Source organism: Cygnus olor, chromosome 3 (genome assembly GCF_009769625.2).
Source record: "Cygnus olor isolate bCygOlo1 chromosome 3, bCygOlo1.pri.v2, whole genome shotgun sequence".
Classification (NCBI taxonomy): Eukaryota; Metazoa; Chordata; class Aves; order Anseriformes; family Anatidae; genus Cygnus; species Cygnus olor.
In genome coordinates, this window is record NC_049171.1 from 62,096,119 (window position 1) to 62,167,605 (window position 71,487).

At 43.1% G+C, this 71,487-nt stretch overlaps 1 protein-coding gene and 1 long non-coding RNA gene across 6 annotated transcripts; one reads left to right on the plus strand and one right to left on the minus strand.

The window, feature by feature from the left end:
- Positions 1-7,859: 7,859 nt before the first annotated feature.
- On the plus strand, positions 7,860-23,510 carry TNFAIP3 (TNF alpha induced protein 3). Of its 4 annotated transcripts, none has more exons than XM_040552540.1 (9): positions 7,860-7,959; positions 11,356-11,668; positions 15,378-15,568; positions 15,788-15,935; positions 16,143-16,313; positions 17,024-17,204; positions 18,563-19,488; positions 20,803-21,035; positions 21,786-23,510. In XM_040552540.1, exons 1-9 carry the CDS (start codon positions 7,891-7,893, stop codon positions 22,065-22,067), a joined length of 2,514 nt encoding a protein of 837 aa, XP_040408474.1. In that variant the 5' UTR covers positions 7,860-7,890; the 3' UTR covers positions 22,068-23,510. The 4 variants fall into 4 exon arrangements, with proteins under 4 accessions (XP_040408474.1, XP_040408477.1, XP_040408476.1 ...); XM_040552543.1 differs by lacking the exon at positions 7,860-7,959 and adding an exon at positions 8,143-8,250; XM_040552542.1 differs by lacking the exon at positions 7,860-7,959 and adding an exon at positions 8,325-8,593.
- A 710-nt stretch (positions 23,511-24,220) lies between these two features.
- Positions 24,221-40,604, minus strand: LOC121067706. Of its 2 annotated transcripts, XR_005818394.1 has the most exons (6): positions 39,190-40,604; positions 34,296-34,365; positions 30,552-30,865; positions 30,336-30,413; positions 27,269-27,320; positions 24,221-26,091 (listed from the first exon to the last, which is right to left on the minus strand). It is a non-coding gene; the product is annotated as an uncharacterized LOC121067706 (long non-coding RNA). The 2 variants fall into 2 exon arrangements; XR_005818393.1 differs by having other exon boundaries at positions 30,336-30,865; positions 39,190-40,602.
- Between the last annotated feature and the right edge of the window lie 30,883 nt (positions 40,605-71,487).

Consider the following 71,487-nt stretch of genomic DNA (forward strand, 5'->3'; position numbering starts at 1 on the left):
TCAAGGAGAACAAATTTGTATGTAATCCACGAAGACCACCCACTCTGTAGATACCATTCCAGATCCTCTATCCCAGTTTGCATTCTGCTGCCTCTATCATCTCAAGATTTAACCTTCTGTTCCACTTCTCTATCATCTGTGCACGTGTACACAGGTGTACATGCTTACTGGAGCACACAGTCCATGTGTTACTTTCATGATAGAAGAACTATTATTCGCAGGCAGAGAAATCTAGTTCTGCACTCTGTGTTGATAATGATTCAGTCAGAATCGCTGTATGCAGGAAACTGCATGCTGACATCTCAGTTTTCCATTTCTTGTCATTCCATTCCTTGCTGCCCCACAGATCTGTACGTTGCCAAGAGCCTTGTTTTTGTTGACATATATCATGCCTAATAGTTTATTTTCCTTCCACCAGGACCTTAGAAACCCTTTGACACTTGAATTGCAGACGCTGTTCTGTGTTTCTCAGCAGACGATGTGACACAAGGCAATCTCTTTGATACTCATTCTCTCTCTTTCTAGTTGCAAACTGAAACCATCCCTGAAATGCAGCCATTTCTCCAAGAGAATATCACAGCTGCTCCTCAGTGCGCACCTAAATTTAGGTCAGAAAATGACAGGATACTGGGAACCCACCGAAATTGCAAGGGGTAACCTATGAAGGCAGATATAATTGGCCTAATCAAAACATGTCAAGCCAGTGCAGCTACTGATCTTCACTGCAGCAACAAATTCCATGGAATATTTAATGACTGTGAGCTCCTTGCATTTCTGCCTTGTGTTTTCATGAAATTTTATGACATGCTAGTGGGAATTAGCCATATGGTTAGTGTTTCCCTCATCTATTTTCAAAACAAATGCATTCAAGCAACGTATATAACCATAAAAGGGAAAAATGGCAGAGCCATAGAATGAGAAGACCAAGGATATCTGGATCAGCTGGGCACTGGTCTTTTTAGTTTGTCTGGCTGCTGCTCTACAAGCCTAGCCAGCCAGGATAAAGTTTTACATGTTGTACTTAAATTTCTGGTGTTGGACTTTCAGTCTTCACCTTGTCCACTGTGGGAAAAAAAACAGCATTCTGTAAATCTGGTCTACCAAATAGAGAAAATTCTCTAAAGAGTGTGAATTAGAAAGCACACAATGCACTTTTGGACAATAAAAATTACAAGAACACACCCAAAATCAGAAATCTATGACCCCTAAGAAGTTCCCTGTCCCACACATGGAATATGTGACTCCACCATGAAAAGGAACTCCCACTCCATGCGAAGCAGGTCAACACACACAGAGGTGCATTTGCTTGGTGCAGGTGATCCGAGTCAGACAAACCTCAATTTTCCTGTTCTAGGACCGTGAGGATGGAAACACAGTTACTTAGGGTGCTCCATATAGACTAGGGATGAAAAGACTGCTCTAGCACCTCCTATATGTGATACGCTACTTCTTTCTCCGCTATTCCTAAATCTACCTAGGACTACTTTTATTTCTTTCCACCTGAATTTATAACAGTAATTTATAGTAAGCAGTTTGTGGGCTGTGTTCTGCAGCTGCAGAAATTACAGATGTGGGGGCACAGGACATGAAAACACATTCCCTGTTATGTACACAGCAGAAATCTTACAAAGCTCTCTGTGTGGAGATAGGAATAAATTATTACATTAGTGTTACCAATAAGTGCTGTCATTGCAAAAATGGGGAGTTCCTTCTCCATGAAATCAGTATGAATCAGAAGAAATTCCATGGAAAACAATACCATTTTTGAGATAAAACACATGATCAGCGCCACCCCCACAAACACAGAGTAAATCCATGTTTACAAAACAGATTACCATTTTCCTGGTGGGAGCTAGTTGTTTCCTAAAACCAACAATTTACAGACTCTTTAGTTTAGCAAATGCTGGTAAATTCCCAGCATAAACCTCCTTCTCTGGAGGAATTTTTCTTGGGGAAATTCTCGCACTGTTAGTACAGGGCAAATTGATTTTCTCTCCACTTGGAAAACTAGATTGAATTTCTGGCCACTCATATAACACTCACGTTATTCCCCGTGCACAGAATTTGCGTTATGCAAAGGAAATGCCTTTCCTCTGCTTTTGAAAGTCCAGGAATGAATTCACTTCCTCATTGTCATTGAAAACGGCTGTGAGCTTTGAACGTGTCCAAGATTGTTAACCTCTTCAAATATGAGATATTGAAACCTATTCAATACTTAACACTCTTGCGGTAAAACCCCACTTAGACTGTTTTGCTGGTGTTATGACAAATGAGATTAAATCTGACACCTACACTAATTATTCTAAAACAAGACTTACAGTAAGATTTACCAGACCCCTCATACAATTCTAGTCTCTGATGAAAATAAGAGGGTGTTCATGAAAGAGATGCTGTACATCTAGCAGAAGTAATGAGGCTGACAAAGAAGCAACTGATGAAGTTCAATGGCCTGTGTTATTGAGGAGGTCAGACTAGATAATTACAAATATGAGATGCCCATCAGAAACAATCACGGTATCTGTATTTCTCGCATTTTTCTTCCCTTTCCTTCACATTCTGATGAAGTGGGGGCAATTACAAAAATTATACATGGAAAAGAGTAACAAGCTTCATGCTGTATGATTCATGACTAAAGATTACGTTCACATGATCACTTTTTATTCACTTAGCAGTCCCTCCACAATTCCATTGCTAAGAGCTGTTGAGGAGTAGAGATATTTCCATCCCAGTAGAAAATGGTGTCAACAGTTCTCCCATATTAGTAAGGAATGATACAGAGTCATTCATTCACGTATTCACCAAGCACACGGAAATTAACCACAATTTAAAATACCTTCAAAGAGTGTAAAGTTGGCTTAGTAAGTGGAAACATGCATTAGAAAATTCATTATTGGAAATATCTAGAAAAACGGAGAAAAGGTTGCTCTGAATTCTTACCATTTGGTTTATACAAACTGCATATATTCTGGGAGAATATGAAAAGTTCAAGTGAGACTAGATTTCACTGGGAAAGGAAAGACAGTATGGCATATTAAAGACCTGTAATTTTGGCAAGTCTGCTGAACTGCAGGCTGATTTGTGACTGACTGCAATTATATGTTGAAACTGCTCAGGGAATAAAGGACAGAGGAGTAAGGGCTTTAATTTGGTGAACAGGCATTAGTTAGCTCTATTCCCCAACCCTTCCCATTCACCCCCAGAGGGTATAGCTCCGTGTTAAATGCTTACTTCGCATTTAAAGTTAGAATACCTGCTTATATAATCTCATCAGAAGGGAATCTACAAGAAAAGTAAACAGCAGTTGCTCCCATCAGACTACACGAGGCATTGTCTTTAGCCAACTATTTACTTGTTAACCAACTGCTGACTTAGGGATGCTGAGCTGTTCACTAGAACAAATAACTCAAAAATCCAGACTCTGCTTTAGGGCTCCCTGCTGTGGTGTGCGCTACACGTTTAGGCAACACAGATGTCCCAGCCAAAACATTAAGGTGAAGACTAAAATGGGTGGGCTCATACTACCAAGACAGCCGCATGCATTAATGCATGCCGACTACTACTGCTTTAGAAAGAGAAGACCATCTCTGTGCATAGCCCATCCCTTCAGAGCATTATCTATGCTGTCCTTTATGCTTACAACCCTCAACCTAAATCAAAGACCCTTACAATATTAATGGTTCACAGTTAAGTCTGCTACGCTTGGACAGTAACTTTCTTGAAGCAGAGACCACGGTTTGTAAATATGCATAGGATCTATGTCTTGGTGTTAAGATACTGCAAATATAACAAACAAAATTAATAAAACAAAAGACTCTGTCCTGAACAGCTTGTGGTCAAAATTAAGCAAGAAAGATACAGAAAAGTGTGAGAAAAAAAAAAAAAAAAAAAACATTCTTACACTTGCTGTACAACTGAGAAGGCAAGGCACTAGAATACCAAGCCACAGCCCAAAATCCCACAGGAAAATTGTGGCAAAGTGCAGGCTGGAAAGTTATCAGGAACAAACCACCCCATTTCTATACTATTTGCTAGGCATCTTCTCAACCACTGTGAGAAACAGCGCACTGAGCTAGCCAGACAAGCCTTTGATTTGGCCTCCTACAGCTGTCCTAATTTTCTTCAATTTAGCCACAAGCCCTGCCTCAGCCTGTTTCAAAATCCACTGAAAGCACTTTGCTCTCTCAGACAAAAATATTTTTGGTCTTTTGCTCATTTCTTGTTGGGGGCTTATGTGAATTCTCTGTATTACACACTGCAGAGGGTCAGTAATGCTGGGCTTTGCTGCTATCTCAAACATACACATACACACCCACATGTCTCAGAGGCCCTGAGGCTGGACCCAGTATCGACAGATATCAGAGGAATGTATGATAGATACAAATCAAGTTGGAAAGATTTTACCTTTACCATAGCAAACTTTTCACACTTTTCACAGAATCTCCTATATAACACTGCTGGAAATGCACTCTGAGATTCCGGCTTGCCCACTACCTCCATGCCATGAAGCAGGACCAGCCATACTTTATCTACTTATAGCTAATATAACCTGTTCTTAAAGACATCTAACATTTCCCTCCACAGGTACTTTACTGGAATGTGTCACCAGCCTTAATGGTACAATATTATTCTTGATCTTTAACCTACATCTCAACAAAAGTAGCCAGGACAAGATCTGAACTTTCAGTTTATTTGGATCCCTCTGCAATACCAGTCCTTTTACTTCTGACATTTCTATCAGCAGCATTAACAAGAAGAACACACAAAAAAGAAAAAAGGAAAAAAAAAAAAAAAAAGGAAAAGCAGATGAAAAGAAGAGGGAAGCTTGGTATAAGTAGGAAGCTCTACTTCCAGCACAGCCCCTTGCCACAACACGTTAGAAGTCTCCTTGGGAATCTGGAGTTTCTCTTATTTTGTTTAGATGAGTGTATGGAAAATTCATAAAACCACTTCAGCTCTTTCTGTCTAAATGGCAGAGAAGAGTTTTGGTAATTTTTTTTTTATTTTATTTTTTTAACCATCACTACTTAGTTCAGTAGTTAGCACCAGTTTTCTGTCTGATACAGGTTAAAGGGATTTTCCTCCCTGTTTCTCCTCTATACTGACAAGCCCTTCGCATCACTTCTCCGCCAGGAAAAGAAGTAATGAAAGGGCTCCTGGAAGACAGAAGTGCTGAACTCAAGCGTGACCTCAAGCACTGCTATTGCAATAGAAGGGATTTCCCTTTTATGATCCTTTTCCTCCCTTCTAGATGAATCACGCCTCTTACAGAACTATCTGATACCAAAAGACCTGGCTAGTGATCGAGTTATTAAAGCCTGAATGTTGCTATCATAAATATTGTCACAGTCATGATCCTGTGATAGAATACTACAGAAGTACTGTCTTCACAATGAGTCTTTCCTAATGCAACCTCTAAAACATTCGGTAATGATGTTCTGAACACACCGAGGTCTTGGTATAATCTACTGAGCATAAGCTCCTCCTTCCTGAACAGTAAAGAGAAGTGAAATAATTAAAATAATTTAGAGAAACAGAGCTGAATGGGGCCTTGGGAAATTAACTTTTCCTTCCCAAGCACCATAAACAATCATTATTGATTGATGTGCACACTGTTCACTTAAATACCCTCCAAAGATGGCTATTCTGCAGCTTCACTAGACAGTCTACTCCAGGGTTATACTAATTTTGCCACTTCTAAGTTGGGTGTTCCCCCACCCCCACCCCCCCTTATGCCTAGCCAGAATATAGGCTGCTGGAACTCAAACTCCCTATTTCTTATCCTGTCTTGAATGGCAAAGACAACTTACCCATTCCCTATGATAGATACGTGTATGTATACATACACAAAAATATGCATCATATATATGTGTGTGCATATATGCACACACTTCAAAGAAAAAAACTTTCCCTGTCCTTATATATATATGTGTGTGTGTTTATATTATTATATCATGTTTATATTAGACAGAAACAGTGGGATAAACTATGGTGTATAATTATAAGAAACAGGAGTATATCTTAGAAGAGGAATGTATATTCATGTATTTGATAATTATTGGTGTTGTTGATGTTTTCAAGCGTATTGCTGTATTGCCTAGGAGATCCGGTTAACAAGACTGAACTTCATTTTGTGCTGTGCAAACTCAGATCAAATGAATTCCTGCCATCCTGCTCAGACCTGTATGATAAACATCAGCCTTAGCCACGTGCAATCAGCGTTTAGTTTATTAAGGAGTAAATAGTAATTATGAATATTCAGATGTGCTTAGAGCAACAAAAATAAGCTGTTGCCATTTCAGTTTTTCCTCAGACTCGCTATTTCCCTCACAGGCTCTCAGCTAATACCTGCAGAATACATGTTAGTCTCTTTACTCACACTTACTTTCCTTTTGTTTTCTCACAGGATCGACAAACAAACAAAAAACAACACAAACAAAAGGAGCTAGAACCACTCCTCTATCAATTTGCTGTAGTTTTACATAAAAAGCAGGGATAAGTCAGCTCCTTTTTCCCTGCTTCCTACCTTAACTCCTCATTCCCACTCCATGGTGCAATTCACCATCACTTCAAATGCTCTCTGTGTAGCTAGCTGAGAGTCAGAGAGAAAAATGGTTTGGGTAAAAACATACACACATGCACTTATATATACGTATAGCTGTTTTCTAATCAGATCACTTAAATAACCCAGTACCTTGGCACACCCAAGGGGATAGGGAAAAAAGTCCAGGAGCAGAGAATGGCAAGTTCTGTTTTAAACTGACTTCACTGCTGAAGGAAACACACTCGGGGTAAACCACACCCCAGCCGCTGCCCTAGTTATGCAAGTAATCACTCAGGCCCTCTCCCCTCAGGCATCCAGCCTCCCTGGATCTCAGTCAACCCTCAGACCATCAATCCTTAAGTGCAGAGCCTTACCTACCTAACTACTACTTTCCAAGGCAACTGAGAGGCTAGGCCAAAAAAAAAAAAAAAAAAAATCTTTTGTAATAAATCTCTCTAGAGAGAGGGGTAAAAAAATAAAAATGGAAAGTATTATTATTTTTCCAGCTATGTCATTGACTTCTTTTCTAACAAAGACAGAGAAAGAAGGACAGCAGGCTACACAGGGGCTTTCAACATTGGGAAAGAATATGCTGTCACATAAGTACAGCATGTGACACAAGAGCATGAGCTGAGCCAGCTGGTGCTAAAGGAGGTGAGACAAGGGAACTTTTCCAAAATCCACCTTTCTATGACAGGAGTCAAGACTTAAGGCCTGATTTCAAGGTGTGGGGCAACCCCAGCTTCTCAAGTCAGTGGGAAGGGTGGACGCTCAGCAACTGGTAGGAGTTCAGCATCGGTAGGGGTAGAGCTTTGTAAGACCACAACAAACTTTGTTGTATTTTATTTCTGCCTGCCTTCAGGTTTCAAGCCTCGTGGGCAAGGCACTGCCAATTTCCACCACAGATCACATCCATAAGCTGCACCTACAGGCCCTAAGTATTGTATTTTATTTAGTTGTTCCATTGCACAGACTTCAGGATACTGTTTGAAGGTGTGAATTAATGGATTGCAATCATTAAATTCAACAATTGCTACAAGCTGCTAGGTGTGGACAAGAGCTTACCAACCTGCCCTGACACTACTACCTCCTGAACTCCACAGCTTGAGTCCTGACCCACACCTGCACTGGCCTTACCTTGTGCAGGGCTGGATTAAAGCCCGTTAACACCTCCTAAAATACCAGTATGGGGATCTAAGTGATTATGTATCAAGAGCGTAACCCCTAATTAACAAAAATAAAGTCAGCAGTGGTTACTGACATACAAAGCCAAAATGGCAGAGTACAGGTAGCCTCAGAGAAAGCATAAGGGCTTGAGTTTGTGGGAGGGCTTAGAGGAACAGCACCAAATGGGACAGCGTGGCAGGGGTACCATCAAGCAAGAAGGCAGGGGGACACGGAGGCTTCCCCATGCTCGGGTGAGCCCACGGGGCCTGTGCCCGCCCGGCCGAGAGGGGGAGACACAACCGGGGGGCAGGCTGCGGGCCGGGCACGGCCCCGGCTCCCCTCGCACGGGCAGGAGCCGCCTCGCTGCCGCAGCCCCCGGGCAGGCCGGGCCGGGCCGGGCCGGGGGCATCGGGCCGAGGACGGGCTCCGGAGGCACGGGGCGCTGCGGCGGCCCCTGGCGGCGGCTGCTGGGAGCCGGCGGCTGGCGGCGCTGCGGTTGTCACATGTCGGAAAGTCCCAAGCGCTGACGGTGGAAATCCCCGGTGGGTTTTTTTTTTTTCTTGGTGTGTGTTGTGTTGTGCTTTTTTTTTTTTTTTTTTTTCTTTCGCCCGGTCGCTGAAACAGAAAGGGGAAAAAAAAACAAGAGGCTGGGCTCAGCCCTTCATTCCGCGGCGGAGGCAGCGGCGGCGGCAGCAGCAGCTCCGGCGGGGAGGGGGCGGCGGAGGCGGCGGAGCGGCCAGGGCACCCCGGGCCCGCTGCCGGCACGGCCCCGCGGGCTCCGCGGGCGTGGATGGCTGCGGGGCTCGGCTGTGTCCCCCCGCCGCGGCCCGGCTGCTGAGCAGGACGCACGGGCAGGACCTCCCGGAGGAGCCCGGCGGCACGGAGGTGAGCGCTGCCCCGCCGGGCGGGGAGGCGGCCGCGGCTGCCCGACGAGCAGCGGCCGGAGGGAGGCTGCGCCTCGGCTCTCCGGGGCTGCTGTCGGCAGCCCTTTGCCGGGCGAGGAAATTGTGCCCTCTGTTGATGGCTCGGGGCCGGCAGGAGCGGCGGAGCGGGGCGCGGAGCCCTGCCGGAGCGGCTCTCGGCCGCGGCTGGGGCCAGGAGGGGCTGGGGGGGCGCCGAGCCCCGGGCCAGCCGGCACGGCACGGCCGTTTCGGGCAGAGGGCAGGGGACAGAAATAGCCTGACCCCAGGCGTCCCTGGGGGGATAAACAGGGAAGTTATACGCGGCGTGAGACAGCTGCCTAGCCAGTCCGCAGCGTTTTGTTTTCCTGCGAGCTCAGGAGCTACGTGTGGAAAGGTTAGAGCAGCGCCCAGCACAAACCAGCGCAGCTGGAGCTGAGTTTGCTGCTCTCTGAATCACCGGCTCATGGGGCTGCTGAGTTGCTTTTGTTTCATCACCGCTTTCTAAAACCAGCGTTGTTCGGCTTCTGCCTTGATTGATGTTTGGTGACTGCAAATGTCGTAGTATTTTCCGTGCATGGAGGGGAAAGCGTACCTGCAGAACAGAGCATCGAGTAGTACGGTTCCAGTGAATGCTTCTGTAAGCTCAGTACTTTTTGTTGCTTAAAGCTGGAAATAACCATTTCAAGGGGCCATGTCAGTAGTGCTTAATCATGTGATAAGTCTTTATTTGGGTTAAAAAAAAAATCAACCTATTGACTCAATGACTCTACTTACGTAACGAAGGGATTCGATATTCTGCTCGTCGCCAAGCAAAGTAGAGCTGTGATTATGAAGCAGATTAATAGGTGGTTGTTTATATATTTCTTAAATCATCCGTACATTTAAACGTAGGATTATGTGAGTGGTATGTATAAAACTGTGGGGGATGAGAAAACATGTTGTTTCTATTTTAAGGTTGTATATTCTTAGGGAAAACATTTATAATATACCATCTTTATTAGAGAAAGGAAAGCGTTCCCACGTGTTGCAAGAGCTGACAGCTCTGAGCACTGTTCCTAGTGCTCTGCCACAAGCAGAGGAAATAACACGGTGTGAATGACATTGCCCTGGTTGGGCAGAGAGGACTGCGCTGTCTCGTGTATCACCTGCCTCTATTTCGGGTTTGACAGGATGTCCACCGGCTGTCTCGGCCAGCTGGCTCTTGGCCAGGCTGCAGGAGGCAGCTCTTGGCAGCGGGAGCTGGAGGTCCCTCACCCTGAGAGCCGTTCCCAGCCTCCGGAAGGGTGACTGGAGCTGGATGTTCTCGCTCGTTCCCTGTATGGAAGGACGTGCTGAAGCCCTTCTGTGCAAGTTGGGTCTTCTGTCCCCACAGGCTTGTGGTCAGGCCCTCAGATTGCAGTCCTCCTTTCTTTCTCTGGCCCTCCAGACTCCTGCCACTGTTAGGAAATATCCCAATAGTCGCACAGTTTGGTTTTCCGTTGCTCCTTGTGGTGGGCATGGTCTTGATATATACCTATGACTTGGTATTTGTCGCTGAATTCATATTACAGTGGTATTCTCTTCTAAGGTGACCAGCTGAATTCTAAACGTTATGTCTGCAAACCTTTATTTTTCTTATTAGAAACTTTGCTTTGTTTGTAGACACAGAAGTAATCTACCTGGACAGCATGGAGAGTCTCTCCCCGTAAAAATAGCTGTTCATAGCATTAGCTGCTGTAGTGCACGGGAGTCTGGAGAGATGTGTGAATGTGGTCCGTCTGTTTGGCTGTAGCTAGCCGCAACGTTAGGGTGCTCTGAATAAGTGTTTCAGGCTGTAGATAGTTTGAGGTTATGGGGTTTTTTTGTTCTTCCTGCTGTAACCTATGAGGCCGGAGATACTGAAGAAAGGGATGCAGGGCAGTAAACATTACTTGTCCCACTGTGGAAAAATATTGGGGTTTTTGAGCCAAGTGGAAATGCTTTTTCAGCTCTGTTGACTTAGGGGTGAGTAATACTGGCACTGCTCTTTGCACCCCCACATGCTGCACAAGCACCTCTGTGCAGCAGCTCCACTGCTCACAAAATATAAGGAGCCTCAAGAAGAGTAACATAAGTCTGTCCTTGAGTACTTGCTCTGCTACTAATACCTTATTTACCATCTTCAGCCTCTGTAAGTATGGGATGGATACTAGCACATGTGTAATTAATTATTCAGGTTCTTTGTACTATCCCAAGCATCGCTTCTCAGAATGCACGGGCTGCAGAAAGCTGAAATGGTCATTACCTGCTTTTTTTGGCATGTCATCAAAACAAGAGCTTGGAACGTGCTGAAAGTTCAGCAGGTTCATATGGCATTACTGTGCAGTTATCAATTAGTCAAGTTTCCAAGATAATTTTCCCTTCCCTTGATCTTGCCTTTTTTTATCCTTGCTTTCATTTAAATGCCTTTGTTTGAACAATGATGTAATTTCCTTCATTATGAATAAATTCTCCTCAATATTTCAGTAAGTGATCACAGTAAATGAGTGAAATAAGCTGTTCAGTGGCTATATCTGAGTAATGCGGACAGAATGATGGATGTGAACTTTGAAAATGATCAGCTATGTAAGCCTTGGTGGACTGTGTCCGTTCTGTGTACTTTTTGGGCAAAAAAACAACCAGAATCCCGCACTTGGAAGTTCATTCTCAGTCTCTGCAGAAGTGATAGCACTGCAGTCCAAGGACACTAACATGTCAATAAGAGAATCCTTTTCTTTTTTGTTTCAGATTTTGTCTGGGAACATGGCTGGCCAACATGTCCTTCCTCAGGCTTTATATCAGAGCAATATGCTGAAAGCTGTGAAGATTAGAGAGAGAACACCTGAAGATCTGGTCAAACCCCCCAATGGAATAATTCACCACTTCAGGACTATGCACAGATACACCATAGAAATGTTCAGAATGTGCCAGTTTTGCCCTCAGTTTCGGGAAACACTTCAGAAGGCGCTGACTGACCAGGCCACCCAGACTTCACTGGAGCGCCAGAGGAAGCTGAACTGGTGCATGGAAGTCAGGAGACTTGTGCCTTTGAAGACTAATGGTAAGTTGTGAGCAGGTCTTTGCGCTCGTGTTGAAATGCCAGTTGTGACTGGCAGGCAAGGTTTGGTGATGACCCAGCTGTAATATCGGTGCCTGTGGGAGCACGCTGCCCCTGGCAAGCTGACCTCACTGGTGGTGGGCTTGGCTGCCTGGTGGGCTCTGCGAGCTCTTGCCTTCCCTCGGGGCTCAGCAGTCATTCCTCTCTTGGCACAGGGCAGCCGCCTTTGTGTGGCAAGAGGGCATCGCACACTTTCTTATTTGAAGGATCAGTGCTGGTCGGAGAACTTCATGTTAGCATTACTTTATGTATATTGCGTCAGGCGCTATAAATGAAATAGCGATAGTGCAGCGTTTTCTTAGCAGGGTGCAAGAGCCCGTGTTGTCAAGCAGGAAAACTTTGCACATGACTGTGAGAATTGCTGGGCATTTCACGTTCAGTGCAGGAAAGATTTGGTAACGGCTATGACTTACGGTCATGCAACTCCAAGCTTAGACTCAGGATTCCCTACAGCATAGCATGCCCCAAATGGGAAAGTAGACTGGGACACTGAGGACACCAAGATTATGGGAAATATATATGCTTTGCTCAAGGAGCAGATGACACTGGTTATAGAAAAACTGGGTGTGGTGGACCTTCAGCCTAGTTCAAGTCTGTACATTATGCTATTAGGAAGCTTATTTTCCTCTCTGTTTATATGTATATTGTCCTTGTCTTCTTAGACCACAGTCTTTTCTTTCCTGTTTGCACACAATTGTATTTTACAAAACCCATGAAAACAACCACCATGCAGATGCAGCTGCTGTGACCTTAAAGAGCCTGATCCAAATGTACATCTCTGTTACTGTAATTGAGGCCCTGACCTTATGGTGGGCTTCTGTGGGCAGCCTCTGCTCTTGCATGAAATTCCCATGGTTGTAATTAGTCTGTCGGTGAAGACTGGGTAAGCTTGAACTTCCAGAGGATGAGAGTTTCAGGTAGGGCAGGCAGTACTTTGCAGGTACCAGGAGGGTAACATCACTCCAAGTGTGTCTTCAAAACTTCACTGCAAGAGATGCACTCTAACAGACCTACTATGAAAATGGACAGTGTATGTAATTTATGCCCACGGTGTAGGCTTTGGAATCCCGCATCTGATGTTAATAGGAGTTCTGCAGGGATCAAAGCTGCCTGGAGAGGCCCTTACTGCTGCTAACGCAACGTTCAGTGAACAGGGTCTGGTGCCTTGTGTTGTGACCCTAGACCAGTGTTATAACTGGGAACAATTTATGAACCTGGGTCCTATCCGTGAGTAGGTGTACCAGTACACAGGATGCTGAAATATTAGGGATGGCAAAGCAAAAGGGGTTAACTTGTGATCCCCCACTGCCCGTGCAGCCAGTGCATTGCACTTGGCTTCCGTCTGGTGCTGTAAGGTCATCAAGTGCTTGCGCAGGAGGAGTGGCTTTGGGAACCCGTGGTTTATGCAAAGTAGCTGCAGCTCTGCAGGAGGCAGACTGGGCTGAAGGAGAGGATGGTTGACGGAAGCCTGGAGAAGCCGTGTACTAGACCAGAAAATTATGTTATTCAAATGAGTGGAAAAACTATGGTGATTTTTTTTTTCTCCCACATGGCATGAAGAAAATTTTAAAAGCATTTGACTGCTTAACCCACAGATGTGGGAGGAATACTAGTTCCTTCAAAGATGGGCTTTCTTCAGAAAAATGTACATTTTTTTAATGAAGGCTTTAGTTGTTCATACTGTTCAAAGCAAAGTGATCTTTACAGGATCATTTAATGTATATTTTACCTAATATGTACACGAGTTTATGGTGTAATTTCTCTCCTTACAAAAAGAATCACTGCGCGTTTACTTGCAGGCATGTGAATGGTGGATAGAAAGCAGGCGGTAGGAGGTATAAAAATTGAAACTTAAAAAAAAAATAATTTAAAATTCCATCATCTATTGGCTGTAGCGATTTCACTTGTATAATGAATAGGCATTCATTCCAGCTCGCCCAACCACACCCCCCGGGAAAGTCCGAGGGAGGCTTCGCTGTGCAGCCGTGCGCGCAGCAGAACAAAAAGTACAACTGTTGCTCAACTGCTAGTCAAACAGCGCTGGGGAATTCCAAGTGCTGCGTAAGGAATTTTGGGCGCTGCTTCTCAATAAAGAACTGAAAGTCAGCTCTGAAAGAAGAAGAAAAAAAAATCTTATCTTTGCTCTAGATTTTGCAAAGGGAAAATTTTAACGGGATTAATATGTCATCTCTCTTGTTCAGAAGGAAACCCAGTCAGGTTTTCAATATTATATGCTCTTCCCTGATTTTTTTGAGCTCGAGTACACAGTCTGCAGACGTTAAGTAAGCTTTGCAAGACACCATTCAGAAACCAGAAGTCTGTGGTAGGAACCTGATATGCAGTGAGACCATAACAATTTATAAAATGTTAAGTATGTTTCAAATGGTACTTATTCAGGATCTGGTGTCTGTTGTAGGTTTTTCTGAGCAGTTTCACAGAAAAAATAGCAAAGTGTTCACAAATGACTTACTTGAGCTCATAATGCATGTAGCCTAATGCATGGTTTTAAGTTTGGGGTCTTTTTTTTTTTTTCTTTTTCCTCTCTCCCCTGCCCAAGAAAAATCTAGCAGATTTATCATGGTTGATGTCCTCTCTTCGAAGGAAATTAATATGATTTCTTAATTTTCAGTGAATCTGTTTACCATTGTATTAAACACCAGGTCTAGTTTTGAATCTGAGGACATGACAGTAATGGTTCTTGCTATTTCTCTTTCAAAAAGGCTTTTGAAGAGGGTTGATAGAGGTAGAATTTGAAACAGAGCCATACAAATACTTTGTCACACCTTTCAATTAAGTTTATTAACTACTCAGTTTCTCAGTTCCTTCCCTGTGAAATTGCAGAACTCTGCTTTTCTTCCTACATGTAAAGAGGACTCCTTCAATGGAAGTCGTTGTCTAAATGAAAGGCAAATAATTATGGTTTTCAGTTAGCTAATTTTAATTTTGTGCTTTAGAAAAGCGAATCTCTACATGAAATTTTCAACAGCACAGCATACATACAGCTATCAGTTCTGAGAGGAAGGCAAGAGGTGTTCCTACGATTGCTTTACATAAATGAAATAGGTACAGAAAGGGAAGAATAGGTCATTATAATTCATTATAATTCCTCCATGCACAGACAAATGCCAAGCCTTCCTATGCAGTGCTCGTCAGGGGAGGTGTTACTATAGGATGTTCTTTGTGTTTTCCATTTTCTCAGCCCTCTGCCATCAGGTGTACGTTTGTTTAAACACTGGTGAGGGAGATTTACACATTCTTTTGAACTTTTAAGATGACTTGGTTGTGTTTAAAAGCCGTCGCAACTGTTTGACATCTGCAGGCAACCCCAAAATTTAGTTCATGAGATCAGTCCAAGTTAGTAAGATAAATAAGGAGCAGTTAAGTAAGATAGATAAGGGGCAGGTTTCCCACCGCTGCTGAGTACAGTTCACCAGCCAGCGCAGGGACAAGAAGTAGAGAGGGGACAACTTGCTTTCTTCCCCTGAGCAGAGCACTCACAGCTGCCATCTTCCTGTGAAAAGCCCTCTGGCAGAGGCTTAATGAAAAGTGCATGTGGAATATGTGTACGTGCTGCGTAGTTAATTCCACATCCTACTTGTTGGTGGGGTTTTATTTAAGTAGCTATTTAAAACCTGTACTCTTTTTTCTTTAGGTGATGGAAATTGCCTCATGCACGCTGCATCACAGTACATGTGGGGTATTGAAGATATTGACCTCGTCTTGAGAAAAACATTGTTTAGCGCCCTCAGGGAGATTGATACGCGGAACTTCAAGCTGCGCTGGCAGCGGGAGGCTATTAAATCCCAGGAGTTTGTAGAGACGGGACTCCGCTATGACACCCGGGTAAGGCGGCCTGAGGGAATTGTGCGGTTTCCTGAATGCTTCTCAGTGTTGCCTTGCTGATTTTCTTTGATTCTTTGGCTTCACGGATCCCACTGTTTGTGGAGAGAGGAAATATTCTTTCTTTGGAGGAAATGGGAAAACATGAGTATTTTGAGTGCTGCAGTTGGTTCCTGACCTCCGTGTCTTTAAACCGTTGCTGACGGATGTTTCTTTCCTCAGAACTGGGAGGAGGAGTGGGAATACCTCATTGAAATGACCTCTCCAGAAACATCTGGGGCTCGAAACAGGCTTCCTTATAACGCACTGGAAGAAATCCACATCTTCATCCTTGCTAACATCCTCAGAAGACCAATCATTGTCCTCGCAGGTGAGTTGCCCAGCAAGTCATCTCGTGTGAAGGATTACCTTAGTCTGTGCTGAATTAGCGATCTGAAATACATCTACCTGAAAACAGCAGTTAGCAAAATCAGAACTAGGAGTTTCAGCAATTATTTTAAACACCCAGAATGTTTTTCTGTTACCTATAGCACATACATATTTGTGCTTAACAGATTTTTTTTTCTTCCTTGTGCAGATAAAGTGGTGAGAAGTTTAGAATCAGGCTCCAGTTTTGCGCCTCTGAATGTTGGTGGTGTTTACCTGCCACTCCTTTGGCCAGCTGAAGAATGCTACAGATATCCGATTGTGCTTGGCTATGACAATATGCATTTTACACCTCTAGTGACCCTGAAGGACAGTGGGCCAGGTATTTTTCAAGTACTTCGTCTAGTATTTGCGTAGCCTCTTCAATACTTCTATGCTGATGCAGCATTTAAAATATAATTTGGCTAATATTTGCATTTTAAAAGTTAATGTAAGAGATTTCTTTGGAATATGTTCTTAAAATGTAAGCAGAAACAGCTGTGTCTGTAAATCTGAATAGAAACTAAAAATTGTCTTTAAAATGCCAGTTGAAAGTGGAGTACAGCTCACCTGCTTCCAGGCTGGGATCAAAGGGTGTCCTCTGCTTCGCTGTGTGCTGGCCTCCTTTCCATGTACCACCATAAAAGAAGCTTCAAAGGACTTGGTCTCACAGCTGTGTGCAGCTGCCTAGCAGGGGTAGTGAGATACATGCTTTGCCATTTTTAATGTATCTTATCCAAATGGATAACAGTTCTCTAGATTCAGGTTCGGGCATCATCTTATGAAAAGGTGTAATAAACTCTGTATGATACTGCCCCCAGGGAGAAGGCAATTGCTATGGGGATGTTAAAAATCCCAGTAGGATGGGACTAGATGTGTGGGACAGATGTGTCTGCATCCTCTCTTAATCACACTGTTCGGAAACCAGTTGGTCTTGGCAGTCTCTTGTCTCTCCAAATTTCAGCAGCAGTGTTGACATCTCCATTGTGTTGTATCTTGTGGTTATTCCTGTCAGGTAAAGTATCTCTGCTAACCCACTGTGTTTCCACACAGAAATCCGGGCTGTCCCTCTGGTCACCAGCGAACGAGGCAGATTCGAGGATTTGAGCGTGCACTTTCTGACAGATGTGGAGGAGAGGGATAAAGAGCAGCTGCTAAAGGACTACTTGATAGTCATAGAAATTCCAGTGCAAGGCTGGGATCATGGTACAACTCATCTAATTAACGCTGCAAAGTGAGTGTCATTCCTGTTTCCTTAGTTATGTTGTTTAAGGTGGTGGTAGAGCCACACCAGCCTGTGTGTGTGCCCCTTCCCTGTTTCTTTCCTTCCATGACAGTGCACGTTTGCCCTCTGCAGTATAAAATATTGGTGTTACCGTTCACATGGTTTTAAGTGGTATGGGCTTGAGTCGGTCTCAAAGTCTTCAGATTTAGCAGCATGAGCCTAATATTTTAGAAGAGTAAAGCCAGCAGACTAGTTTCAGTGGCTTTCACGTTACTCAGGGAGTGTCTGAGAAGTAGTTAAAACCAGGAACTAGTTAGGCAGAACTCCTGCGCTTCATTGAAGGGTAAATTGCATAAAGTGCAGTGGTGTAATTTTGTCTGCACTAGGCAGACAAGTACTTGGCAGTATGCTCAACATACAGATGCCTTGAAAGGGTGCGTTCTTGCAGCGTCGCAGCAGACAGGAAGCTGTGGCCAGTGGAGGAGCTGGCACCTGCCCTTGTCCCCCTGGCAGTTAGCAGTCAGCAATGTGTGGAGCAGCTGATTGCACTCACCAGCTTCTCTAATTTGGGGACTGCTGGCAGCAATGCCTGCCCATCCCTCTGTAACTCCCCGTATCCCCTGTCACTTCTCCCATTACAGCCCACGGTGACATCTCTATGCTGTCGAGTGCCACTGCCACAATGGGTTCTCAAGTATTACCGGCAGTGCTAGCTCCTCGTCCTCTGAGCTATTGCACGATAAGCTGTGATGTGGGGTTTTCCCGCGGTCGGGGTCACGTAGGGATTCTGTGATGGGTTCTAGCATTGCTTCAACTGAATTGAAGCCACCTAGTTTGTTTAAAGAATCTGACTGGTAGATGCAGACCCCATAGAGCAAAAAAAGGGAGCAGATTTCACAATGACTCAGTATTTCATGATACAATTCCGCAGGAGGAAAGGCTTGTTCTGAGCATGGGCTGTGAAGAGGGTGGTCAAACACTCTAAGCTCAGCTGAGCATTGGTCTTCAGAGGAATTTAGAATTTGGGGGATTTTGCTTTTTATTTCTGAGAGATTATCTGTAGCCTTCCTGCATACATCTTTCATAGACAGTAAACCCTTACCTTGAAAATCCTTCCAAGAATACTTCTGTGTTTAGCACTGTGTAAGACCATTTCTTCAGATGTGAAAGTCTCCATTTGACATCACTGAACACCTGCTTTTAAAATTATTTCCATTTACAGCAACAGTTAACATCCTGGATCTTCTAGCTGAGTAATATGGATGTGTATTAAATCTACATTTCCTCCCCACGTGGCTTGTATTTGTCTCCACCCCCTACCATCTGCCCTTTTCAACCGGTGATAATTTTTTTTGTTTGTTTGTCAGGTTGGATGAAGGCAACCTACCCAAAGAAATAAACCTTGTGGAGGATTACTTTCAACTGGTGCAGCATGAGTACAAGAAATGGCAGGAGAATGCTGAGCCTGCTAGAAGAGAGACCTGCTCCAGGACCAGACAGGAGCTGTCTTTTTCCCAGCTCTCCCTCTTACAGGTGAAATGTGAAACTCCGAACTGCCCTTTCTATATGTCTGTGAACACTCAGCCCTACTGCCATGAGTGCTTTGAGCGGAGGTCACAGGGAAGCAAAGGAAGAAAGCAGACCTCTAAAGCAGCACCTGAGAAACTAAAAGTAGCTGGATCAGGCTCCTCCCGCGGTGAAGTTTGTGAACCTGGGGGATGGATGTCTGAAGAGTCTGTAGCAGGGCCTCGCTCCGCGCCTCCAACTGCTCCAAGCCTCTTCCTCTACAGTGAAACCACTGCCATGAAATGCAGGACTCCAGACTGTCCCTTCACCTTGAACGTGCAACACAATGGACTTTGCGAACGCTGCTACAATTCCAGACAGCGCGCTCCTCGTAACAATTTGGATGACCAGAGACAGGTAGACTATGCCACGTGTAACGTGTGCCTTCAGAAGGCCAACAGGACCTTTAATGGCATATGCAGCACTTGTTTCAAAAGGACTACAGAGCGCTCCTCGAATGGCGGCCCTGGTTTTCTGCCCACGTGCCACCAGAGATCTACATCTGACCCATCCCAGATGTCACCAAGCCTCCTTCAGCATTCTTGCCATCAGGCTCCCAACAACAACTGTGAAGAGCCACCGCTGGCACCACTGCCTCATGCCCCACACGGTCCGGAGGAGAAGAGGGGAAGTAACCTCTGCAGGAAACCTGGCTGCAAGTTCTTTGGAACCCCTCAGAATGAGGGCTTTTGCACTCTGTGTTTCTTTGAGTACAGGGAAAACCATGGTAAGTGAGCTCTGTCAGATGTGGTGCAGATTGTGAAACTGAAGTTCAGCACACACTGTGCCCTAAAAAAACGGGTTGACAGAAACAGTGTTGAGCACAAGTAGCAGCGTGAGGAAAACATGCTTTTTTGCAATTATTATTCTAGAAAGAGGCATACAGTAACATGTGGGACTACTGTGAAATCTGTTGCAAAGCTTCCCATTGGCTTTCGTGGAAGCAAAACTTAGTCAATGAAGAGTCACATTTAATGCCTTTCAACTGCAATAATGTTTTGCTATGAATTTTCTCCAGTTAAACTTCATAATAACTAGAGAAGCTGTAGGAATTGGTGAGGGAAGTGGTATTGTATTGATGCTACTGAAAACCAGTTGTGTTTGTAAGGCAAAGCTTTAAGGCAAGCTTAAAAAGTCTGGTGTGAATTTGAAGATAAAACTGGTATAACACTCTGAAGTCACTTCAATAAATAAAGCAAGCAAAATTTGCCTGTAGATAATGTGCAAACACAACGTGTGTGCAAGATAATACAGAATAAGTACAAGTATATTATTATGATGTACCTTGAAATCTTTCTCGGTAGTATCAAGTACACACATGCACATGTCAAGCCCATAAAAAAAGTAATTGTTGATAAATCATGTCTTGAAATCTTCAACTTCATGCTTCTGGTTGATTACACAGTCAAAGTGTCCTTGGGTGCAGAGGGCAGAAGGCACGTGTAAGAGGAATAATGCTCATGTCTTTCATTGCTGACAAGCATGCCAATACTGCCCTTCTCATGTACTTTCAAATTATGAGCTTGTGTAAAAGCTTGAAAAGCTTGCAAAAGCTTATTTTGCAGTGTTGGTCACAAGGAAAAATGCTTTCCTTGCGATTGTGGAATATATAAGATTGCCTCGTGAGATTAATAAGTGTAGGGCATGTTAACCCATTTAGCTCTGTTCCGTTACCCAATGTGATTGTAACAGGGGAGGGTGAAAGGGAAGGAAGAGTTGGGATGTATCACAGGCAATACTCTGAAACCAGTGGTGAAATTCCCCTTGATTTCAGTGGAATCCAGTTTCTGTGCTGAGAGCAAGTTCAGCAAATCAGCTGTTGGAGCAGTTTCTGATGTAACGATCAGTCTGTATTAGCCCTCTTATTTACGTAAACGGAAGGAAAGTGCATTGACTGGGGGGTCTCTGGGTTGTCCAAAATCCATGCTTGAGGCTAGTAGATTTTTTTTCTTTGTAAAATGAAGAGCTTTTCTTAGTAGCTTTGGGTCATCCGATCTGTTGGGCTTATTCAAACTCCTCCTGTCCTTACTGTGCATTACAGACAGTGCTTTACTACGCCATCAGAGGAGATCTCAGAGGAATTCCTCAGCAGCTGGTCAGCAAGGGAGCTCTGCTGCAGCCTTCCACAAAAACATGTCCTGCCAGCAGCGCAACTGTGGCACCCTGGGTAGCACCATGCTGGAAGGCTACTGCCAGAACTGTTTCATTAAAGCCCAGAGCCAGCGATTTCAGGAAGCCAGAAGGACAGAAGAACAGCTAGTGAGACAGCCCGAAGTAAGTATGAACTTTGAAAATCTTCCTCTTGTTTGGCATGTTTATTCTCTTCTGAGAACAACTCAAAGCATGTAATAGGATGCAGCAAAATTAGATTTTTCTAAGTGTCATGGGAAGACAAGTGCAAGGTATCTCATGATTTCCACCCCCTACAACTGAGCAGCACCCATTGAGGTCGTTCTCAGTTTAGGTTAAGCATGGCTGTGTTCAGCTTTACCTGACTGGAATTTCACCAGCAATTTCACTGGAAGCAATTGGACCAACAGTTGTTTTGCTGGCTGGAGACTTTAGTTCTTACCTACAGGGCTATGCAGCAGTGTCAAGAAATTTAGTCTGCTTCACGTTGCTTTTTTCATTGAGCACATTACAGATTTTCTATTCCAGGCGTTTTCATTTGATTTGTTCTGGCTCTAGAATTGAGTTTTACCAAAGATTAAAAAATGTTTTTTTCTAAGAAACGACAGTATTTATGATGATCTTTGGTAAAGCACAACTCAGCTCTTGGTATCGTACCCTTCAGAAGAAATGTGTTTTCCTAGGAGCTAAAAAGACCGCTAGCTTCAATTTGAGTTTTCTGCTCTGCAAAGCAGTGTCCCAAAGCCTTTGCACTGTTTGCACCGGTGTGCTGTCTGTGTTTACTAACAGCCCCTGGTGGTTACATATACAACACATTAGCACAGTTGAAAGTAAATGGAAATGCTACGCGTGTCGCCAGCATGATAACTGACAATGTTTTTAACGTGTTTCTAGAGAACAGGACAGCGCAGAGATTTACAGCGAGCAGCATTGACTAGCCAGAAGAGACAGTGTGCTGTGGCTTCGTGTCGGAACAACCTGGCGTGCAGAAGTGAGGAGCTGTGCCAGGAGTGCCAGCGCCGCGGCCAGATTGCGCAGCTGGGGAGTCCCAGGGAGCCAGCTGCAGATGAGACCCCGAAGCAGCGCTGCCGAGCCCCTGCTTGTGACCACTATGGCAATACCAAGTGCAATGGTTACTGCAATGAATGCTACCAGTTCAAACAGATCTATGGCTAGTGGAAAGGAAGAGTTGGTGAAGAACAAGAACGAGGTGCCAGCTACTTCCTTAACTGAAATGGTGCTATGTCCAAAACACTTATCAGTCCCGGGAGTGGGAGGTTGGGGGGGGGGGAACATAAGCTGTCTGCTCTTGTTCTGTTTATTCCTGTTCTTGGGAATAAGTATTTAATTCCTCTAAACACTGCATACAAGGACTGCTGAGAAGGGCTGGTTGCTTTCTGCACAGAGCTGTCTTTCATGAATAAGCTCCTGTCATGCTGTATTTAATTCTTGGAGTTCCCGGTAGGAAGTTTGAAGCATTTGAGTCTAAAGAGCTTCCTGCTTCTGCCTCTTTCTCAATACCTCCCCTGCTCCCAGACAAGAAACCACAACTACTGTTGGAGGTGTGGGAACTGTGCGTTGACGTATATTGGTCAGAGGCAAGTCTTTCCTGAGAGAGGTCCTCCAGGACAGGCTGATGCAACTTGCAGTTGAAACAGAGGGTCTCTGAAGAAACTTGCTTTGGTTTCCTTGCTTGTGTTCTTGCAGAGCTCAACAAGGCTAGAGCTCCTGCAGGCATTTAGGGTAGTAACAGTGAGTGGTTCTGGGTTTGCAGAGCTCTTGGCAAACTAAACTGCACTCTTGAACAAGACCAGTAGTGGTCTGCTCCTTCAATACACTTAACCACCATTTAGATCCTTTCCCAAAGCTGAAGATAGCTGGAAAGATAACATGATTACAGAAGCACCTTTTAAAACTATGTGATGGAAAAACCGAACCCTGCAATTCCCCTGTCATTGCCTTCAACATAATGAAAACCCCCTGAAACCCTTCATCTTAGGCTTCAGTTCTGAAGCCAAAGTAGCTTTCTTCTCTTCAATTATAATTGTCAGAAATACATATGCTGCTGTTCATACCTCCCACTCCCAATCTCTCACTTCTGTTATCCTTACTGTGATTCTGTTATCGTGCTTACAGCTTGGAGCTTGGTAATAAGGTACTTCAGGATCAAGATTTCACTCCTGGAGTTCATGCATTCACTTCTCATTCTGCAGTACCTTAGCAAACTCACCTATACTGTTGTGCCTGATACCTGCTTCTCTCCTCTCCTTTAATACTTCTTAAGTTTTCAGCATCTGTTTTGCTGCTACTGTTTTAGAGGTGGTACCTCTTCTAATTTGCTTCTCAAGTTTAGAATCTTTTCTAGTTATTAAAAAAAAAAAAAAGGTTTCTAAAAAAGAAAGTTAAAATAACTCTTGACTTATTTCTTTTAAATTTTATATATTTTGTGAACATTAATGTGAACATAAGTTTTATTAAAATATTTATATTATTTCAAACAATGCAACTTGAAATTTGCACATCTAGGATTTTTTTTTACATATATTTACTCCTGTGTTGAACTTTGCAAACTTAAATCTATGACTGAAAAACATTCTCTGATATAAAGAAATAAATTATTGAAGGATTGAATTCAGTATTTTGTATTGATGAGAAGGAGCACAGTTGAGCATGGGCCACCCACTGACAAAAGGATTTCTGTCCAGGACCACCATTCATCACATCACTGATGTGCCCAGGTTCAGGTCGTGTAACCAAGCGCTTTGAGGTGATGACTTGTTGTGTGTCTCCACTTAGTGTCTCTCAACTTCAGTGTCCTCTCAAGAAGAGCTCTTGATACCTTGTGGGACATGCATGCAGTTGCTGTGCATCAGGACTTGGCTCCTGGGGTTGGGTGCTCAGTCTTGAGTCCCAAGAGCGGAGTGTGGCAGAGTAAGGATGGGGCCAGACCAGGCTGTGAGGGATGCTAAGCCAGACTGATTTGACTGCTTTCTTCATTCATCTACCAGTTATGCCATGGGTTCCCACCTGACATTGATTGAGAGCCACCTTGGGTGGTAGTGATGGCCACGAGTGACCCACATGCGTGTGGGGGGAAAAGGCCCAGGCCAGCCCAACCACCTCCTCTCACCATGAGCAGCAGGGAAGCCCCTTGCCTTCTGGTCTTGGCATCTGGCTTGCTTGGTCACTCCTGAAAAGCAAGGTGCTGACTGCTTAGCTGAACGGTACTTGAAAGTGGTGTTTTCTTATCACAAATTTGTCTGAACCCAGCCACCCTGCCAGGGGCTTTCTGGGTTGTAACACTCCCTCAGCGTGGCATAAGGATTTTCCAGACCTCTCTCTGGACAGGCAATACCGTTACACCACTGTGACTTCTACGTGTTGCCCATGATCTCAAAGAAAAATAAGATAGAGCTGCAAGCCACCTGGTGTTGTCAGGACAGGGGCCCCTTTCCTAAGAGGTGACCCTGCCTGCTTCCCCCTCTCCTGGTCAGTTGCTCTCTCTCCTGGTTAACCCTGTCATCCTTTCTGTTTGTTCAGGAGCACGTTTCAGCACAAGCTTCAGTGCTTTCCCAGTTGAAACCACAGAGGTGTTACATTCCTGAGTACTTTTGCGATGGGTCAGCCAGTGCTTGTAATTCCTACAGCTCTCTAGACCACGTTCCTGGGTTCCTGTCCACCTTCATACACAGTGCTTTTTTACAGTTTAGTCCACCTCCCTCTGAACTGGTGCGTCCCATCATTTCAGAGCAGACAAGCTAGAAGTAAGCCTGCTCCCCAGAGCAGAGCGTGTTGGACCTACCAACCTAATCTTTAGAGCATATTCCTGTTTTTCAAATTGTGACTCTGTTTATCTGTTGCCTCCTTCCCCTTTCTTCGTTACTCATGCAACTTGCATGCCTGCCCGATTCACCGAACTCCCACACCATGCAGAAACCTCGGTGCTGAAAGAGCAAGCAAGGACTGGCAGGGATGCCTGCAGTGAGGCTCACTGAGGTGAGGGCAGCTCCCAGCATCCAGCCAAGGCAGCCGTCAGCCCCTGCTCCCTGAAGAGGCAGAGCCTCCACGGTGACACCCTCAGGGGAGGCAGCAGTGGGGAGGGGGAGATAGGTTAACTCCACTTGCTGCTGGCTGCCACTTCTACACAGAGGAAGGGTTTCAGCTGAAATGCCCCTAATCCCACTGTTTTTTTCTGCTGCTTTCTGGGCCCATTACTCATAACTTTGAAGTCACATGAGGCTTGTCTCATTCTGAAGCTTGTATGTAAATGAGTGCCCAGCCTGTCTCTTGTGACTGACTTGTGTGGGAACATTAAAGCTAATGGTGCCTTTTTTTTTTTTTCTTTTCCCTTTCTTTTTTTTTTTAATACTCTGGTATTTCCCTAATGGCTTCAGGGGATTTTGACCCTCTGATGCTTTCTTCTGTCTGCCCAGCCAGACACCTCCTCAAGTTCAAGTATTTTTTTCCTTCCTGTTCTGCAAGAGAGAACTTTTATTTGGATTCTCCCTTTTTTGTGACCACTTATGGAAGTCTCTTTGCTGAGATGCAAATCATTCATAGATTGTTTTGTAAGCATAAATTTAAAACTAATATGAAACAATTGGCTTAACTACTTTCATTGCTCTGGAGAGCTTTATAATATGGTGCAGTAAAGGATTGCTGTGCCAGATGTGCTTACATATTCAGTTTGTTTATGGAAAGGATACTTTTAGATGTTTTCAGTAATTCTTCCTGATGGACCTGAATATTATCTATGTTTCTAGACTTCTCAGGGATATAACATCTGTATTAATAGGTAACATGACACAGCAAAGAAGAAAGCAGTTACTAAATTTTTATACATTTATCTTCTGATACTTCAGTGCTCTGCTGGGCAAGCCTTTGTTGTTCCATAAAGTAATGGCCATATGGGCAGGGATGGGAGCACGAAACAGCATGTCATCAGTTAGATGAAAACATTTACACTCTTAGATCTCTAACTTGGTGTGTTCCAGGAGCCCCAGGCAGGACCTAGCATGGTGGGCTTTTCAGGTAAAGCAAGAACAGAAAGGTCCTGTTGCTCCACTCAATGCCAGCTGTGATGCTCCACCTTCACACAGAAGCTTAAGACATCATATTGACAGCCTGTGAGCCAAGTACCCATCCTTTCCTCCTGCTCTTGGTTGGATTCATCTCCATCCTGTACAGACTCCAGCTCAGCCTGCAGAGCAGAAGAGAACAGTTCCGGTTATTTAAGTCAGAATGTGTTATTCGATTAGCCCGTCAGGAGTTGCTTGCCATGCAACTTAGTGTACAGCTGCCAGCTGACCCACAGGTGGCGTGGAGCAATTAGGAGTGTAATAAATGGAAATGAAAAACATTTATTTGAGTTACCGTAAATGTAGGAGTGGCCTCATATCTGCTTTTTATGTGCTTGATGGAGTCACAAGTGGTTACTCTTTTGCCAGCTGTCTCATCCTGGTGTTCCTGCACATGCTGCAAACTGTCCTAGTCTATATCACCCCATTCCTTGGAAGTGTCTAAAGTTACTTCAAAGAGGGAAAAAAAACAAAACAACAACAACAAAAAACTTTTTTTACAAAACCTGGTCCTAGTCCTACAACCTTTGGAGCAGAAATAGTGTACTAGTGACATAGCCATCAGCCTGGGGACCTGAAGAGTGAGAGGCCAGCTGAGGCCCTTTTCTGGCCACAACCCTGCCATTGAAGTCTCCTACCAGCGGAGGAGGGAGGGTGGCTATATCCAAACTGCTGTGGAGAAGGCCCCTGGCCTAGGCATCAGGTACCAGTGGGTTGAAGTGATCTGAGGCTGCCATGGCCCTGCACCCATAGCTTAAGTCAGTGTCCCTAATATTTGGTTTTGCTCAGATGCTTTGGTTGTAAATTAGAAAAGCTTTGCTTAAAGGAGACTCTGATTCTTGGGAATTGCTGTCATTTCTGCTGGGAGCAAGAAATGGCAGGTGCTCAACAGAAATGAATACACATCTGTTGGTTTTTTTCCTGTAGTAATAGTAGTTTCCAAAGTTTTTGGATTATGGATCACTGTGAAACTGATATGTTTTTGGTGCCTAAAATTAAGCATTTGCAACAATTTCTAGGTCTCACGCATCACCTGATCAATTAGGGGTTACCTTATGTTACTGATGTTGCAAATGCAGCTACAAGGCTCTTCAGCTAAATATCAGTGACTTTATCTGGAGCTGTAGTTTGGCAACTTTTTTTGTCAAAATCAGTCAAATCATCCATAACTGGGAGCTATGGCCTTTACACTGACAGTGATAGGAATGAGAGAGAAGGCAGTTCAGTGATTAGGATACACGCAGAAAAAAAGTCCCCGGAGACACAAGCTCTCTGGATACTCTAAGTTGTCCTTCTCACCTGGGAGCTTTGGCTCCTCTTCCAAACAGGCACAACAGGGACTTTCAAGTACCTATGTAAAGGAAGTAGTCTACGTTACTGAAAAAAAGTAAAAATGCTTGTGCATTCAACCTTTGTAAAACACATAGTTTAGCACGGTGATACGCTGCAAGTTTTGTCTAGGTGAGAGTCATGTGGGAGCAGCAATTGCATAATTTTTATCCAGCATACTTGAGTAGGACACAATAGTATAATATGTACAGCACCAAAATAGAAAACCACAACAGTGAGCAGTTACCATTTTAGTTTATTTCAACAGGGTGAGGCCCCTTAAAATAAGGAGTTAGCGGTACAGGTGTCTTTACATCCAGGTGCTCAGTTTCTCAGCTGCCCGTATTTAACGACCAGCGTAGCAAACCTGTTGCTGATGGGAGCAGATTCAGTGTGCTAACCTAAGCTTGTTCGGTAATCCCTGCACTGATGCTTTTTACCACACTGGTGATAAATACTGGTGGCACGAACCCTTCCCTGTTTCAGAAGGGCTGTCCTAGCTGCACATGAGGAAAGACAAAATGCTTGGAAGTGGCTTAACTGAGCTGCTACTTCGTTAACTCCGCTTTCCTTGGCCATCCATAGTTATTTTGGAGAAGACTGCTCTCACAGGGGTTATTCATCTGGCTGTTACATTGAGAGCAACACTCTAGTACCTCACAGGCCTGCCTTGCTCCTGTGTGAGTGGAAAGGCCGAACCGAGCCAGGTCGAGGCAAGCCAGGGCAAGCCAAGCAGCAACAGGCCGAGCTGAGCCATTCGGGGCCGGGCAGTCCTCCTATGGTGGCCCTGTGGCCACTGACCCCCACCAGGAGCTGTGTCAGTCCTCCATCACCATCCTCCTCGGCCTGCCGGGCAGCACAAGACCCCTGACATAGGGCTGTCGCAGCCCTGTCCCACTGAGCGCTGCTGCAGGCAACCTAGTGAACACGGTGTGGTGGCATCTCGAGTTGTCGAGATAAATGATCACTGAAAAAAAGCCTTTATATATATAAATTAAAAAAAAAAAAAAAAAGAAGTCTTTAATGTTTGTCAAACAGAAACCTGAAATAAGAGCAGGTAATTTTGCCTGGGAGTTTTATGATGACTTCTTTTTGTACTAATGTTAATTTTCAAAAACTCCCTGTGTCTAATATTGAAAGACAGCCTACGGCATGTTATCCAGACTACCCCCTCCTCCAGCCTCAGCCTCACTAAACCAAATACCATGTACGTAATCTCTCCCCCCCTCCCACCACCCCCTGACCTCTGACAGCAATGATTCTTTTTGTTATTGATTTGGGTTTTTTCTTCTCCCCCCAACCCCCCTCCCTTTTTTTTTTTTTTTTTTTTTTTTTTTGGTTAAGCCATAGTACATATACGTGTTGGGCAGGAAGTCAGATTTCCCCTGGTGAATTACCATGGGGGGGAGGGGGAGGAAGGGGGCTTAGGTTTTGTTCTCTCATTATGGCTTCATTTCAAGGGATTCATATGATCTAATATTGAGTGCATGTTGTGAGTTAGTCCAATTCCCAAAACAGTGGCTACTAAAATTTTTTTAAAAATTAAAAAGCCACTGTTCAGTAGCATGTCACAAGAAGGGGTCAAAATTCCCTTCTCATTTACAATGTAAAGCAAAGCTAGTGAGCTGGGGATCTGCTCCAAGAAAGGCAGCGCTATGCAGTGTTTTGCACTTTTAAACAAATGCTTCTATCACCCTGAGGTGCGCTGCTGATTATTGTGGGACCAAATTTGTCCATGGCATTAAGTGCTATGTAGCCTGAGATCACACAGTCAGAATTCCCACTTGCTAAAGTTAATGACTGCAGGAGTCATTTCATTTTGTCTTGTCTGACATTCATAACAGAAGAGTGTGAAGAGCACTGAAGTGATGCCTGGAAAACATTTTACTTCCACCTCTGATAACATTTATACTGATGTAAACCTTTGAGAACTGGACTGACTTCAGCGACTTTACTCCAGATATTCTGTAGGATTAGTAGGATGGGAATTTAGCCAGGCTATTTATAAAAATAGTCTCTTACTTACTTTTACGTGTTCTGGAGTAATAATAAATAAATAAATATATATTAAATTGCTGCTGTTGCAATCCACGTGCCACAAAGATACACCTATCTAAGCACACCTTATTGTGAAGTCCTCTTTTAAATATTGGCACATCTTGCACAGGTTACTTGTTACAATTTAATGGGAATAAAACATCTTAGCCTTTTCTGTGGTCCTTAATGCACAACCACTTAAAGAGCAATGGAAGTAGCCAGACTGATATTTCAGCACAATAGCTTACAGCTTATTCAGCCTGTAACGTACTACCCGCAATGAGGACAAAACTAATTTCTACTTGAGGGAGGAGATCACATTATTTTTCATTTACGTATTATTAATGCACAGCCTAGCAGAAAGAAATGTTGTTACATGGCTTTTTCATGATCACGTGCATGTCTAGACCAGCCACATTTGCCTAAAAGAAAAAAAGTCATCGTTTCCAGAGACTTTTTTTAAAAAAGGGAAGTTTGGGTGGTGGTGATAGAGCAATGAACGGTGACCCCTGGCAGAGCAGCTCTCTTTCAAGGCTGGTGTTGGGTTAGGTGCTTGGAGGCAGGAAAGCCTCCGGTGCTTGCCAGCGCTCCTGTGCGTTTGAGTCATACCAGTAGTGTGCACCATGTAAGTTCAAAATGCATTACTCAGACCAGGCAGGTTGCTTGGGCCCATCAGGCTCAGCCATACCCGAGTCTACGTGAATGTCAAACTTAATGTATTCATCACCAGAATTTTCCTCCTCTCACGCTTTCTTTTAGGCACTCAGCAGGGAAGACCTATTAAGGCAGAATTTCATATTATTGGAGTTTCACTATTGAATTAACCAACTTTCAGTTCGGTTTGCCATTTCTTCAGACTTTGAGTTTTTCTGCTCTTCCCTGCAAGGGGGCTAAGTCAGATGTCCACACTGGGCTACACTGTGCACTCAGTTCTCCTCAGGGTTTTAGTTTTCCATGTGTCTGCACATTATAAGTCGACTACAACAGCCATGTCACCCACCATGTTGAGTTACCTCACTGTCACACGTTCTTTCATCCAAGCTGGCTTTCCTCTCCTGGAATAGCAACCCACCAGCAGCTGTGACCAAGAACAAGCTGATCTTTATTGTGCAGAGCTTCATGATACTTTCCACTGCACAGCTACGCGTGCATTTATAGAAGTGTCTACACATGCTGTAGGTGGCACAGCATTTCCAGCTTCAACTCCACAAGGTACCTGTGGTTTCCCTCTGTCCTCTGATGGCTTCTGTCTCGCTGTTCCCCCACCCTCACAGTGGACCAGGGTGCTCCTGGGTCAGTTTCTGGGGAGAACAGATTCCTCTGCTTCGTGGTCTTTGGAGAAGTTGAGGATCCCAAGTGCAGCTTGTTGAAAATGTCCAGCCCCTAATGCTCCTCTTTGTGCTTGTCTTCTTCATTTTGCAGATGGCTACATCTGTAGAAATGCAGAAGTCTGGCCAAGTTCTGCAAAGGGCTTACCTTTTATATTTCATGATGTTTATCTTTTTATCTTTTTTGAGTTATCAACGCCTCCTATTTGGAAATAATTTTGAATTAAGCTCTCATCAAACCCCACCAAATATAGAAAATATAGGTAGGTTTCATCTCTCTATTTTTTTTTTTATTCTCTACATTGAAGTTTCAGCCTGTAATAGTAACATCTGTTGCATAGCTGTCAGAACAGGAATTATTCCTAACCTCTTTTTATTGGCATGCTCTTTCTGTTGTGTTTCAGGGTATTTCAACTAAATATTTTCAGCGCTAGGGGAGGTGTAACTAAATCATATTGATCATGACATATTTTTTGCAGAGTTTAAAAGAAACAAGCTATTTGAAAATACATGTTAATTTATAAATGGTCGAATAAATCTGTTTTAATACTGCAATGAGGAAAATATCATCTGTATATAAAATTAATCCATCAAAGCCTATAATAACTGGGAAATAATTGCAGGACATCAGAGAGGACAGCAAAAACAGGAGCTGATAACTTTGTGGAACCAGTAAGTGTTTAATCTATAAACTCTGTTGTTTTGAGCTGGGTGAAGCAGAGACAAGTAGACACAAGAAAAAGTACAAACAAGTTCTTTATTCTGAAACTGCATTAGAGCACTCTAAAGATAGCATCAAGGACTGCGTGGAAATCCCCTGGATACACTTTGTAATTTTTTCCGGTGAATCTCAGGATAGCAAATATGAGAGGCAAGGGTAAGTGGATGACCACAGCTGGTGTAAGCTGCACTTTGGCATTCTGCTTTTGTGGCGCAGGCACCCAGAGTGGAATTCAACTTACTTGTCCTTCTCTCCCTTTACTATAAGTAGCATCCTGATGACTAGTTCAGATGTAGATGTTTACACTGTAAAGGCGACACATTTGATGAGATATATCCCACACACTATTTCTAAGTTGATGTTTCCTCTCGAAGAAAGTTAGAAAATCAGGGCAATGCACAGATTACCCTTTACTTTGTAGCCTACTGACTACTCAGATTTTGATGGGCAAACCACAGAAACCATTAAAATGTATGGCAATTAATGCCTCCTGAAATCAACAGCTGTTAGGCATTTAAATGCCTTGCATAGCTGGGGGAAGTAACCTCTCACATCTTCCATGTATCTACTTTGTTCTGCAAGAAATTGAAGAACTAACACTCACCTAACTCACTTCAATAGTTATGAGATTATATTCATTAATGATTATAATATGATCCTGAGGTGAAAGATACAATACTTAACTAATTATACTTAATATTTCTATCTGTATTGGTGATGTACTTGCTCCCCACCAACAATGTAATTTGGGGATCAGATGAGTCCCAACTTTAGAGATTCTAGCATTTTTCTGAACTAATTTTATCTTGTTTTCTTTCAGGTACTCCATGAGATATAGAGGAACCAAGAAGAAACTTGCCCCAAAAGAACATGTAGAACAAGATACATGTCTCTGCACTAAGCAATCAGCTATATCATAAGCCCACTCTGTTATCATTTACACAGCTTACCGGTGTTACAGAAATGTATTTGAATTCCTAAATAATTCCCAGCTCAGGTGTGTTGTGTTCCCATTGTAGAAAATCGGAGTGCAGTAATATCGGAGCAGGGCTGTTTGGAGTAAGTGTTAACTGCAAGATACTTGGCATTGTTACCAAGGAAAATATATGCCGCACTTGCATTCATAATGCATTCAGGAAAACAAGATTTTCCTTTGCAGTGGTTGGAATTACATCAAAGAACTACCTGGCTCCATCACCAATTTCTCTTGTTAACTGAGCAAAAGATCTGAAATGTTGTCAAACTACATGAAAAAGTACTGGGCCACAATTCTCTGCACACCTCACTCAGTTGGCTGCAGATCATTATGTTTAGCTTCTTTGAATCATAAAGATCGAGATGTACCAGGGAATTTGTATCCAGCTTATACAATGATTAATGTTATAAACTGAGGGGGAAATAGATGACCCATTTGTTTACTCTGAGGTTTTCAAAGTTATCAAGGGAGATGAGAATAAACCATTGTGGCATGAACAAGGAAGTGAAGTGAGAAGTTCATCTCCTCTCTAGCTAGCTGTTATCTTTTTTTATTTTTTTTTGCAGTGATTTATTGCCATAATCAATGAATAAACACACTTTTTGCAGTGGAAAATGTTCCTAATAAAGATAAAATTCTGATCTCAGTGAGAACTGGGAAGTACCAGTAAAAAGTTATTAGCATGGAAAAAAAGTCTAAGCAATGAGAAATACACAGGCAAAACACCTCTTCTCCTAGCTTGCTTCTATATACAAGAACTGCATAATTCTGATTTACCCCTGCAATAAACAGTGAACACATATTGAGGTATTTGCCCATTGTGCCCCCCTACCCTCTTTGTTGTTTTTGGGATATAATACCCCTTGTATATTTGTCTGTATTAAAAAGCGTTTGTTTCAGTGGATCTAGATTGCTAATCCACCTATCTTACACTGCCTGTTTTACAGACTCTTCTGTCTCCTCCATTTTTACCGGTTTCCCAGTCTTTTTTTTTTTTATTATTATTTTATTTTATTTTATTTTATCTTATCAGTAATGACTTAATATTTTCTTCCTGGCCACAGATGAAACTGTTGAATTAAATCAAATCTGGCACTGATCTCTGCAGAAAATAACTAGAGAAGTCATGTGCTGAAGATTTCTCATTGCCAGTCTATTAATAATTTTGCCAGGATGTCAGTTCCCAGTTTAATATGTGTGCTGTTTCTGGCAGTGAGAATTGCTATATTTTTCTATCAGAATATTGTATAATATTGAATTAAATACCTCACAAAAGTCTACGTAATCACTTTTATTAACCATTCTAGTAACTACTGTCAGCTATTCATGGAATCAGTATTTAAAAAAAAAGGCGTTTTATTCTATTAATTAACTTAGAATGACATGAGCTATTTTCCTTCTTCAAACAACTGTTGTAGGATTTGTGGGTGTAAGTCGCCTTCAAGAAGAAATTATGTTAGTTACTTATATCACACAAGAACAGTATTTTCCATTGCATTAATAATTTAAGGGGAACATTAAATACAGAACCAGGATGTTTACTGAACACTTTTTCCCTGTATGTTTATAGAATTGTTTACCTCCAGAGGAGATATTTACTGCTGCTGAGATGAATTTGATGATAAAAACTTCTTTATTGCCTTTAGCTTTGCTAACCTTTGATTTTCCCTCAATGTGAGTGTAACTTGGCTAGAGAAGATATCCAAAGTGTTCCTAAGTTCATCCTTCTACATGTTCGTGTTCTCTTTCTGTAAAGTGGAATTATATTGTAAAAGATCTAATCATTTTACACAGGCCAAAAATGACCTACAATATAAAAGCTCTTCAATGTCATTAACTTTTTGTAGTCTCTGTGTACCAATTTAAACCCCATGAAAAATAAACAAAGTCAAGCCCTTAGCAAAGTTTCATGCCAGGCAATCTTTTTTTGCCTACCCTCTGTCCAAAACATGTAAACCACTGTATCTTCTGCCATCTGGTGCTCGACTTTGTGGAGTTTCAATCCCTGTATGTGGGAGAGAAGTGTTCATGCTATAAACAACTCAGATGTCAAATGAACAAATGGATGACACACAGTGTGTACTGGGTTACAGTTCAACCATCAGGTTTTGGCATTATGTGGTAATGCAAAAAGTTCCCTCCTCCTACGTGTCTGCACAATTCATCAAGCTCCACTGCCATATTCTTGCTACTGAGCTGTTCCAGCATAGCAGAGAAAATGATCCTTCAGACACTCAACCTAAAAAATATGATGGTCTTCATTTGTAGCTCCACTCAATTGTCATGTTGTACAAAGGCTAAACAAACTGCAAACACAGTTGAAAAAAAAAATCAAATGTTTTCCTATGTTAAATAAGAGAGAAAAAATGTGTTATGGGTTTCCTCCATCCGGTCACTGAAAACTTTCAGGAGGAAAGCATTAATTTTAGAAACAGCAATTCATGCATTTGTAATGAGATTTACATAGGGGTATAAGCAAAAAAGAGGTAATCCATGGGAAGTCTGTGAAGGCTTTTTCTCAAGAGCATTGTCCATTTTCTCTGAATGGCTCAGCTGAAGTTCATCTACACCAATGCAACAGCATGGGCAGCAAACAGAAGGAGCTGGAGCTTTGTGTAGCAAGCAAACTACGACTTAGTTGCCATCACTGACACATGGTGGGATCACTTCCACAAGTGGAGTGCTGCAATGGATGGCTATAAGCTCTTCAGAAGGGATTGACAACAAAGGAGGGACATTGGCATGGCTCTCTATATTAGAGGGTGTTTTGATGTTGTAGAGCTCAGGGCTCAGAATGATAAGGTCGAGCCCCTATCGGTAAGGATCGGGGTAAGGCCAACAAGCCAGACATCCTGGTGGGGGTCAGTTATAGACCACCAAACCAGGATGAAGAGATGGACAAGGCATTCCACAAACAGCTGCAGAAGTCATGCTATCATCAGCACTCGTTCTCATGGGAGACTTCAGCTTCCTAGACATATGCCGGCAATACAATACAACCCAGAAGAAGCAGTCTAGGAAGTTCCTGGAGTGTGTGGAAGACAACATCCTGACACAGCTGGTAAGTGAGCCTACTGGGGGAGTGCCCCACTAGACTTCCTGTTCATAAACAGAGAAGGACTGGTGAGAGATGTGGAGGTCAGAAGCTGTCTTGGGCAGAGCGACCACAAAATGGTAGAGTTCTCTATTCTTGGTGAAGGCAGGAGGGCGTGGTGGTTTTACACAGCTGGGCAGCTGGGCTTCCACCACAACCTCTCTCTCACTCCCCCTGCTCAAAGAGAAAGGGGGAGAAAATATGATGGAATAGGGTTGAGATAAGGACAAGTAGATCACTCAGAAATTACCACCATGGGCAAAACTGACTCAACACAGGGAGATTAATTAAATTTATTACCTATTACTAACAAGCTAGAGCAATGAGAAACTAAAAAAAAAAGAACACAAAGAACTCCTTCCCCTCATCCACCCTCTTTTATATCCTCCTCCCCCCCCCCCCCCCCCTCCCCCCCGCCATGAGCAGCACAGGGGAACTGGGAATGGGGGCTGCGGTCAGTCCCTGATGCTTCCTCTCCACTGCTCCCTCACGGTCCCTCTCTGCCCCTGCTCCACATGGGGTCCCTCCCACGGGATGCCGTCCTTCCCGAACTGAGCCTGCAGGGGCTGCCCACAGGCAGCAGCTCTTCAAGAACTGCTCCAACAGGGGTCTGTACCACAGGCAGCAGCTCCCCCCAGACCCTTTGCTCATGCATGGTCTCCTCTCCACGGGCTGCAGCTCCGGCCCAGGGCCTGCTCCTGGGTTAAAAACTGGCTGGATGGCTGGGCCCAGAGAGTAGTGATGAATGGAGTGAAATCCAGCTGGCAACTGGTCACCAGTGGTGTTCCCCAGGGGTCGGTGTTGGGGCCCATCCTCTTTAATACCTTTATTGACAATTTAGACGAGGGGATTGAGTGCACCCTCAGTAAGTTTGCAGGTGACACCAAGCTGGGGAGAAGTGTCGATCTGCCGGAGGTTAGGAAGGCCCTGCAGAGGGACCTGGACAGGTTGGATTGATGGGCAGAGGCCAATGGGATGAGGTTCAACATGGCTAAGTGCTGGGTCCTACACTTTGGTCACAACAACCCCATGCAGTGCTACAGGATTGGGGCAGAGTGGCTGGAAAGCTGTGCAGAGTAAAAGGATCTGGGAGTGTTGGTTGATGAACATGAACCAGCTGTGTGCCCAGGTGGCCAAGAAGACCAATGGCATCCCGGCTGGTATCAGGAATAGTGTAGCTAGCAGGAGCAGGGAGGTGATTGTCCCCCTGTACTCTGCTCTGGTGAGGCCACACCTTGAGTACTGTGTTCAGTTTTGGGCCCCTCAGTACAAGAAGAACATCGAGGCCCTGAAGCGTGTCCAGAGAAGGGCTACGAAGCTGGTGAAGGGCCTGGAGCACAAGTCCTGTGAGGAGCGGCTGAGGGAACTGGGGTTGTTTAGTCTGGAGAGGAGGAGGCCCAGGGGAGACCTTATTGCTCTCTACAACTACCTGAAAGGAAGGTGTGGGGAGCTGGGGGTCGGCCTCTTCTCACAGATAACTAGTGACAGGACTAGAGGGAATGGCCTCAAGTTGCGCCAGGCGAGGCTTAGGTTGGAAATTAGGAGACACTTCTTCTCAGAAAGAGTAGTCAGGCATTGGAATGGGTTGCCCAGAAAAGTGGTGACGTCACGGTCCCTGGGGGTGTTGAAGGAAAGGGTGGACGTGGTACTTGAGGACATGGTTTAGAGGGCAATATTGGTGGTATGTGGACAGTGGATTAGATGATCTCAGAGGTATTTTCCAACCTTAATGATTCTATGATTCTATTTCCCTGTCCCTCTCAGCTACAGTGTCTCCAGGTTGCAACTCCCAGGACCGAGGAAACCTCAGGACTATTTTCCTCCAAAAGATTTGGGTCTGGTAGGTCTGAAGAGGAATTTTCCTCTCTGGACACTCCATCTGGGAAGAGTATAAATGGTGCTTTTACATGGACATTTGCAAAGAGGGGGTTTCCTGTTCATGACTACAAGAGATTATAGATTTGCCTCTTTTAAAAGAATTAATTGTCAAGAAGAACCACACAAGCTTACTCCTGGGTTCGGCTGGCAGGTACCATCCTGGTGGTACAGCTACAGCTGCTATGGTAAAGCATGGCTAGGAGATGGCCTTTCCCTCTGTCTTGTGACACCTGTTCCTCCCCACCACGCTGCCTGTGGAATCTATGCTGCTGTGCCCACAGAGGAGGCCACCGCAGCCCCTCCAGGGCTGAGACGTTTCTGTGGGGAGCCATCTTCCCTCCCTGTCACCTGCTGGGGCTGGGCCTCCTGTGGGTTGGGGAGGTGGGGCAAGGCAAGAGAGCGAGCCAAGGGCTCTTGAACAATGCCAGGAGTGGATGAATCTGCTCATCACTTGTTTCCTTTTCATGCATTTAATTAGTTATTTCCATCTTCTGATTTATTCCCATTTCTTTTCCTGTACTCTGTATGCCAGCAAGCCCCAGCACTGCCCCTGTGTCCTGGGGGCCAGTGCAGCAGGATGCACTGGTGCCAGGTTAGAGCTAGCGTACCTCCTGCTGCTGGGGGACAGGGGCAGCCCCACATGGCAACCATGCATGGCTCAGCTTGACTTCCATCACTTCCCCCAGCATGACCTAAAATACAGCCCAGTATCTTTAGGATGCGTGGAAAAAACTCTTGAAATCTCTTTGCTGCTACCACATATAGAGCCTAGCAGAATCTCTTGGGGTTTTGGTTTTTTTGTTGCTCGTTTGTTTGTTAGATTTTACCTCATTTCCTGTGAATTTTGAAAGAAAAAGTTTCAAAAAGTCCCCAGGCAAGCATGTTTCCAGCACGGGAGGAAGAAACTCAGCGGTGCCTGTCCTGCCCAGCCAGGCCGCTCACTCATGCCCAAGCCGTGCAATGAAGCGTGAGCTAGGCGCAAGTTTCTAACCACTGATACCACCCCATTCACCCACAAGGACACAACTTTATGCCTTTAAACTCTGGTTCATCCATTTCATCCGTTCTCAAAATGATTCTACAGAGAGTTAGAGGTACAAGCCTGGATAAACACATTTATACCACACCGGTCACGTGGGACAGACAGGTGTGCAAGACTGTGCTTACCCTTGCTCACAGCAGTGAGCCAGAGCATCTGTGTGCCAAATATTTTCAGGCTTTGTAATTTAAAGGAAACTGCAATTACAAAAAAAAATAAAAATAAAAAATCTGTAACTGATTTTCTCTGAAAAACTGTGATCAGGGTAAAGAAAGAAAGCATAGTGTTTTGCTGATTTTCTTTTTTTTTTAACTAAGATTGCAGCTCACCATTGTAAAATTACCTCAGTCAAAACAACATCGCCCTATCATTGTATATAATGTCAAAGCCTTAACATACAGCTGTTGCCTGAGACAATACAGTATTACTGAAAGGCTGGTTAAAAAAGGACAGTGTATATTTATATTGTACCTTGCCTTCTTCTATAAATAAGTTACCTAACCAAAGCAAATAGTGAGAGGAAAATGAGATCTTGCTTACAGCATTATTTATTTTGTCACCAAAATTAAGTTTACCACATAAAGTTAATAACTGCAATTTAAAGACATCATCTCACTGAATAACAGTGAGAAACAGGAAAAGATAAGTCACACCACACCCAGAAACCACGCTTGCATAGTCACAGAATAACCTGAGTTTCCTGAACAAATGACAGGTGATTTTTTCCAACCTTCAGATAGTCATTTTTGTCCTCCTAATTCTGGCTTAATCAAAAACCACATGTGAAAATCTTAAAAAATCCACCCTTAAGTACTCACCCAGGCTGGACGAGTCTGTTCTCTATGCCCACTGGCAGTGCAGGGGCTCACCTCAGCAGAGGATCTCCCCCTGTCTCACCTCCTCCTCCCTGCTAAGGATGCTGCGGTGGGTGGGATGCTTTACCACTGGACCACCTAGCAGATCGTCTACTTCTGCTTGGATCATGTCCAAATTCCTCTAATCAGAGGAATACGAATATAAAAGCATGTCCGATGTCATTCCATCAATACCCACTTGAGAGTAATCAGGGATGACTTTAAAAAATGTCCCCTACTTTTCCCTTGCCTATTAATTACACAAACTCCTCCTCCCCTCCCCTTGTCAGTGAGACACAGGGGAAACTAGCCACTGGTGATGACTTATCTGCAGAGATTTCATGTGGCTTGTCATCACAAGACTGGGTTTAGCAGATCATGCAGCTGTTTTGCTAAACAGAGTGGTTTATTCTGCCTTTGCTCACTTTTTTTTTTTGTCCAAAGTATAACATTTGCACAGATATGTGTTTCAAAAAAAAAAAAAAAAAAGAAAATTCTATCAACTTCTAGATGGTATCTCTACTGTCTCAACCCTCACTACTGTAAAATCTAAGTTGGAAGTTTACCATGATTCATGCAACCTCTTCCTTTCCCACGTGAAAATAGTTCTTGTTCCTCAGACACTTTATCTAGGAGTCTCTCACACGTCTGTGTACCTGAGGCTCGAATGCTTGTACATAAGTCTCAACTGTTCTTTATTTCAGCTCAGGGTCAGATGTTTCAGACATCACTCATACTTCCAGCCACATCTCTCCAAGTAACGTGACAATATTGTCATATTTTTCCAAAACGTCATGGGGTACTTCCATCCATTTCAAAAGCTGTCACTGCCAGAAAACTTCAGATGGGAATCAAGCCTGTGGCTGGAGCCAGCACATCACACACACCATCTGATACCCCCAAAGGATGCCTTCAGTTCCCACCACTCCACTGTCATCCAGGGGCTGGCAGATCTCCACAGCTTTGCCGTGTGCATGGTCTCCCATCTGTTTTGGCGTCCTGATGTCTTCATCTCTGTGCTTTCCCCTGGCAGAGTCTCATTGCTGCCTGCCTGTGCTGGGAAGCCACTGCATGTGCTGAGGACCCCGAGTCATCAGGGCAGTGCCTGTGGTCAGCACAGCTGCTGCCGTGCAGTGAGAGTGCTGTGACATAGCTGGCTGAGAAAAGTTTCCTTGTGGGCAGATTCCCCTTCCCAGTTCCTCTTTTAGCCATTTTTTTTGCCTTCCCCTCACTCATCACAGCCTCCTCCTGTCTGCTTGGCCAGCAGCCTGCCCGCCTGCTGCCTGTGTGCTGTCATCCCTGGTGCAAACAAGCACCACAATTGCTTTGTGAAGCCCACAGGACTTCACAGCTCTCATGTAATGACATGAAATGTTTGAAAATAGCTAAAAGACACGGTTTTTTGTGCCACATGCTTTTTTATTTTATTTTATTTTTTAATTTATAAGTAATTTGCTGTGGTGCTTGGTGGAAGTATTTGTAAACATGGCTGTAGAGCAACCACAGCATTTTGTCCCCAACTAACCATTATTCTGTACCAGGTGAAGGACCAAGGACAAAATGTTGCAGAAGTCCACGTTCCTGTTAGTACACTGATGAGGACAAGCCACCATTAGCAAGAAAAACGGTGGCATGGATGTGGCTGAAAGACTCTGCTGTCTTGCAGTGCTTCTCTGCCTCTTTAAGAAACTATCCAATCAAGAGGGAAGGCGTGTTTGATTTTTTCTAGGAGGTTATTTAGGGCTGCCTGTTGCATAATTAAGAAATGTTTCCACCAAGTGATTAGCAGCCTACCCAACTGTGTGTATCTTTTATTCACCTTCTGCTTGGGAGCACACCCAGGCTTTGTGCTTTATATTGAGCTATTTTCACCTTTTTTGCTGCAGCTGTTTTCAATGGAAAGTGCTGAAAATGCTTCTCCTCTGCCTAATGGTCAAGGAAAGAAAAAATATTCCTTAGACTTGCCAGAGAAACAGTTCAGACACCTGTAGTCCTTTACAGGTTTCTTTGATACCTGCCTTTTGCTGAGGAGGCATCTCCTCAGAGGCACACATGCCCTTTCTCCCTCCCTACCTTGGACAGACTGGCAGCATGCCCCTATGCTGTTCTGTAGAGCCCACAGCCCATGCGGGTCCTTCAAGACCTGCTGTGTTCTGCTTAGGTGATCACGGCTTTAAATGGCGTGAGAGCCTGGGAGAATTGTTCCCTCAAGAACCACTTCCTGCCATTACTCTGTACTTTTTTTTCCTTTTTTTTTTTTTTTTTTTGGCTTGAGAAGAACCATAGCTGCCACTTGTAAAAGTTTCCTCCCTCTTCAATAATTTTCTCATGTCCTATCCATTTTATAAAAGGAAATCCAGATGTGCCTGGTTTTTCCAGTGCCTGTTGAAGGTGGAGAAAAAACGCAAGCTTCAGTAGCTGACCTTCATACATTATACAAATACCCCAGCAATGAGTAAAATATAGCTCACTCTTCAGAACTTCATAAGAGATCTAACCCATGTTTCATTCTACAAGCAAAGAAGAGGGATGATGCACCTCAGATGAATCAGGCAAACAGCCCACACTTGCCTGAGCACTGGAGGCAGTCCGTGACAGTTTTCTCAGTGACCAGTGTCCCCTGGAGGTTCTCAGGTTCAGACCCATTGCTGTGAAGGCTGGGTTACTAGCACAGCAGAGGAGGATCTGCCTACCTAAGCATATTCATTGATTGATTAGAACTGCAAAAAGAGAAGATCAGAGAAAAATCTCTTCTCAAACTTCATGCAAATTTGACTGAAACTGACCTGAGCAGCCTTTAAAATTCTTACCACCCCCAGGGGCACCACGAGCTATGGGGGATGCTGATTATCAATATACTGCAGCCCTCCCTTAAAAAAGGGTCCCTGAAAATCCCTCTGCTACATGCTGTATTTCTGCTACTTTCCTGAGGGATGTGTCACCTCCACCTGCTTGTAGAAAGAAGATTTATATAGATTTAAAGAAGATTTAAGTATAGATTTATATGGTTTCGCCTGTCTGCCAGAGGAGCACAGGGGTGCCTCATGCCAGCAGCTTGAAATCTCTCAGTAAAGTCTGGGTTAATACCACAAACCTTCCACCAAAGCTTCCTGGCAGCTCTTCACTTCAAAACTTTTCTTACACTGGGATTGTTGGTGGAACAAAAACCAATACCAAAGATAGAAAATGTTTGAGACTAAAAATACAGAGTAACCAGGGGTATTGTGTGTGGTTGAATAAGGGGAAGTACTTGACCTCATGGTGCCCTGGGTTCCAGATGAGCAGTCCTGAGCCTGTTGAATCAGTATCTCACAGCTTGCTTTTTTGTCAGTATTTGTCCTTGACATTATGTGTCGCATCTTAAAGAAAAAATAAATCATTTATAACTTCATATAAATATCTGCCTATGGGAATTAGTGACAGCTGCTACAGGTATGCACAACAGTTTGTATCCGTGAGAATAAGGTACATTTGATGTAGCAATTGAATATGTACTACTTATAGCCACATAGAAAAAAAAAAAGGAAAAGGTGAACAAAGCATTCATTACATGGAGAGAGAAAACAAGGGCACTGGAGTTTAATGTTCGTTACCTTCTATTCAGGTACACTATGAATCCTTTCTAGATGCCTGTCTCTGAATAAGAGAATTTTGTGGGTTATCTGGGGACTCTAGACTGATGAATTCAGTTCTTGAGTCTCCCACAAATTTCCCATATAACTTAGAGAAATCATTCAACCTAGCAATGCCTAATCTTTTTTTTTTCTTCACTTTTTTTTTTTTTTAATAGCATTTCTAGTGACACTGCTCGGTATAAATCTTTCATATACTGGGTCAGGTGCCTGATATGTCTGTCATATAGAAGCACACATACCTCATCATGCCTCCTAGCGCTCGTGCAGTGAACAACAGACACCCTCATCTCGTGAAGGTATGGTGTTTCTGCACGAAAAGATCATGGTCAGGGCTAAGCTTACGGCCAGAAAGCTCTAAAAAGAGTTTCATAATCATAACTCACTTTCTATTTGGCATCACAACAGACAGTTTCATCAAGGACTTACTAAACAGGGATGCAAGATTACCTTGATGGTCTCAAGAAATCTCTCATTTCCAAATTTTAGAAAGCTGCAACCATTAATTTTCTCTGAATATGCATGAGTCTTGGTCATGTTATTAGAAACAACAGACAAAACAGACTTACTGGCAATTGACATAAATGGACAAAAAGTTAATAAATAAATCACTGTTCAGCATAAGAAAAGTCCCTAGAGTACAGTTGTGTAACTATTTATTTGCATCATATGAGATTTATACTGATTTCTGGCATGACATTAAGCAAGAAAAAAAAATAAAGTTTTGCCCGATTTTTATGAAATCTTGTAAATAAATGTGTGGTCACCAGTTTCACAATATATGCTCTGGAAGAAGAGCCTTACTTTTACCGAAAGACTAAGACAAAGGTAAAAATTTGATTGAACTACTTCAGCCTCAGCTAAATCTCATCACACGTCCTCTCAGCTGACTCCAGTAGTTTCGTTTTGAATGTACGATCTAATAATCTAAACTCAAATCTCACTGCTGTAGCAGTGCAAAGGTGTAGAAAAAACACCTAGACTCTGTGTGGGAATTTGCTACAAGATTTTGAAGACGGTTGTCCTGGTCAACAAGGTGCACCGATTCCACCCCCCCCGCCCCCCACCCCCCCGTGAGTCAGTTATTTTTTGGGTAGCTAGTGCCTGGCCTGCCTACCATTCTCCATCACTGTTTTTTCTTAATCCCTAGCAGTGCATAACGGTCTCCATGAGTGCCAGTAACCAGAAACACAGCCTAACTGAGAGGAGAGGGGGTTTTGGTGCCACAGTACTGTTCCAGAATACCCCAGTGCTCTAATCCACTGCTCTACCAAGTGTTCACATTTCATTGTGTAATGTCAAGAAATATGAATCTGTTTAAAATATTTTATCAGATATGGATACAGAAGCAAAGATTTTCTATTGCTGGATATTGGTAATAATGCTTGGTAACAGGGATGCAGTAATGCTAAGGATCAAGGCAGAACTGCCCTGAACTTCTGCTCCTCTCTTCAGACGAACCCACAATTTTCACATTCTAAATGCAAAAGAAACTGTTAAGTGCTTTCTATTTACAATAATAATAATAATACTCTGCTCTATCTAGTCTGTGTAGAAATAAATAAATTGCTATACAGGAAAAAAAATCCTTAAACCAAGTAATTTAATTGCTGAGCCAATAATGAGATATCTCCAGGAAATGTAGGTGGAAAAAACTTGCCATAATAAAGACAATGCCAGATTTTTCTTTGTCTGTTTGTGAGGCCAGGTTTCCACTTTCTGCCTGTGAAATCAACCTGGATATTGTAATTATAGGAAAAAAAACACGTAGTCATAATGAAAATGCATTAAAAATTTCTGTCACACCTGGAGTGGTTGAAAAAAAAAAAAACAACTGTCAGAACACTTCCAAATTAAAAAGGCAATATCAAAGCAATATTTCACAATATCACATCAATTTTGCCAAAATACTATTTCAGACAAAAAGATGAGAAATTCCTGACATTATCAGATGATCTGTTTAAATGTCTCATTAAGGGAAAAAAAAAAAAAAAAAGGAAAAAAAAAGAAAAAAAAAATAAATAGACTACCGTTTTTTGTTAAAGTGAAATACCTGTGCGAGTCCAAGTTAGGCTAATTGCAGGTCTAGGTTTCTTTTGCTATATTCCTATTTGTTGTCCAGAGTTCTTTGGTGACAAGTTAAGCATTCAGGTTTCAAAAATGTCTAGATCTTTTATGAAAGTAAGACTTCGAACTCTTTTAATGATTTTCAAATTTCTTTCCTGGAAATTTTTAACATAACTTTTTGATTTCTAAATGCCAAAAGAAGCAAAACAATATTTACTATGCAATGTTTCTTAGTATATGAGTACTAGATTTCCTTTACAGATTGAGTCAACATTTTCAACTACGGGAAACTAAAGCTAAGGACCTGTATCCATGCATATACATCTAACCAGCTCTGAAAATGCACAATTAGCATTTATATCCCTTAAGGAAGGTGATTGCCTTTATGTAAAAGGGTAAAAGTGGTTATAAAATGCACGTTGGCTAAGACACGGGCACCTGTACTTTCCCACACCTGCAGAAGGTATCAGGATCCAGAAAATCACTTAAAAGAAAGGAGTACATTTTTAGTTAATTCCTGAGTAAAGAAATGGCAGAAGAAAACACTTTCAGAGAATGCTAAATGGCAACACCTTGCTGCAGTCAAGTAGCATATGGGGGGTGGTGGTGTTATCTTCAGTCTGTTGACCAGGGCCATGGTGTTACTGTTCTGCTTGGGCTGTGTTACAGGTGAATGGGACCATTGTAATTTATGACCCTGCCTCAGTGGGGTGATCCCTACCCAACAGTCACCTCTGAGGCTGTCTTTGGCTCAAAGTGGTGTGGACTTGCTGCCAAGTCACTGGGAACCATTGAAATAACTCACCTACAGGCAACTTGCTTATGTAGTGGGCATAAGATGTCATTGTTATTGGTCTTAACTTCCTATTTGCCTGATCCACTGAAATCACTGCATCATTTCAAGTTTCCTTACGGATGTTTTAGGTTTACTAAGGCCCTAGTTCAGACCATACCAAGAACTGAGGGCATGAGAGGACTGATACTGTGTAAGTAATACTCAAAAGCATTTCAAAGGCTTACTAGGTACAGACAATGCAAATGAATTAAAGTCTGATTTTCTAGGTTGCAGTGACTAGAGATCTCCTGTTTCTGACTTTCACTGTAGACTTAATTGACCACAGCAATACTTTTCTTGTTGACAGAACTACTATCTCTTTTTCTCTGACAGCAAAAGTTTGCTCTCGGGCATGAGTCACTGGATTTTCTGTGGAGAAGAGATATTACACCACTATAATATGCAGAAGCACCTCTAAGCTATCTTTACCTTGATTTGGCAATAGTGAGACAAGTCCATGGCCGGTCTTGGGGAAGAAGCATTTCAAGATACAGCAGTGCTGACGTGGCCAGTAAAATGTAACCACATACCAAAATCCCTTGTGTCACCTTTGAAAAGATCCCTCCACCACACTAAACCCATAGTGTCCTCATCAGATGTACCCTGTGGCTCACAAAGCCTGCCTGCTACCTTTTCTGTTTTTTATGCAAAACTGAGGAACATGGAACAAAGAAACAGCTTGACCTACAGAGCTCACTATACAGGTAGAGAGACCTACTAGCAACAGAGATGACGGGATTACTAAGTGAGACAAAATAAAACAAAACAAACAAGCAAACAAAAAAAATAAATAAATAAATTAAAAAAAAAAACTACTTTTTGGGTTGCTCATGTGCACAGAAGTACAATAAACAAACATATGGACAAATAGACCTCTTTGACCTACCTTTCAGGACACAGGCCTACTTTTTGCCTTGTGAAACTATCCAAAAGTGTCCTTGGTCAGTGTTTTCTAAGGCACATACAGAGGGGATCCCAGGAAAAACAAAAAAAGAGGCTCCCCTGCTCCCCTTGCACTGCTTGGAGGGTGGTAGAGGAGTCCAGAGTGAAGGAGTAACATTGAGCCTGGGAAAGGGGGGAGGAAAGGTGTTGTGTTAATGTTTGTCTTTTTGTTTCTCATTTATCAGATGTATTTTAACTGGCAATAAGTTAAATTGATTTTCCCTAAGTTGAGTTTGCTTTGTCTGCAAGAGTAACTGGTAAGTAACCTCCCTGTCTTTATCTCAGCCCATGAGTTTTCTCATCCTATTTTCTCCCTCTGTCCCGCTGGGGAAAGGAGATGGCAGGGAGGGGGAGGAGGAGGCTGTGAGTGAGCCACTGAGTGGGCATTTAGCTGTTAGCCAAGGTTAACTCAGCACAGTCCTCTTTTGGTATCTGTGGACTTCTCTTTTGGGGGAGCGGGATAGAGAGATGTTACTTTTGCTTTACCTTTTCTCTCCCAGACAACAGCAAGGCCGGGCACAGACAGACTGATGGGTACTCCACATCTGGGACTTCCAGCATCATCTCCAGCTGAGCCAAGAACTCCTCCGCTCAGGCAGGGAATATCCTCCTCAGCCTTCATTATAATTAGGATGGGTCTAATACAAGAGGGCAGATGAGGACATACTAGCTCAGGCTCAGTGCTGACCACAATGCACTGTTCAGTCTGGTTTTGTGAAGAGCTGCTGTGCAAAAACTCTGCTATGCGCCGTGCCAAACATCCCTCATCATCCGAGCATCCCCACTACCAGTACACAGAACAATCAAGATTCCTGTTATAACCAATAACAAAGTAGGTTGTCCTGACGCATTGGCCTGTCCACATGAATTTGTCCATGAAGCGACTGATCGGTTGTATAAAAATAATAACGTGTGTGTAGGAGTATAGCAGCGTAAGAACACACGAGTGGCCTTTTGTTACTATATGCCGCCATCTAGTGCTTACTTCTTGTTGCCTACAATCGTCAGAAAACAGTGCTGCTGTTCTTCACTGCTGATGAGTAAAATGAGACAAAGAGGATGCACAGGCAAGAAAATTCCTTTCTTCCTCGTCCAGTGCATAAGCATTAGCCTTGAAGTGTGACATGGAGAGTCACACATGGAGAGTGTGACTTTGCTTTTTGGCTACGGGTAGTCTTTCTAAAAAGGAAAGTTAATATATGGGCACTGAAATCCCACCAATACCACAAGTAATTCCTGCCAGAAATGGCAACAGTTATACTGCTCCTTGTATTAATCCAGTATGTATGTGCTTACATACCTATAGAAATACCATACCCAAGCAACTTCCTGGTATACTTTTGGCTTATTTTTTCTGTAGAAATCTATTTACACATGACAGTCCATGGGTTTATTTCCTAAATAAACTATTTTGCTACTTATTTTCTAAGAAAAAAAAAAAAAGTTATTTTAGCATTTCTTTGGGTCAGAGAAATGCTGAATAGTCTTAAAGAAATGCATAAAAACTGAAACAAACAGGAAGAACACACATATGTAAGGTTTTATTTTATTGATTTGCATATCCCCAGACAGGATGTATGGGAATACTTACTTAATATTTAGCTAATAGTCAAATGATAATAAAAAAGGAGTTGCACAAGAAACTGCAAAAATGTTTAAACATTGATCTAATTCATATCACCAGCTGAATACTAGAAAAGCTTGTTGATCTGTGTAGTAGACCTCAGTAGCAGTTTCTACTGCCTGAAAAATTACAGTCACAAGGTACGAGAATCCAGCTAGTTTCCTATTTCTGTTGTATCTTCTCCGTCCTCCTCCTAAGAGGCTGCCAGCTGATCCATGGTCTGGGGCAGGCACCACCAAGCACACCACCCTCACTTCCCCTGCACTCAGTTGCCCATGCGCAGTGCAGAGCATGATGGAGTGAGGAATGCGTTTATTGCAGCAAGAGGAAAGAAAAAGCAAGTTTGGTCACTCAGCCATAGGTCCCCCAGTCCTACTCTGCCTGTGTGCTGTGTGAGATATTTTGGGGTCCTGTGTAGCTGAAGCACCACAGAGCGATGTGTGAAAGGCGACAGGACTCCCCCCTCCATCGCTTGGCGGTGCTTGCCTTAACCAGGGACACACATCGCAGTCCAGCCCTTTTATTTTCAAATTAAAAATAAAACAGTATAGTTCTCTAAGAATATGCACATAAGCACCTGTGCTCATATTCTTACACTGATATAGCTTGCTCTACTTTGTGTGGCAAGCTGTTTGCAGAAGCAAACGAGTACATTAATATGAACTACGCACAAATGTTACGTTAGTAGGTTATACACACATCATGAAAATATATCCTTCAGGCACGCGTTATTAACATGGGAGAACGCATAAATTTATACAGGTTTGTGAGAAGAATGTAGAGATCTAAGGCAGAGGAAGCATTCCACTTCCCTGGTTTAGCCTCCTGTATCACACCAGCAATGTGCCTCACCATCAGCCTTTGCTTTGCAGGTATTTGAGGGTATTACTGAGTCTTGCAGGAAGGCAATGGGCTAGTCCTGCTGAGCTCCCCCTTTGAGCTCACACATCCACGGATCAGACATATTTCTGCCTGATATTTAACATATTTAACCATATCTAACGCCTATTAAACCATGGGCCCAGGAGATCATACTCTACCAGGAACACGGAGGTGCACCACTGCCTGGCCAGAGACAGCTACCAGGCATCCAGCTACCACAACTGGCTCCACAACAGGACATTTCCAGCCTGACCCCTTCTGCAGGCTAGCCCTTCAGGGAAAAAAAAAAAAAAACCACCAGCTCTGCTGACTGCCTTCTGGCCCCTACGATCCCTCCAGCCTGGGAGAAGTTCACAAGCTCCCGGTGGCAGAAAGCTCACAGGCCTCCACCAGCGTTGCGTTTGCTCTGCATTTGCCTCGTTTATGAGGCGGGCCCGGCTGGCTCGGCACGGCGCTGTCCGGCCTAGAGACCCCTAGCCCGAAGACCCCCAGCCCAGAGACCCCCAGCCCTGCCCAGCCCGGAGACCCCCGGCCCCATCTCCGGGCGCCGCCAGGGGGCGGGCGCGGGCAGCACGGCGGGGCTGTCCCCGGCCTCCTTCCCCTCGGTGACAGGAGCGTCCTGTGCCAGGCCCTGCCCTTGTTTCGGGGTGGTAGCTTTCTTCTGCCTCGAAGGAAAGGTTTACTGACCAGGGGAAGCAGTCGTGTCCTCGGTCTGGAGGCAGGCAGGCGCTGTGCCGTCTCTCTGCCACGGCATGGTTTGGTATCACGGGCATCTGGCCACATGCAGCGTCTGTTTTTTGCAAGCAATCCTTCCTGACTTTTTTTCATCCCTGGGGTCTCATTCTTTCGCCAGAAGGATCCTGTCCTTATTGCTTACAAAGAAATAAGCACAAAATGAGAGCAATTATCTGACATGGAAAATAAAAAGTGTCATTTTGCATGGCAAAATCTCTTTCCCAGTTTAGTAACCATCTCCGCAAAAAACAAAAGCACTCACTTTAGTCTGTGGCATTCACACACAAGCTCACTGCCTAAGTGCCTCCTCACACTGGCACAGGGTGACCGTGTGCCTTCCCTATTGCACGGTGGTCCCTGGAGAACCGGCACGGAGGGCTCCACACTGGGACCCAAAGTCATTATTTCTGTTGTAGACATAACCATCAGAATTAAGGTTGGCCGAGACACCCTCCTAAGGCAGGCAAGACCTTGCATGGAGAAAAGTAGTTCAGATGACTGGTGAATGACTGATTTTATCTTGTTCGGGAATTAGCTGAAGTACTCTGGGTTTAGCAGAGACCCTGTTTTTTCATGCAGTGTAAGCCCTCAGGCTCTCTGACGTATGTTTCTGAAGGTAAAGGAACTAATCCAGATTTTTTTTTGCCAAATTCCAGTTTGGGTGTCTAATTCAGCCTAGCAGAAGTTCCCCTGCAGGTTCAGGTTGCTGGTAACGCAACGTACAGGCCCTTTCCAAGCACTGCTGTGGCATGCTGTAAATCAGCTCCTTTATTAGAAACTAGGGAGTGCAGAGAGGTGAGAAACGAATTACTGTACAAAGTGATATAGTGGATTCTTTTGAAAGACAACTGTTACAGCGGGCACATTTCTGTAACTCGTTTTCCAAGAGATGTGCCGGTACAAAGTAATCACCCCAGTGCCCAATGCAGGCCAACCCCGTTCTTTTCCCTCCAGGTGCAACTCCAGAGTCACCACTGCCAGAAAAGAGAGGTAATCAAAGAGTATTTGGGTGCAGAATTGCAACTACTTTAATAATCCCTTTGATCTGGTTCTCTTTCTGCGTAGGCTGAGGCCGTGTGCTGTGAATACAGCTTTAACAAAAGAAGACAGAAACTAATCTCAAATTGTTCATCCACTTTATCTTTTCCTCCGTGCGCGAACGTGCCTAACCAATTTGAGGAGACAGCAGCTTCCATCAAGTATAGAGTCATGGGTAATTCCCTCGGCGCAAAACAGCTTAGCAGTTGTTGGAGAGTTTTACATGATTTATGACCTTCTGTGCATGCAGGGAGGCAGGAAGGGCAGATTGGCAGGCGCTGTCTGGTTGAAACCACCCCGGTTTGGGTGGAGCAGGCTTCACACAGCTCCAGCTGACAGTTTCACTCTGTCACCAGGCCAGGGGAAGCAAATGAAACTGCCTGGAGTTGCTACAATTAGACATTAATCTCTGCCTCGCTGCTGATTAACTCCTTAATGTCACCCTGCCCACCAAACAATTTGTTACTCAGCCATAAACACGAATCTCTAGCAGTTTACTGCCACACTCCTGCACGCGTGCAAGCAGCGACTCTTCTTCCCAAATCCACAGCTTTTGTTGTGGATTTAGCTCACATTGTGCTATCTCCTCAGCCCCAGGCCCTCCCATCAACAGAGCTAGCACAATGCTGGCCCAGGCAGGAGCAGCAGCTGGAGAAAATGCCTGCTGCAGGAGAAAGGGAGCATTTAAAGAATACATCTGAGTGTGATGGAAACTCCTCTGATGGTTCTTAAAGTGCCTTTTAGAAAAAAAGGTAGTGCCTGTCAGAGTACTGATAACAATCTATATTTCCTTTGTGTCTTCAGGAGGCCTGAAGCTGATTCCCTAAGCAAAAGATAATCAAAATACAGTTATAAGGTTGGATGGGAGCCAGAATGCATCTGTACAAGCTGGAATTATATGGTTATACATGATTAATGTTCGTCTGGCTTTGGTTGGCAAGGAATCATATAGGCAATACTTTATCCCTAACACAGAGGGCATGACCTATCAGGTATTTTTGGCCATTATTCTAATATCTATTATCCCTTGGTCTTTCAGTACATTTATGCCTGTAGCTTCCTCATAAATAGACTATTCTCCCCCCTTCAATATTGGGCTTGAAGATGGAGATCTTGAAAAGACACACTTAATGAAATGGTGGGCCGTCAGAACGAAATGCACCGATTAAGAGCAGCAAGCCCCTGCTTGGCTGCTGTCTGCTCCTGGAGGTTTCTAGATGCCACAGGTGCCTTGTTTTTTAGCAGACAGCAGAGTAGAGTAATCACAAGGCCATGGGAGCCCTGGGTTCAGCTGCATCCCATTAAAACATAGCTATATCCTCTCCTCTTCCCCCAGATGGAGAGCTGTGGCTTCACATCTCACTGGGCTAGAGGCAGTACAGTGGTGAACTATCTCATGTAGTAGAAAAGAGAGAATATGTGGGGAACTAGATTGCAGGCCCCTCTGTGACCATAAACGTGTTCATGAATGCATAATGGTTCTTAAATGTATAACCAGGACTTTGAGAAAAGGCAGAATCTCAGGTCTCCCCTCAGGTGCTGTGTGCTAATCTCTGAGCTCAAGGGAATGATCCTTGTGATCTCTTGCTTTGCTCTTGCACCTTTTCCTCTGCAGTGGATAAAAACACATTTCTCAGCTCTAAAGATTACCTAACACTCCAAAGGCAGTTTTTAAGACTTGGTCTTGTCTTTAAACACTTCATATCTTGCACCCATAAAAGTATAGCTGTCCTTTACAGTTTTACCTAAAGCAACTTCCCAAGGTGACACAGGGCATGAAAGGCAGGCAACAATGAACTTTTCTTTTTCTCAGTCCTCTGAATCCTAGGCTAGTTGGCTGACTGTACCTCTTTTCTCATAATGTTCTGAGGACAGAATAATATGTATTTCAAGACCATGAGACCCCTTGCTCAGCATGTTGCTGAGGGTTTGGGACAGTGCAATGCTGCAGTCAGGATGCAGCAGGCAGTAAGGATGGGCACAGGGAGCACCTCAGCTGCAGTGGGGTCAGAACTGCATCAACCGGTACTGCAAGTGATGCAAAGCACTCTGCAGCCTTAGTGGGCATTTCATCAGCCTTCTCCTAATTTCCTGGTTTGTGACTTTGAATCATGCTTCCTTCTCAACTAATTCTAATTTTTCCTTTTGTTTTTTTCACCTTAGTGACACTGAATTACATCAGCTGCTTTTCTTCCTCTGGCAATTAGTGCAGCTTAGTCACTCCTATCGAGCATGACATCCTACCAGCACCTAAAGTACCCTCCTCACTAGCAGCACCAATCCGGCCACATCACTGTCTGTGTGTTTGTTGCCTTACAGGTCATTCTCCCCCCCACATTCATACACAGCACCTTCTGCATCAGCAGGTTTGGAAAATTAAACCTTCCCTTCTCTTGTCTACAGAATAAAAGCGGGTTGCTGAGCTGCTCTGTAGCTTTTACCCCCCAAGAGCTTAATAGCTTTAAACATGCAGACAGTGCCACTGCAATGTGACACTGAAGAGGGAAATGGTGATGCCACCTGCTGCACACACATGCAGACTTTGTGAGCAAAGCGGACATATGCCCACCAAGTAGTGGGTGATGACAGAATTTGGCCAGTCCATTAAATGTTTCGCTGTTAACAGCTTGAAACCAGAACTGAGAAACTAAGCTTGGGTTTCAATCTGAGTTTCTTCAACTTTAGAGCAGAGACAAATGTTTTAGAGGATGCCTGGAGGAGTGTATTTCCATGAATTTTTCTGTCCAAACAGTCAGCTCATACGTCAAGGCTCTATAAATGTGGTCTGCTTCTGGCTGAATCAGCTGAGGTTTTGCCGTGGGCTTGTGTGTGGACAACATGAGACCCAGTTAAGACATATTACTCACAATATCTCTGTTTGCAGCTTTTAGCCCTCTGAGAACTTTCACCCTCCTTGCTCACCATGTTCACATTTAAAAACCCTCAGGTGGTGCAACCTGCAGCCTGGGCACGGGCAGCTACAACCACCTGTTACCGCGGGAAGCAGAGAAGCTGATACTGTCACTACAACATATTCTCCATCTCTTCCTATGTAGAGTAAGAAGTGATATTTTTTTTGCATACAGGGAATCAAACCTACCTTACACAGCTATGAAATCTGAACTATTCACCAAACTTGCTCCTTATGTTCAAACTCATCGTCTCATAAAGTCTTCTAGATCCCTTACAAAATCTTAGTGTAAACTATTTTGGGCATCTGTCCATGAGAAACAGGTAAAACTTCTAAGACCATCAAACCATCTATACTGATGTTGACAGCTCTTCCTTCCAATACTTTTATAACTACCATGTTCAGCCAGATCTGCCCACTAAGTGAACAAACCAAGGGCACACGCTTATCGTTTACCAAGTAATCCATAGCAGGGATTACAACGTCCTTACCGCAAAAGCTAAGTCTCTAGAACTGAAATAAAGAGAAGTCAACATGGGTGCTACTAATACAGAAAGCTAAGGTTGCTTTCTAAGTCAAACAACTGGAAAGAGTGTAACTGCAAAAAATTTACCAGCCAAGACATCAAAAGCTAAATTGTGGACAGCGGCTGGGCTTTAATTGTGAGGACTTACTGATCAATTTTGAAAGTTATTATAAATTTATGTAACAAATTATTTGTCCTGTGTAATAAATAACTTCTTATTTGCACTCCTTCCTCCTACCCACAGACAAAGGCTTACACTACTGTCATTGTTTGCCAAGCAAGTGGTGATGTAAAGAAAGTGAAATGTCCATAGCATACCATCAACAGCTCAAGGTTTACTTTAGAAGCTACTGTCCTGGGTGTCTTATTCAATCTGACAAAGCAGACTGCCTTTTCTAGAGCAAGTGAAACAGATAAAATCCTTGAGATTCTTGTGAGATATTTTTAAGAGAGCCCATGAAGGTCCTAACACTCTTCTACCTGGGAGATAAACTTGCCTGCTACTAGAGGATTAATAAATACGAGTCCATTATGCCTTCTGATGAAAATAAATAAATAAAAAAAATCCATACACAACTAATTATTGTTTACTTGGATTCGTTTAGCATAAACTTCAAAGAACTCAAGGGCATGATATATTGCATCTGAACTTATGACATGCTTCCTGGTGAAAAGACATTGATCATAGTGGTTATCTTTTGTCTATTTTGTGCCATGAAAGGAAAAATCTACACAAAGTGGAGTAGGCATTCAGATATCTATTAGAGCTGCAGCAGGTTCCATTGTGAGCCTGTTTAATAGCAGATTTGTACAGAAAGGTTGTTTGTACAGATATCAGGTGGTGATAGTGCCAGTAAGAACTTGTAGCATTTCTGAATGGTGCAGTTAAATCTTCCTGTTTTGCACACTGTCCTCTACTTCTTCAAGTGCACGTGGCAGGATGGACTGAAGTTTGTGTTTTTTTTTTTTTCCTTTTTGGGGAGTGGATGGTAAACTCCAGCCATATGACTGTCTTTTTTCTAGATCTGCCTGGTGAAGGTCTGGCTCAGCAGGGTATAAAGCAAAGAACTGAAGTAAAGAGCTCCTGTGCTCCAGTCTCAGACAAGACTGTGACTGTAGGTTTAACTTAGTTAAATGATGGGGGGCTGACTCCATAAAACAGGATTACGTCATCCATACAGGGAGGAGATGTTAATCTTTATACATTAGTTTATTGGGATAGAAAAGCAGGTATGAACCCATCATTTGAACTGTCTTCGAGAAAATGGGATGAGAGGGGATTTTGCCATTCACTTTCACTAGGAGCAGGCTTACAGGAAGCTGCAGGGTCACAAATATGGAAAATTTTGCATGCTGAGACACAGGAGTTAGCACTACTGTGCCTCCTAGCTGCCTGGTTGGCTTCCTTGGCCTGGCCGATGGGGAGAAACAAACCTTTTCAGTTCTTGCTTTATTTCACAGACCTTCTGTGCCCGAGACCTGCTGGAGATCACGTGAGAGGCCCCCGGCAGGCTCCCCACAGCACGAGTGGCAGTCGTCCTTCCTCCCTTGCAGTCACCAGTCCCAGAGGGTCGCCCCAAGCTTGTTCTGGGGCTGGAGATCCTTGGCCAGTGCAGGCTTCTCTAGGTCAAGAAGTCTCACACAGGTGCCCAGTCATGACAGCAAAGCATTGAGTGATATGGGCCCACATCTGCATGGGAGCTCAGAATGAAGCTGACCACAATTCAGCAGCACAGAAAATATGCACAATAACCATAAATTCTGAGCTACGCTTTAGCCCCAGCTTGAGACGATCCAGGGGTTAGAACAGGCAAAGGGGGATTGTTTTTTTTTTATTATTAATAATCCACTGAAACAGTTTAAAACTTTTAAAAAGTTGGAAAAGTGATCTCACACTTCTGACAAGTAAACTATAAAGGCTGAGTTTGGCAATGCTCAGACATTTTATTCATTAAGAGGAGCATTCACAGCTGTGTCATGCAAGAAGCAAGACTTTTGTGATAAGAGCCTTAAAATCTGAGATTATTGAAGATGATACACAAAGTATCAGAAACTGAGATAAATGTACAGATAGGTTAACCTATCTTAAATGTGTACACCAAAGTTGCTCAGGCTGGGCTCCCTTCATCCTCTGGGGAGGAACGCACAAGGAGATGATTTTCATCTTAGACTCCGACGACTATAAAATGTCAACTGTAAAAGCAGGGTGCACTGCAGCAGCTATCTGAATTTTTGTCCCATACAGCCATTTCAGAGGCCTGTTCTTAACTCTTCTTATTTTCACATTTCCTGCGAACTTATTTCACATGAAATGCACCCAACTGTCAACTGTGGTGAGAGACACAGTCCCTCATTTTCCGACAGGTACAGCATAAGAAGAGACAATGCAAACTTCCCCAGTGTTGCCTTATTAATGTGCTTCAGCTCTTTATTTAAGAACAGAGAAAGATTAGTTCAGTTCAGACAGTCCTTCCTGCTGATGTTACCAGTCAACTAGCTCCATCTGCTTTTAGGAACTGGCAGAAAATCATTTTAATTTTGTCTCTCTGCTTGGAAGGAGATTTTTTTTGAAAATGACAGAATCCCAAAACCAAATCCAGATCTGTTGTACTAAGTATATGACTTGGAATATTTATATAGACAAATGTTCATGGTTTTGCTTGGTTAGTTTGGGATATTTGATGCCTGTGTCAAGACACACATACAGTCCTGAGCTCCTGTAGATACCTTATGTGTCCACTTGAAAACCTTTTATGTACTGTAGTATTTTTATTTTTCCCTAGAGTGCAATGGATTATCACTTTGCAACTTGAGAAAGCATTAATGGAGAATTATCTGTACATTCAGGCTACATAGAACTGCTTTATATTGTCATTTTATATGGGTGTTTCTAAAAGACATCTGTGGGATGTTGAAGGAAGCAGGCAGAGAATTAAGTGGAGTTTGAAAAATAAATCACATGCATATACCCCCATGAAATGACCTTGATGAAAACAAGGTAGGGCCCAGCTAGAGAAGCTCTCAGGGATGCATTTTGTATTGCAAGGATAGGGCCTTTTCTGGGTCCAGAGATAGCAGAAAAAGTGAATCCCACCTACTTTTTTCTTCCACAGCTGTTCTGACAACACTGCAATAACCAAAGCACTTTCTAATTCATGTCACTGTTAATCAAGAAAGATAAATAATGTAAATTAGAGGAAAGTAGAGACTTGGTGGGAAAAAGTCTGAAAGAATCCAAGTGACTGTGCCTGAAACAAGTTAGGGAAAAATAACACAAATGATTTTGAGGAAGATCAGCATAGGTATAACCTGTCTCCTAGCAGGAGACAATGACAAATAACAAGGCGGGTAGTAAGAAATAAAATCAGAAAAGGATCCTTTGCAGCTATGAAAGCCATGGCCATTGCCTGGTTCTCAAAAAGCAAGAGCTCTCATCATGTCTGATTGTATGAGACAAGGTTGTTCTTTCCAGTACTGACAGATGAGAAGACTTGAAAACCAGACAGCTTCTAATGTGAACAAAAACGCTTGTGGCTTAGGCAAGTTCAGTTTAGGAGAGGGCTTTTAGATGTTTGGGCTGAAACCCAGTCAAAGTTGATTTACGTTTAAAAAGAAATGACAGGAAATAAGCTGTTCAAGATACAGACCTATGACACCTGGGGTAAGGGATAAACTTGCAGTCTGTTACTTCCATATTCCCACCTGGAGGATCACTGATAAGGAAATTTGCCTTCCAAGGAAAAGAGTCATCTGTGCTACAGCTCACATAAAAACCAAGCCTACACCAAATGTATCACTGTTTGCATATCCTCTGGTTTGTGAAATTGGAGATTTACCCACCTACTCACACCAGAACTATTTTTCATGGTTTGTTTTGCTTGTTTATTTACCAGTCTTAGCAAAGTGTGCAATTGATCCAGCCCTGTCATTCATTATTTCCTGATTTATTAGTAGGAAATGTATATATATATATATATAATGATAGCAACAGGTTATAACACTTTCATTAATCTGTTCAAAGTTAAGAGAAAACTTGCTTAGGCAAATCCACTCCTTAAGTCTACATGTGTTTCTAAAATTGGTGTCAAATCTCAGAGTTTCTAGTTATACCAGAAGCACTAAAATCCATCGATGCTCCAATAGCTGCTGTCTGGATGCTGTTAGTCTCCGTGTTCACACTCACACAAACATTAGGACCCTGCTTTTGTTTTAATACAGGACATAGAAATCTTTGAAAAAAAAAACAAAAGAAAAAAAAAAAAAAAAAGCACGAGTACATAAAATTTGTTTTCCAGTCGCTTAATGAGGCTTTTGAGATCCCTGAGCTACCTGGCATCTCTGGAAGCAGAGGCAGGTTTTTTTCCTGTGCACGTTGAGATCTGTTACATAGATCAGTCCCTGACCTAGACGGTGACAACGGGAATGTTTTCCTTGCTCTGTACTGGCTTTGTTAGGCTCCTTTGTGGAGAGCTTTCTCTAAGCTGAGCCAAGCTGAGCCTGAACCAACACCCTCATGATTCATCATCCCCTCTGTGCAACAGAAACGTGTTGCTCAGCTACCAGAACAAACTGACTTCTGCAGATGCAGCACCAAGGCAGCCACGCCATAAACTGGGAGGAGAATCACAACGCCGGCACTGCTAATGCACTGATGAGTTGTCCTTGTGCCCTTGACGCCGTGCAGGAACCCCTGTAATGACAATGAACGGAGGGGTGGTGCCACTACTGCAGGTGACAGAGCGGTAGGCTTTGAAGCCTCTAGTGTATAAACTTGAACTTCCAATCAGGCTTGTAAAAACACTAAGAAAAAAATTAATGGTGGTGTTTTCTGCTAGAACTTACACAACTCACAAAGAGTTTGCAGGTTGTACTGAATCAGCACAAAAGTTACCGAAAATATTCTAAGGATTTTGAATGTGCATCTACTGAAATTATGTTGTACTGTCACGGTTGCTCTTTCTCTAAAGCATGGGAAAGTACATAAAGAACAGTATTGCTTCACCTGCCTCAATCACTGTGGTGTCTGACGTGAGCAGACTGGGGTTTGGGGACACAGAGGAGTAAGAGGAAGGAAGGAAAAACAGCTTCTTCATTTCTTTCCAGATCAGGGTGGTGGTGTTGTCGTGGGTGTTGCCCTTGAGGAGTGGCTGCGTTGGCATCCCGAAGAACAACAGGCTCAGATTGTTTGCCAGTTTTAGCAATCAATTACAGCTAAATGCAAAAACATCTGCAGATCCGATGTACCTTTCAAATATTCATCCTCCCAACGGCTCTACAAGATGCTGCTCTCCCTATTTTACATGGAAACAAATGCTCAGAGGAGGTAAGGGGCACTGGAGAATTACAGCTCTTTGTTCCTGCACTCCCTGCGTTATTGGCCATGCTTTTCTGTTCATCCTTCACATCCACACGTCAGCAGAATTGAGATTCCCACTCATGAAAATCACAGCTAAGCTCAGCCCCCTGTAGGTTTCCTTTCCTCCCAACCCTCCACGCACAACCAACTGCTGAAAGATGAAGACTTTCCTGAAGCAAATTTCTGCTATCAAAAGACTTCAGGAATAATCAGACAAGAGTGGATAAAAATGTGGGTTAATATTAACTGAAGTGTAATGCAGAATCTTGTCTTGCACATGTGTATTTGTCCTTTGCTGCTGCCTCCTCCTTGATTGAAAGATTTCCATTTAGTGCAGCTGCTGGACATTGTCAACCTTTCAGTCCAGGGTAGCTTGGAAAAGCTTTAACACTAATAACTGCTGAAGAGCTACGATCAAAAGCTTCGTGTCTTTCATGTGAGATGTGTCTGATTGTGTATGCTGCAATAAAAGCTCTTACTATTACTTACATTTCAGCTTAAATCATTTGCTCATTATATAATTAATAGTCTTCCTTTGCTTGTAATCAATCTTGTACTACACAGGGAGCAAAGGAAATGTCGCGGATGCCACCCTAGATTGTGAAGCAGCAGCCAATACCTTACAACATACTGTCCTCAGTAATACCAGCTGCATTGGTCATAAAATGGTAAATGGTCGTGTTGCAACTCCTCCAATACCAAAGAGGCAGACTTATTCACCCGTGTCTCCACGTCCACTGGTGCTGCCCCTGTGGTCTTGTAACAAGACTTTTCCTCAGGTAGGCCAAAGGAGGTTGATGAGCTAGGTCTCCTCTTCAAGGTGAGCAGTGAACAGTGGGGTCAGGGCCGGCCAAATGCAGCGAGCTCGGGGCCAGGCACCAAATGTTCCTCCAGAGCAGGAGGGGGCTGAGGAGGAGGTTTGAACCTGCTGTTTGTGCAGATCCCTTCTCATCTTTTTGGTCCCCAGTCCATCCTACCTGCCTCCTGGAGGTGCTCAGAGAGGTTTTGAGTGTCACCCATTTCCATCCCCTGCTCAGTGGCGCTTTCTCTTTCTGAATCTGCTCTTGCACTGAGGAGATGTGCCAGTGGGCATCAGAGGTCTCACCCGCCAGCCACACGTCAAGATGTGATGCCTCCACAGCTTTTCTCAGGCAGGCAAGGACACATAGGATTTTAATGGGCTATGCAAAAAAAGCCATGCCTGAATATTTGGTAGATATATGCATAAATATTCAAGTGGCAAAGGAAGAGGACATAATTACAGAAAATCCCAAATTTTAAAGTCATATTTACGTAACTCTCCATGGTGCCTGTGGCCTTTACATCCAATACTGGTTCTTACCCAAGTTTTATCTCAGCTTCTGCCCTGTGCTTACAAACCCATTATTTGTATTTCCATTGACTTTGAATCCGTGCTTACCGTGGGCACAGCTGGGGTGTCAGTTTGAGTGTAGCTTCATTTTAAGGCAGGATCTAATCTATCCAAATAGGCTGAAGCCCCAGTTACGGAGCTAGAGTGTTATGTACTACGCAAATGGTCAGGGCATTCACAGTTTCCATCAGAATGGATATTTTCTCTACCTTTTTTATTTCATGACATCTAAATGCAGGACTATTGTGTTGTGTTCCCCCCTCCCCACACACACACACATTTATTTACATTATTATTTTTTTAGCTGTAGAGAACTTCAATTTCCTTAATGAAAAATAACTCCTGGTTAATACCCCTGCTCCCAACCGTTTCACCAGACTCAAAACTTTCATAAACTTCATTCACAAAAAATCAATTTTTGACAGTAACCAGTCAAGACATTTCTTTTGTGCAATTTTTGTTCTAATATTTTGGTAATTCCACCTGCTGTGAGATACATTTTTTTTCTAAAAGCTGAAGTAAAAATGATTTTAAAATATAAATGAAGGATTTACTAAGGTTATTTTGATGAGGTGAAAGTCCTTTTGTTTTGATAAGATTCAGAAATTCATCTCATTAAACTCTAATTTTGCGGTTTCACATGAATAAAAATAATATCAAGATAAAGTGCCTAAGTCTTCAGATGAAGTGCTACAGTTTTTCATAATTATTTCTGGTTGAAAGGCTTTATTAAACCAGACTGGTTCATAAAAGTTGTTTTGATTTTTTTTTTCAAATCTGCTTTTTTTCAGTGGGAAAGCTTTCCTTGTGAAACTTTTCACAATTTCCATTTTAATGGCCATCCAGGCTCTTACCATCTGCAAAAACAAACAAGAAAACAGCAGCGTATAGAAACAGAAACAGACAGGTAAAGTGGTCAATGTAAGTCCATAAATCTCTTATTATATACATTGTATTTGTTGCTAATAATACATTTTACTGGTCACAAATGATAGAACAAGGACTATTAAAGTTAAAAGGAAACTCTATTATGCAGATAAAGGGAGAAGCATCCTTTTAATATCATACTGAATGTGTTCAATTATTGTTATTAAAATGGGCGAAGTTGTTGCTTTAAATTAATCCTGTGAGGTTATGGTCTTTCCTTAATTTCTGCCCACAGGAAAACACTGGGCCTATGCAGAGTAAGGTTCTGAAAGCCTCTTCTTTGCACCAGCACATGAGAAGGAGAGCATCAGAGGAGGCATCTCTGTGATGGTCAAGTGGTGAGTCCTTCACAGTTGCAACAGACTGACCAAATAACCTAGCAAGGAAACCCTGCCTACTCAGATGTGGCAAAACAGAGCATTTCTAGCAGTTACCCACACCTTTCTCATTAAAATAGGTGCCACCAGCCTCCATCACAAATCCAATGTTCTGATTTCATCCATGCCATTTGACAATCAAAGCAGGTGACCAGTCATTTAAAGCTACAGGGAAAAGTCTGTTGACAAACCTTTGGAGATGAAAATTACAAATAATAATAATAATAAAAATCTAAATTGCACATTCTGAAATTGAATTAGTTTATACATTATGTAAAGTATGTAAATAAATGTATAGAAATAATTTTGAATTACTTATGTCCTACTGCCTTGCTGCCTTGTCTCAGTTTCACGTCTCCTTCCATTTCTACCACATTTCCATTCCCCTCTCTGGCCATTTTCCCCTGTGGCTTTAACTATCCTGCCAGTGAGACTTCAGGAGACAATGGCTTAAGAAACACGGCTGAGCCACATGGTGGTGGTGACATAAAGCCATTTTTCCAGATTGCAGCCTGCTACTGACCTACACAGAATGGTCCCTCCTGGCTTCCTCACCCTATTTGCAGGATGTTTGCGATCGTGTTGCAGTTGGAAGGGTACAACTGTTAATTGGAAATTAGGGCATGAGGGTGGAGGCTCCTAAAACGTAATTACAAAGCACCATGCTGTGTCCCAGCACTGCCATGGGAAAGCAGCTTGTAATTTTAATTTCAGGGCTGTGATGGCTTCTCTGCCAACTGTCTCACCACCTTCAAGCAATTGCGAAGGAGCTCCTCCCTGTACCCAGTGGAAGATGTCTGCACCACCTGTGCCTCCTGTGGCTTCACCCAGGAGGTTTGGAGCAGCCCAGCCCTAGCCTGAGGTGCATTTTCTGCCCAAGAGCTGATACTGGATGTCTCATCACCAGCACCTCAGCCCAGCATTTTGTGCCGATTCAGCTTTACAGGACTGTGCAGTGTATTTCTTAACATGTTGTGACAGTAGGCATAAACTGGCTGCCCCAAAACTGAAACAGAGGCTTTCTTCTTTTGCCTGGATTAACTGTTTCATGCCGAGTTTAACTTTTGTACGAATAGATATTATAAATGCCTACTATTTGCATCTACGTGGTACTTTGCCAGTCCCAAAGCCTGATAGGAACTGGTATTTGAGGGGTACTAATTCATATTCTTTTCTTACATGAGGTGGACTATAGTGGTACTTATAATAGCAGTGAGGGGAGGAGGAAGCATGATGATGAAGCTCTCTAAGAAGGATGCAAGCACTCCCTTTTTGGAAAGCCCCTGCACTTTAGTTCTTCAATTAATCCACTAATTTTTATCACCAAGTCAGCCTGCACCTTCATTTTATTAATACAGACTAAGTGAAGCTTCACAACATAAGAATATTATGTTTAGAGATGCCAACATCTGCAGAGCTACAGTGAGGCTTAAATCAAAATTTAGTGGCAAGAGTGTATGGCAGCAGCACTGTAATTATTTGGCATTTGTCTGCAGTGCCTCCCTGCCTTCAAAACACTTTTCACAGGCTGTCAACAAGTCTTTGTGTTTGTGTTTGGCTTGGCAGTGACTCTCAAAACTGGGCGAGTAAGTGAGGAGCCTGTGCACAAGCCCAGTCGTATGCAACTTTTCTCAGTCTTCTGTGATCTCTCATCCGATAACCTTCAAGGCCCCACCTTTCCCTGCATTTCACTCACTGTTTGTATGTTATCACTAGTGACTTAAAAGAAAAGATCTCTTCAGATTACATTAGCTGCACTACTGTTTCTAATAGCAGAATGGCTCCTATATTTACAACAGCAGAACAAAGCTGGTCTTGGGCAAATAGATTATTCACTTAAATAAACAAATCAGATCTCAGCTTGACTTTAAACTCTCAGATTTGTCATTTCTGAATATATTCATCCACTAAAAATGAAATAACTAAAATGTTGTATCTGTATACTTTTGAAATAAAGCTATTTAATTTCAAAATTTGTTTATTCTAAAATTCGGAAAAAAAAAAAAAAGAAAAAAAAAGATTGCACTGGCAAAAGGAAGCTGAAATAAATATTTTGGTTTGGGGCTGAACTAAAGCTTGTGTGAGTAGCCAAGCAAAAAGAAACCAAAAAATGTCCTGAAGAATCTATCATTTAGGTAAACAATATGAAACTTCTGGATTTTGTATGAGGTAAGCTACATATAAACACAGCCCAAAAACTCTTTTGATAACACTGAGGTTGCTGAATATCAATCCCCATTTCCAGTATTAATCCACCCTAGCACCCCACCTGTAGCAGTATTTCATACTTCAGAACAAAGCATCCTTTCCTAAAACAGGCACTGTATAGGATCTGCATGTGATCTGTGTAATATTCTACGCAAAATAATGTTTATACATAGGAGGGGATAGCCCACTATGCTGCCTGAAGCGATCTTTCCTCTTCAGAGATATTTTGGTTTGATTGCTTCATGTTACTTACACTCCCATTGCAATCTTGGAGTTGTATCGCCAAGAAGAGGTGGAAATGTGTGTGGAGAAGAACCCCCTCTGCTTTCTTTGAACTTCTGGAGGACCCATTCTTGCCAGCACCATGGTTCCCAAGTGCCCTCAAGGGTTTGGGAGTGAAGGCAGAGCATGTCCTTTCAAGTCCACCCCTGCAAAAGGTGTGCTGGCAAACAGTTCCTTTGTCCTTATTTGTCTTAACTGAACAGATGGAGACCTGTGTAAGTTTGTTTTCACCTCATTCTTCACAATATTTTTTTTTCTGCAAAGCTCCCTCACGCTGGGCTGCTGTTTAACCACACGCTGTCACGGAGAGGAGCAAAGCTCCCCAGCAGCCTGCTCGTGGCTGCTCCCCACCTGGCTGCTGCGTGGCCAGTTCTCAGTAACTGTGCTCTAGACTGGGCAAGGAAAAGGGGAAACCCAGGGGACTGCTCGGGGCACTGCTCTGAATTACAGCAATCACATAGAGCAGCAGCCTGAGCAGGGAGGCAGCAGTCACGACAGGGACACAGAAGTCAAAGGCTGCGTGCGGCCTGGGGAAGGGTGCATTGAAGGGGCTGGAGCAGAAAAAAACGGGACGTCTTCTTGCTGAAACAAGAGTTTCTGCTTGAGAAAAGCTTAGGGCAAGAAGCGCTGTCCCAGGGTGAGGTCTGGATATAGTCACAGGCCGTGACAGCAGGAGAGGAGCTCTCGTCACCTGGCTTGTGGTACGTGTCAGCTGGAAGTCAGGGGCCTGCTCTCAGAGCGGCCTCCTCGGAAAGCAGTGGATGACAACCAGAGCTGAACAGACAGCAAACAAGGAGATAAGAAATTTTCTCTGACAGCCAGGGACAGCACTCCTCCGTGACTCATATGGACCCTTACTTGTGCTGTTACTCAGGGCAAAGTGCAAAGTTTCAGCTTTTTGTACTCATCCTCCTGTTACTAATCCAAAGAGCATTTCTTGGAGTTGAAGCACCAGGCATAGCGATTATGAAGATGAATAGGTGCATCTGTTCCCTGTCTTTTTCCATGTATTGTACATGGGAGTATCTTAAGAAAGGCTGTAACTCCTGACAGTGTGAATTTCTGATTTTACGGGAATATTTTTCTGTCTTTGACTAACCACTGTGAGTCGCCAAGTCTCTAGCCTCCATCTGCTGACCCACACAATCCTCTCAGCTGAGAGTACACGCTGATATGGGGCAGGTTGTGAGGGTAATTTGGCTGCTAGTCACCCCAAACCATTCTACAGTAAGGACTGCAAGGACTCTTTGGGATACCATTTTCACACCAGACTGGGTTTTTCTCTTGAACCCAGTCCTTGTTGCCTTCTTGTTTTGGTTGCCCATTCTAAAACAGCTTTGTAAAATCTTCCATTTCTAATTTCCCTAGCATTAGCAGGATTTTATTGCTTCACACCCCTTTTATTTAAGCAGCAAAGAGTGAGGGTTAGGGCATAAAACCTAGCTGTATTAATACTTCATATAGGCTTTAGATAGGTGTGTGGCAAGCATGGCTGTGCTTGCCAGGACTGGGTGTGGTAAAACTGGGGCAGCTTACCAAGGAGCAGGAAAGCCTTACAGAACTGAGGTGAGAAAATTTCTGCATGGAGAAAAAAAGAATGAAAACCTGGAAATAACAGTGCAAGCCCAAATGTGTTTTACATGCCTCACATTGAGGTCGATTTTAGACAAACTGGTGATACGAAGTATGTATATATGTGTAAGTCTTTATGTAATATTTTTCCTTACCTTGTTCCCTTCTAAGAAATTGGGAGTTGGGGATGTAACCCAGGACAACAACTGCTAATTGTGTGAATTTGCTTCTGCTGGTTTTACACTATTCTCCAGAAAAATCCTTTAAGAGACAACTCTCTCTCTGCTTGAAACACATGTGAACAGTAAAGGGCTATTTAGAGTGATCTATGATGGGTTCTCCATGGATATCTAATATAATTTCTTTTCAGCATAATAGACTCATTAGAGTAGGCTTTTGCAAAACTGTTTTTACAGAAAAACAGATGGCTCAGACAAACAGCAGCACAAGTAAAAGGATGTGCCTTAAAGCTGTCCAGGAAAGGACGTTTTGATCCAATCTTACCACATTTATCATAAGCAGTAAGGCTATTTTGAAAGATGTTCCTATAAATTCACACTCAGAAGTCACATGCAAAATTCTGTGATGCATCCACATTTTCACTCTGATTATATAAAATAATAATAATAGTAAAAATCACTACACCATTTCACATGCAGGAAATCTGTGGAGCTAACCAGCATGTATAAACAGTCATATGGGCCCAAATCCCTAAGTACTTAAGGAACCATCTATGTAAACAGCTCTGATGACCCTAGCAAAACCATCTGTAACCTTATCTGCGCTTTTCCAGATTTTGGAACTTAGCAATGAAAAATTTTGGACATAAAATTTAGACCTAGTCATTATTACAGAGCTGCACCCAAGTAGTTTTTTTGTTGTTGTTGTTTTGGTTTTGTTTTTGAATCAAAATTCTCTAGCAATAACAATATTTTGACAGTGGGAAAAAGTCAAGGGAAGATCCATGTGACTTGCTCCCTCTTTCTCCATTATTAGCTATGTAGCAGTCTTTTAATTTTTTTTCTTACTTGACTTTCCACTACAGCTCTGAAGTAACTCTTTGATAGTTCCATGCAATATCCCTCTAGCAAGATAGTTTGATTCCTGCTTCCTGACAGAGAGTAAAAATGGGTTAATTCTCTTCTCCCTTATCACAAGCTTGTTTCATTCTTTTCTTAAAATTACTCATCTTCAGAGCAAAGAGAAGTCCATTGAATATAAAAACATGCAAGCAAGTATTCCAAGAAACTGAATTATAAGAAGTAATAATTGTGCAGCTGAGATGTGTCAAAAGGGAAGATCCATTTTTTTACTGTGACCATGCTGTGTACTTCACAAAGTGTCATGCAATTATGATCCAGATTTTGCCTATCTTGCACACACTGATTTGTCCTTTTTTTTCTGGGAACCATCCCATCTTCTGTAATTCTGGATCCTTACCTCATACGGACTATGGTCCTACGCCAGAAGTAAACAGAGTTGCTGAAATCAATGGAGCTACCCACAGAGATGATATCGATTCTGAGCACATGTAGGAAAAAGTGTTTGCTCTTCAAGAATGAAATGTCAGCTTCAAAAAAAATCAATAATGGATTTACAAGTGATGTCAATGGGGTCAAAACTTCACTCATAGCATTAGTTCATACAGCAAAATATGCACAATTTTAATATAGTTGCAAACTAGATTATGTTTGAATTATTGATTAGGCAGGCTACATTTTAAGACAAAATGGCAGGTGCCTGAAAAATGCATAGTGAAAGATGGAAATATTTGCAAAGGGAATTGGAAAGACCAAGACATCAACATGTTACACAAGCCCTGGCAGAAACACCAGAAATTAAATTCAGCATATTAACTTACCGATAGAAGGATTCCTTTATTTCTTCTGCTTTGGTTTGTACCATTAAGGCTGCTTAACAATCTGTTTGTTCTCAGCACATTCTTTCTTTTGTTTTTCAGTAATATACTTGAATTAAATGCAATGTGTTTGTTGGAGGATGTTCCCCACTACTTTGTTGTTGTAGCAGACCTCATGTTCTCAAAAGCCAAATCCTGCAGATACCTGTTCTTACCTGGTATCTCTTTAGCGTTGCCATTGGGCACAAAGAAAATTTAAGTCTTATTTTGTTTCTTTTAGTGGTTAAGCTTCCGTCATAGAACCGTAGAATCACGGAATGGTTTGGGTTGGCCTTGAAGACCACCCAGTTCCAACCCCCTGCCATGGGCAGGGACACCTCCCGCCAGACCAGGTTGCCCAAAGCCCCATCCAGCCTGGCCTTGAACACCTCCAGGGATGGGGCATCCACAGCTTCTCTGGGCAGCCTGTGCCAGGGCTTCACCACCCACCGAGTAAAAAATGTATTCCTCATATATCTAAACCTACCCTCTTTTAGTTTAAAGCCATTACACCTTGTCCTATCACCCCACTCCCTGGCAAAGACTCCTTCCCTGTAGGTCCCCTTTAGGCACTGGATTCATCACCCTTTTTCAGATAAAACATATTGCATTTTGCATTCTGTTTTTGCCATGCTCTCTTGAGTAGCTGGTTGCCCTGTTGTGGCAGGGGGACATTGGACAGGGTGCTAGATAATCCTGGTCTAGGCTCCCTTTTCCCATGGAGTCTTGGAATTGGCGGTGCTTTTGATGTCCCTTCCGACCTGGGTTGTTCTATGACTGGAAACAAACTACTTTAAGTGCAAGCACTTGAGGTCTAGCACCTGTGATGCTTCTGCATGCTGGATACCTGCCTGTCCCCCTCCCTTGCCTCAGAGAAGCCTTTCCCTGCGTGACATGAGGGCTCATGGAGAGGAGCTAGGCTGGGGTCCCTGTGGCAGTGCTGGGGTCAGCAATGCCTCCTCACCTCTCCTCCTTCCCAGGAAGGGGAAGGCGGCAGCAGGGAATGGGTACCGGGGCTGTGTCCCGCAGAGCCACCGCCACCAGCCCTGACACTGCTTTGTTCTGTGCACCTTTGCCCACCTCCAGATGTTGGGTCAGCATTCAGTTAATGGCAAAGAGACCGCAAATACAGTCAGTGGTTGCTCGAGTTCCCCTTTGCATCCTCAAGGGATTGACACATCCACTGGAGCAAAGGCATGGAGCAGGACCACACTGGCTTCCTATTTGGTGAGCCTGGTTGTCCTCCTTGCGAAAGCGAGCTGTAACACACTGCAATACAGAACCATGCAGATGGTTACTTGGGTCCACACAGACCATAAGCTCAACAGAGCAAGTTCAGTACTTTCATGTGGATGTGAACGAGACCCCAGGATGCAGTCAACTGAGGAACAGTACAAGCTGTTTTGATGTTATATTTGTAAATTTCTCTCACCCTTTAAATCCAGCCAACATACCTAGATGCTCCAACATGGTGCCTTAGAAGAGAATACTCTGGGGACTCCACACTTCCCTGCTCTTGGTAGAGACCAAAATCTAAGACTCACTTTTGAAACAATACACAGATACCATCATTTATTAGGTATAATAAGCAGAACGAAAAGAGTTACGATTTTTTTTCCTGAACAGATAACATTACATAAAGAATTGCAAGCCATTTTATACAAATTGCTTTTCCAAGTGTGTTTATTTTATTTTCATTTACTTTCGACTAGGAAATAGCTTCCTAATGCATTTGCAAGTTTTTGTCTAGCCAGTCCCTGTTGCATAGACACTCCACATTGGCCTGATACATTTCTCATGTTTATTGATCTAAGTTAGAAGTCAATCTATAAAAGTGAAAGGAATTAACTGCTTCAAAAAAAAAAAAAAAAAAAAGATTAAGGCCTGTGTCTTTATTAATTTTAGCTACTCAGAGGTTTTATTAAAAAAAAAATTTCCTACCTCTCATTCTTTGCAGTAAAGAACATTTGGCAAGGCTCTTTTCATAAAGTACAGATAGTTTAAAAATTGCAGATATATTACAAGATAATAATCAACTCTGTTTAAGGATTTCAGTGGGACTCCTTTTTACACACAGTAGAATTATCCCTTTCTTCGTGTAAGAGAAGAAAAAGAACATTATAAAGCCAGGGTTTGCAATGCAGAAACCAGCAGTGTTGAGTATACTTCATTGCTTGCAATATTCCCAGCTCTGAAGCACTGTGGAGCATAAGATACTGGAGTGTTTTACGAAATTTCTCTCACTGTGAGAATCTTGCTATGAGATGGTAGGGGGTATTTACACATTTTACAGTACATACTTTCCACTTTTAGAATACTTAAAACCAGCAAATTTAAAAGGGCGTTTTGACAAAAGTTTGATAACTAGATCCACGCTGCTCCAAGTCCACTCCTGCGAGCCAAGTGCTGAGGGGAGTCATACCTCTGTTTAACTCTTTCCTGACCCTTTTATCCTGGATAAAACAACTGGAACAGTAAAACAGAGCTTTCTACAGCCATAGATTTTGATACAGCCGATAAAAGGGGCAGAGGCCCATGAAGAAAGCCAAACCAGGAGCCTCTTCAAACCAGGTCTGTAGGTTGCAGGGATGGCTGGCCGCAGCAATGGCACGCCAGGATTTTTAAGGGTGCTTGGATTACTAATGGTCCTTGCTTACTCTTACTGATATTCAGAAATAAAAGCTTACACTCCAAATAGATGGGTGGAAGTCAGGATGCTGGCTTTGGTAGGAGGGTTTCTCTTGCCCTTTTCTTACTGTAGCCCTATGGCTTAAGTTGAAGGAATAGAAAATTGGAAGCAAAGCCATGAAGGCCTGGTTGACTAATTTGCTACTCTGGCAGTCAGTGGATAAAGGCATTTGGCTTATTGAAAAATGTACAAAATCTTCAGGTTAAAGAAAGCTAATACACATAAAATGGGATTTCTATGAGCCACTTTCCTTCAGAAAGATGATATATATATTTTCATTTGCTGATAGTTTCTTTTCTGAATTTAATTAGAAATATAAAAGCACATAAAATTTAATTGAATCCATATGCACCCCCACTCATGGGAATGAATGAGGAAACACAAGACTTT

Bases quoted from the DNA above. Each gene is read 5' to 3' on its own strand.
- TNFAIP3 (XM_040552540.1), top strand. From the start codon at position 7,891: ATGGGACAGCGTGGCAGGGGTACCATCAAGCAAGAAGGCAGGGGGACA. The intron at 15,569-15,787 runs GTAAGGCGGCCT...TTCTTTCCTCAG, and splicing joins GACTCCGCTATGACACCCGG to AACTGGGAGGAGGAGTGGGA. The intron at 16,314-17,023 runs GTATTTTTCAAG...GTTTCCACACAG, and splicing joins CCTGAAGGACAGTGGGCCAG to AAATCCGGGCTGTCCCTCTG.